This window comes from Cryptomeria japonica, chromosome 3 (assembly GCF_030272615.1).
Source record: "Cryptomeria japonica chromosome 3, Sugi_1.0, whole genome shotgun sequence".
NCBI classification, from domain to species: Eukaryota; Viridiplantae; Streptophyta; class Pinopsida; order Cupressales; family Cupressaceae; genus Cryptomeria; species Cryptomeria japonica.
Genome location: NC_081407.1, coordinates 603,711,024 through 603,783,112, shown reverse-complemented (window position 1 = coordinate 603,783,112; position 72,089 = coordinate 603,711,024). Strand labels below are relative to the sequence as shown.

General features: G+C 36.8%; 1 protein-coding gene across 2 annotated transcripts; it reads right to left on the bottom strand.

Moving 5' to 3' along the window:
* Window positions 1-48,847: 48,847 nt before the first annotated feature.
* Window positions 48,848-66,372, bottom strand: LOC131070375 (GBF-interacting protein 1-like). Of its 2 annotated transcripts, none has more exons than XM_058005883.2 (11): window positions 66,150-66,372; window positions 65,815-66,034; window positions 62,782-62,825; window positions 53,497-53,602; window positions 53,179-53,320; window positions 52,156-52,853; window positions 51,362-51,758; window positions 50,754-51,057; window positions 50,411-50,572; window positions 49,801-50,316; window positions 48,848-49,695 (listed from the first exon to the last, which is right to left on the bottom strand). In XM_058005883.2, exons 2-11 carry the CDS (start codon window positions 65,984-65,986, stop codon window positions 49,402-49,404), a joined length of 2,835 nt encoding a protein of 944 aa, XP_057861866.2. In that variant the 5' UTR covers window positions 65,987-66,034; window positions 66,150-66,372; the 3' UTR covers window positions 48,848-49,401. The 2 variants fall into 2 exon arrangements, with proteins under 2 accessions (XP_057861866.2, XP_057861867.2); XM_058005884.2 differs by having other exon boundaries at window positions 51,362-51,755.
* Window positions 66,373-72,089: the final 5,717 nt, after the last annotated feature.

Below are 72,089 nucleotides of genomic sequence, written 5' to 3'. Positions count from 1 at the left end.
AATCTTGCATTGTGTGGGATTGGATCTTGTGGGTTTCAACCCCTCTTTTGAATGTAAAGTCTCTCCCCTAAGTGAAAACCATCAACCCTAGTGAATCTCCCTTCTCTCTCCTTGGAGTTGGAAGAGGGGAGAGCAACTAGGGTTCGATCGCGATTTTCCGCTTTACATTTTGGTGAACCCGACGTGAACATCCTTTCTGATTATTCATAGTTAGATCTGAAAATTTGATTCCTTGATTACATTTCCATGTTTGATCTTTTGCAAATTTTAGAGGTTAATTGCATAAAAACCCTAAATTTTCTTTTTAAGTAATTAAACTTGTGAAATGTTTAATTATTAATGCTTGTTTCAGATCTGCCCTTCTATTACAAATTATCAATTCATATTTGTGCTTTAATTTTGAAAATTAAGTGGTTAAGTGTTAAAACCCTAATTTTTAAAACCCTCTTGATTCAACCTTTGTTCAACAATTTTACTGATCAAAACATCTCCAAATCAGCTGTAACTTTGGATTCCGCAATAAAATCACAATATCTTTCATCCCTGAAAATTTGGAAAAAAGTTGCGAGGACCGTGTGCACTCCGAGCGCCATCGTCCCCGACATTTTTTCCGAAATTTTGGGAGCGAGATCTTACTGTATTTTCCTGCTAAAATCCAGAATTTTGGCTGATTTTATCAATTTTAACATCTTCAAAATTACAGTCAAAGTTGGTCTAGGGATTGCTTGGATTAACGCTTCTAATCATTCAAAAATCATTGAAATTGAAATTTTGTGTCAAAATTGTGTTCTTACTGTCCTAAATCTGAAAAGTGTGTTTGCATTCATTCGAAATTTCAGTGCTTCATTCAAATTCTTGCAATTTGTGACTTTTGAAATTAAATGCTTAATTACAACAACTTCAATTTCCGCTTTCAAAATTGAATTTTGCGTGAAATTGAGTCAATTTTTAAATTTCAAAATTTGCATTGCTTTTGGTATTCCCTCTAAAATCATAAAATTCAAAATTTCAGTTTCCCTCTCTTTTTCAAAATTCAAATTTTGCATTTTTCAACAATCTTGGTAGGGTTTAATTTTGAGATTGCAACTTTAATTTGGCCTATCTACAAATCGTAAAATCACTCAATTTTTTCAGGTTAGCTGTAAAATCATCATAACTTTCATCCCTGCAAATTTTGAAAAAAGTTGCGAGGACCGTGTGCACTCTGAGCGCCATGGTCCCGGACATTTTTTCCGAAATTTCGGGAGATTGTCCTGATTGTATTTAACAGCTTAAATCTGGAAGATTGGCTGATTTTACTGAAAATTGTTACCTCTAAATTCAAAATCTTCTCTCTCTCTCTAGTGCATGAGTTTTACAACAATAAGCCCTACTTACACTATTCCCGTTAGACGAAGCCTTAGAATTAAGTCCTTCCAAGGTTTAAGTACTGAGGAGATGGAACCTAATTTGAATGGTCTTTTTAACGAGGACATGGGTAATTCCTCTAATCCTCTTAATGATGAAGAAGCTCTCCATGAGGTTTCTGAAGAACAACTTTCGAAATTGGATAACCAATTTGACGATTTTCGACAATGGATGTCTCAAGAATACCCTGATAGTCAAGCTCTTCCTTTAATTGAGGGTCTAAAACGTATGCTTCAAAGTGATAAGAATGGAATTGATATTTTGCGTGGTATTGCACACATTGTGGATTCAAATGTGATGCCTATAAAGAGTTGTGCTAAAACCCTAGGTTATACACAACCTCCTATTCAAGACAATCATTCTATTCCTTTGATGACTTCTCTTGCTAGTATACCTACTTTTACATCAAACATGATGACTACTTCAACACAAGACATTCCTCCTATGATCACCAGTCATGGGGGCAATTCCTCTTCTTCAATCAACCCTCTTCCTTCATTCAATCCAACTTCTTCATTCATTCCTTCAGTAAGTGTTCCTCTTATATCTCCACAAATGAACATGACGCAAGGGGGCAATTCGTTTAACCATTCCATTCCTCCTTGTAGTGTTCCTCATGTCCAATCATATCCTATGACTAACTATCATAGAGTCCCACCACCTTACTCTTTACCTTCTTTCAATAACATAACACCTCCATCTCAATCTAACACGTCTAATATGAACTCTTCGACTGAAGTGACCATTAACAATCTTGCACAAACTGTCTCTTCTTTACAGCAACAAATTGCCTCTATGAATCAATCTAAGTTTAGTGTGCCCACATTTGATGTTGCGAGCCCACTTTCTCTTGACATTGTTCGAGCTATCCCTCCTAAACATGTTGAAATCCCGCATTTGGAGCTTTATAATGGTAAAGGTGATCCTCTAACACATGTTAAGACTTTTCAAACAATCTGTACTGATTTTGCCTATGACCAAAGGTTGCTTGCAAAATTGTTTACTAGAACATTAAGAGACAAAGCCCTACAATGGTATTTCTCGTTGCCTTCTTATTCTATTACTTCTTTCGAACAACTTGCAAATGCTTTCATTCAACAATTTCAAAACAATATAAGTCCTAAAGTTACTTTGATTGATTTAATGCATTGTAAACAAGGTGTTAAAGAAAAAGTGACTGATTTCATTGGTAGATATAAGCATTTGTATGCTCAAATTTCCTTTCCAGTGCTCAAGCAGCTGCTTCTCAAACTTTGCAATCTCCAAAAACACCTTCAACAAGCATTATTCCATTTTCTCCAAAATCTCCAAAACATAAGATGCATGATGGTCTTGATCCTGTGCGAATCAAAGACCCTATTTTTATAAATCTTGATGATGCTATAGATGAAAATGTTATTCATGATGAAAATGCTACTTCTCCTGTTCATTCTGATAGTGAATATGAACTTGTTGATATTGATAACCATTTATCTAATGAATTTTCTAAAGCATTTATCCTAGCTCCTAGACAAGAACAATGTGGCTCGGAACATGAACATAGCCCTTGTTTGGATCTTGTGATAGCTCCATCTGTTGTGTTGGATGTTCCTCCTCTAGCGTGTTCCCTACCTTCCCGAAACATTGATCAGCAAGATCGGGGGGTAGATGACGTGCTAGACTAGTTACATTAGCATAGCAGATTCTCTCCTCCTCTCTTGTGTTACTTCTTCTATATGTTATTCTCATTCTTCTATTTGTTGTCCTTAGTGTTGTCTACTTGAGGACGATGCAAAGCAACGAGATCTCTCGATCTCTCTCATGTTGACTCAAAAGAAACATGTGTTCCCTTCTTCTAGGTGACCTTCCTTGATTGGGGAATGAAGAACAATTATGCATACATACATATGATATACATGAATTATCATACAGCATACTGACCCCGAGGAAAGCGAAGTCACCTCGTGCTTTGTGTTTTGTGTCTATTATCCTTGGGTTTATCTCACACTTGGGGGCTAAATCCTTGTGATAATGTGCTCCTTTCCTTTCTCATTTCTTATGTGTATCACTACCTTAAAGCAATCACCCCAGGTGAGGCGTGTGCGATCGCTTTAACATAGGGGGGCATACACCCTGTCTATCCCTTCAGGATACATGAAAATTTCTTGGAGAACTCAGCTTTGCCTTGAAAATTTTCGGTATTTCTCTTGCATGACTCATAGTGAGGGAACCTTACTACTGACAGTCATGGTTCTCCCTCGTGATCTTCCCTTTTACTTTGTCAATCAAAGTCGTAAGATCCTTAGTCCACTGGGGGCTTGGTGTATCTTGCCTCCTTGACGTGGTGAAAGTCTTTCAATATTGTTTCCTTGTACTTTACCGGAAGTATGAGCATACATACTCCCGCTAAAGTGGGGGCTAAATGTAGCATCCTAAAATTGCGACACTTTCAATTTCGACTGCATTTCGGTCTTCACGATGGCGACGCAACACGCAACCTGAATGGAGACCCTGAAACCTGATTATGACACCAAAAACTGCATTTTCTTGCACCCTGGCCTGAACCTCCTTTGCACCCTGCTGTCCCGGGAGGTGGGACTAGAGCGCCCAGCGCCCTGGTCCTTCAGGACTAGGGCGCCCAGCGCCCTGGTCCCTGGGTCCTATTTTGGGCCCGGTCTCTTTTGGACTTCGGGTCTTTATGTTTGCAAATTGGAAAATTATCTTTCCTGGTCGGCCTAAGGTCAGGAAAATCAGTCTATCAACCCTAATTGACAAGTATATAAACTACATTTTCCTCTTTCATTCGAGATGATGATGGAAAAGGCGTGGAAATTATACTCAAGCATTCAAGCATTCAAGCATTCCTTCAAGCAATTGATCATTTCAAGTCTCCATTCAAGGCTAAGTGTTGCATTCAAGACAAGGATTCAACCATTGAAGAGGAGATCACATACTACATGCTACATACAACATACAACAAACAACAACATCTATACCTTCGCACATAAGGATACAAACATCCTTACAACAAGGTATTAGTACTTGTTTTACATTACATTTACAGTAATTTCTCATTTCTTGGTTAATTCCAAAACCGGGGTTTGACCTAAAGGCAAACCCCTAATCCCTAACCCCCCAATCATCTTCGCTTTTCTGTGTGTAGGTTGCAGGTACGCAGCTGAAATTGAAGATCTGGAACCCTTGTGCAGAGATGAACAGATCCCCCTTCGTTTCGCGGATTTTTCAGAGGACCGTGGCGCTCGGGCGCCATCGTCCCGACAACTTTTGCTCAAATTTGCAGGACAGCGCCGTATCGACATTTTACTGCTAATTCCAGGTCCGTAGCTTCATCCTATATCCCTATCTCAGTTTATAAGCGAATCTTTGTCACTTTCTATGCATTCCTAGCTTAATTCTTCTATCAACATTCTTTACAAAAGAGGGTAGCCTTGCTTTCTTAACCCTTGAAACACATTTAGCATCCAATCTTGCATTGTGTGGGATTGGATCTTGTGGGTTTCAACCCCTCTTTTAAATGTAAAGTCTCTCCCCTAAGTGAAAACCATCAACCCTAGTGAATCTCCCTTCTCTCTCCTTGGAGTTGGAAGAGGGGAGAGCAACTAGGGTTCGATCGCGATTTTCTGCTTTACACATAAACATTATTTTTCACATATAACTCTCCCCCTTTGACATTAATGCTAAATATATGACATAGATATCAAAATCCTGTGAATCTCAAAGTTGACTACTCCCCCTGAGTAGTAGCACCACTACATCAACCCGGAGCAAAGGATAAAGTTGATGATGCATATCGGACTGATGGTCTGCTCCATTAATTAAGTTTTTACTGGAGGGGTAGATACCCCTAACTTGTCTCTAAAATACTCAAATGATTCCTTAGATAGTGATTTTGTGAATATATCTGCAATCTTCTCTTTAGTGTTCACATAAACCAATTTGACTTCCTTTTCTTCCACCTTGTCCTTCAGAAAGTCATATTTTATTAATATGTGCTTAGACTTAGAGTGAAATACCGGATTCTTAGACATGTCAATAGCTGCAGAGTTATCACAATAGATAACTATCGGTTCACTACAATTTACCTTGATATCCTTCAACATTTGCTTCATCCACAAGACTTGAGTGTAATTAGTTACTGGTGCAACATATTCAGCTTCTGCAGTAGATAAAGAAATCCATGATTGTTTTTTGCTGATCCACGAAACCAATTTCTTTCCAAGAAAGAAATATCTACCAGAAGTGCTCTTCCTATCATCAGTATCTCTTGCCCAATCTGAATCTGTATATGCACATAAAGTGAAGTTATCATCTCTAGAATACCATAAGCCATATTTTGTTGTTCCTTGCAAATACTGGAATATCCTCTTTACTGCACATTCATGATTTTCTTTAGGATTAATTTGATATCTTGAAACAATACTTACTACATTCATAATATCTGGTCTAGTCTGAGTTAGATACAACAAGCCACCAATCATAGACTTATACCTTGTCGGATTTATTGGTGCAGATGTGCCTTTGATAGATAATTTCTCACTTGTCACCATAGCAATACTTACCGGTTTGGAATTATCCATACCAAACTTATTCAACAATCCCCTTAGAAGAGTTGAAGAGGAAGAATCTGTGAGTAGGGCTGCAGTGGAGTTCTTCTCCAATCTACTTGCTAAGGATCAGAATTTGGATAAGCAGGCCCAAAAGAACTTTCTAGATTGTATCCCTACTATCCTAGAGGCTGATCAGAATTCTCACCTAATTGCTATCCCTTCCAATGATGAGATTCTGAAAGTTGTCAATTCCTTTGAAGGCAATAAGGCGCCAGGCCCGGATGGCTTTCCCATGTTCTTTTTTCAAATGTATTGGCATATTATTGGAGATGATGTGTCCAGAGCTGTGAAAGAGTTTTTTGGTGCTAGAAGAATTTTGAAAGAGATAAATGGCACTTTTATTGCTCTTATTCCCAAAAATATGGGAGTTGATTCCATGGATCTTTTCAAACCTATAAGTCTTTGCAACTCTCTTTACAAGATTATCTCCAAGGTCCTAACCTTGTGAATCCTGAAGTTGCTTCCTTCTATCATTTCTCCTCAGCAAAGTGGTTTTGTCCCCGGTAGACAAATCTTGGATTCAATTATCTCAGTCCATGAAAACATTCATTCTCTGTCTAATTCTAAAAAGGAAGGCTTTCTTCTGAAGCTAGACTTATCTAAAGCCTACAATAGAGTGGATTGGGATTTAATGATGGAAGTTCTCTCATCTTTTGGTTTTTGTTCTAGAAGTATTAGTCTTATAAGGTAATTAGTTTCTTCGGCTTCTTTTTCTATTTTAATTAATGGATCTCCCTCCCCTTTCTTCAAGTCCTAAAGGAGACTCAGGCAAGGAGATCCCCTTTCTCCGATTATTTTTATTATTATGGTGGAATGTCTGGGAAGAGGTATAGGGAAGTTGGTTGAAAAGGGGGAGTTTTATGATTTGAAACCTTCTTTAGCAGATCAAGTCTGTTCCCACCAGCAGTTTGCAGATGACTCTATAATTATGGGGAAGGCTACAGTGCACGACTCTAGAAGTTTAAAGAAAGTTTTGGATAGTTACGGATCAGCTACTAGGTAGCTTATTAATTGGACTAAAAATTTTGTTTACTTTATCAATACTCTGGAGAGATGAAATATTAAAATAAGTAATATCTTGGGATGTCAATTGGGGAGTCTTCCAATGTCCTACTTGGAGCTGCCCTTATGCCATGATCCTCCTGACACTCACTGGGGAACTTTGGTGGATAAATTCTACAAGAAGCTAGCTGGCTGGAAGGGCTCTCTTCTTAGCCAGGTTGGTAAGGTTCAATTGTTGAAGTCAACTCTTCAAAGTATCCCTCTTTATGCCATTAGCCTATTCAAGATTATTGCCAAGTATGTGGAGGCTATTGAAAAGATCCAAAGAACTTTTTTGTGGACAGAGGTTGAGGAGAAGAAGAGAATGAATTTTATTGTGTGGGACAAGGTATGTAAGCCAATAAGAAAGGGAGGTCTGGGTCTTAGAAGAATAAGAGACATGAATGAATACCTTATGGCCAAGGAGATATGGAGAGGGTATAAAAACTAGGGAGAATGGAAACTGATATGGGACAACAAGTATAAAAGGTAATGTCCCACACTTCAAAGCTTCCTCAAAGCGGAAGATATCCCAATTGGATCCAATATCTGGAAAAATGTCTCTAGAACAAGAGATTTAATTGTCAGAGGTGCAAAATGGAAGATGGGGAAAGGGAACCATATCAAATTCTGGGAAGACTCCTGGCTGCTCGATTCCCCTTTGATTGAAAGTCCAAAGTGGAGCAGATTCCATAACCAGTGCAAGGAAAGATATGGATCAAGGGTAGGTGATTACTGGCAAGATAGATAGTGGAAGGATTTATCTCAGGTGGATCAGTCCTTGGGAAGTCTGAACAAAATTATGAACTCTATGGTTGTGGTGGAAGATGAAGATCAATTAATTTGGAAACTCACAGCAAATGGTCAATTCACTATGGCTTCTCTTTATTATCATCAGTATTCTAAAATGGAGAGTCCATGTTGGGATAAGGTGTGGGTGAAAGGTCTTATCCCTAAGATTAATATTTTTTCTGGATAGCCCTTCAAGATAAAATTTTAACTATTGAGAATCTCAGAAAAAGAGGTATGTGTATGCCTAGTGTTTGTTTTATTTGCATGCAGAGTGAGGAGACCATCAACCATTTGCTCTTTCACTGTGCTTTTTTGGCTAATGTCTAGGGAAGATGTCTGGATCAATTCAAAATCAGTTGGAGTTTCCCAAAGTCAGTTCAAGAGGTTTTTAATTCTTGGCATCATCCTTCAAGGAACAAATTTACTACTTTGTTGTGGAAATTAGCTTTACCCCATATGTGTTGGGGTATATGGAAAGAGAGAAATGAAAGAGTCTTTAGAGAGAAGGTGTCTAAGGCTCAAACTGTGTTTGAGAAAATAAAAAGAAATATAGTGGAAAATATGAATACAATAGGTGGTGTTGATAATCCTCAAGACAAGGATGATCAAACAATCTTCAAGAAGTGGAGATTAAAAGGTCGAGAACACTTTTAGAACAATACTAGAGAGGGTGTGATATGAGTAAGGCCACCCAACTGATGGATGACAATAAACTTTGACGGTGCATCAAAGGACAATCCTGGTATAGCAAGATGTGGGGTGGTCCTCAGGGACGAATGGGGAAAATGCAAAATTATAAAATGTATACCCATAGGAAATCAGACAAATCATTTAGCTGAGGCTATGGCTGCATACCATGGGATGGTCCTGGCTAAGGAAGCCAACTGCACTAGAGTCTGGTGCGAAGGAGATTCATTGAATAGAATCAATTGTTTGAATAAGAAATTCCCTCCTTCTTGGTCAATAAGCAATGCTATCAAAGAGGCTAAGAAAATTAGTGAGGAATTTGAAATGTGTATTTTCACACATGTGTATAGGGAAGCAAACTCATGTGTAGACTGGGCTGCCAACCTGGCATGCCAAACGGAAGATATTATTACTACTTACGGTGAGAATGATCTCGCATGTGATGTGAAATCTCTGCTCGATCTTGACCGTATCTAGACGAGGCAATGTTGCACTATCGGCAATAATCTCTAAATGCATTATCCTCTTATTTTGAAGTAATGTTATTACAGAGGTAATGAGTATTTATTCAAGTGTCTTTTCATTATTGTTTGGCACGGATTCTGGGCTTTTTTTCAAGGCATCCACAGAAACCAGAGAAGAAGATTTGGATCCAAGAGAAGGAAAAATGGGATAGCAAAGGAAAAATGGGAGGAAATAAAAAAGGTTTGAACCTACCTCTTGCTCGGAATGGAGGAAGAATAGGGAAGTGTGGGATATCCTTCAAGAGGGGGGTCTGAGTGTGTTTATGGAGAGGCTTAGTGGGAAATATGCTGCGGTTTCCAAACATTTTATTAAGAATTGGAATAATGGCAAAATCCTAGTCGGATCCCAGATGATGACTATTGATGAGGAGATTATTGTTGAAGCTATAGGGATGACGACTGAGGGCATGAAATTTTATAGGGACCGCAGCATCTCTGATAAAGCAGTGGACAAATTCCCTGTCACAGATGATGAGAGGAAGAAGATGGTGAAAGTTGACAATTCCTATCATTCCCCAAAATGGATATGCAGGCCATGGAGGTTTGTTTTATTCACTACTATCACCTATATTACTTTGGATGGTAGGTTTACTAGAGCCTATGGTCATCATTTTGTTTTGCTCAACCATTTCCACCATGGGGAAAAGGTGAGCCTGCCATATTATCTAGCCTGCTCCATGGACCACACTATCAAGGAGATTCAGAAACATCCCAAAGGTGGCCATGCCCTTCATTGGGGTCTTATGGCTCTTGTCTATAAAGTGCTTAAAGGGAGGTGCATTGAAAAACCCATTAAAGGAAAACATGCAAGAGATGAGGACATGGAGAGTGAAGCCAATGGCTTTAACTTTGATTCGGAGACTGAGGGTGACTCAGAGGAGGCTAGCAAAAAAGGTAGGAATAAGGCTAAAAGGAAAAGGACTGCGGTGGATTCAGATATTTCTGAGTCTGAGGTTGAATCCTTCGAAGGGAAATTTATTTTTTTTAAAAGGAAAGCTACTGGAAAGCAAATGCAGAGGAAGAAGACCAGCAAGGAAAGCAATAAAGTTATTAGCCAAATTCTAATTGATTCTAAAGAAGAGGCAGAGGAGAATAAAAAAGATGAGGGACAGGATAAGGAGGGGGAGGAGAATCCGGTCACGAGCAACATTGAGGGTTTGAACACCCCAGGTATGCAGAAAGAGGATCAAGAGGACAAAAGTGGTAAGCCTAGTGATTGTGGTGGTGAAAATGTGACTATAAAGGGCTTATGTGAGACTGTTGGTTCAATGGTGAAGGAAATAGACAACTTGAAGAAAGATATGATGACTGTCAAAAGAGAAACGGATGGCAAGAAACCCCTGACGGGAAATGTTAAAGAATTGGCAGTTGCAATTAACAATGTGGAAGCCATTGAAAGCATGGTGGGTAAAATTATAGCCACTGAAAAAAAGGATCAAGAGATGGAAGAAAATAAGGAGGTGAAAGGGATGGAAACTGTTATGAACAACCTGGGTAGCAGAATTGATAAGATGGAACTCACTATTAAGAGGATTGCAAAATAAAACTTCTAGATCCTCAAAGCTTAGGTGGATAACATGAACATCTTGATCAATAGATTTGAGAACAACACAGAGAAGGATGTTGACAAGGAACAGTCGGACAACAAAGGTCATGAGAAGAGGACTAGAGCCAATACAAGGATCAAGGGCGACATCAAAGGTCGTGAGCTAGAAGAGTTAAAGACTTTGGCGGAAAAAATGAAGCAGATGGTTGTCCATGATGAGGATATCATGAAAAGTATATAGCTGTCTTTGTCTCTATCTCGGCAATGGTTTCGTTTTCTGTCTTTTTGTTGTTGTTTTGCTTTCTAAATGTTGTCTTTTACTAGCTTTTTATGTAATGTTATGTAATGTGGGTTGTGATCCCTTTTTGTTCGATTGGGATCTGTTTTAGTTTTTGAAGTGATCAGGCATGGATTCTTCTAGTTCTTTTGATATCTCCTGCTTTGTAAAAGGTTTGGGTTCCTTTCAAAAACCTGCTTTTACTTAATCAAAATAATTCCCTTAGATACTTAGTTTGGTAGATAAAGATACCTTTGTCAGTTTGAGTAATCTGCAAACCTAAGAAAAATATCATCTCACCAATCATTGACATTTCAAATTTATTCTTCATATTATTAGGGAATTCTATGCACAATTTATCTTCACCTCCAAAAATGATATCATCAACAAATACTTCAATAATCAGAATATCATCATCAGTGATCTTATAATATAAATTATTGTCATCACTGCCTTTAGTAAAACCAAGCTTCAAAAGATTTTTATCCAACCTTGCATACCAAGCTCTAGGAGCTTATTTCAATCCATATAATGCTTTCATTAACCTGCAAACCATATCTTTATCATCTTTCAGTGAAAATCCATTAAGTTTCTTAATGTATACCTCTTCCTCAAGTTCACCATTCAAAAATACACATTTAACATCCATTTGATAGACCTTAAAGTTCTTATAAGTTGCATAAGCAAGAAATAGTCTAACAGCTTCAATTCTAGCTACATGTGCAAATGTCTCACCATAATCAATTCCTTCCATTTGAGAATATCCTTTACAAACCAGTCTAGCCTTGTTTCTTACAACTTGGCCATCCTCATTTAGTTTATTTCTAAAAACCCATTTAGTTCCAATAACATTCTTATTTTTAGTTTGGGGAAATAAAGTCCAAGTCTCATTCTTCTCTATCTGATCCAATTCATCTTACATAGCCTTTAACCATTGTTTATGTTTACAAGCTTCTATAACAGATGTCAGTTCAATTTGAGAAATAAGACATACCTCTTCATTTGTCAGTCTTCTTCTTGTCATAACTCCCTTGTTCCTATCTCCAATGATTTGATCTTTAGAATGATTTAACCTTATATACCTTGGTGTCTTCTAAACTTCAGGTTCACTGTTCTGATCATCAGTCACAGTTGAATTTTCTGATTGTACCGATGTAACGGTTATTGTCGATTCAGTTATGATCATTTCCACTATCGGTTCCCTGTCATATGATATAGATTGATTTCTTTATTTCTCATCCACTTTCACATTTGCACTCTCCACAATTTTCTACAATCTTTTTTTATAACATCTATATGTGTTGCTTCAAATTGAATATCCAAGAAATATCCCTTCATCATGTCTAGGATAAAACATCCCAATTGAATAATCCCTTTTGATATAACATTTACTCCCAAAAATTCTAAAATATTTTGTAGACACCTAAAAATGTCTCATTGATCATGTACTAATTATTCCTCTAATTGATTAAATAATCTTTATTATTTAATTAAGTCAATCAAACTTATTCTTCTAAATTCTTCTAATTTCATATTTCCTCTTATTAATTATTCTATTTCCTATTCTATCATCATTTCATCATTTAATCATTTTCTAAATATTAATTAAATATTTATTATTTAATTAATTCTGATTAATTTCCCAATTTAAATAATCTTATTTATTTAAATAAATTATTAATTACTCAATTTCTATCTCTAATCATTCAACCCTCTTCTAAAGTATTAATTAAATATTTATTATTTAATTAATTATAATTTAATACTTTAAATTAAATAATCTTTATTATTTAATTAAATTCTATTTCTAAAATAATTAAATAGTTTCTTTAAATTATTTAATTAACTAATTAATTCTTCCAATTCCAAATCCCCAAATTCTAATTTCATTTAATTTCATATTCTTCTAATTTCTTCCAAATTCAAATACATGTGCATGATTTCAAAAACCAAATTGAAAATCAAAGTCAAGTTCTAAATATATTCAAATGCTAAATTGAATTAATAAATTCAATTATTTGAATAATATCTCATGCAAGGATTAAATTAATAATTTAAATCTAAATGCAAGCACATGCTAAATTAATTAATTAAATCAATTAATTAATTAAATCATATATCTCTCCAACTTCTATTTCCATCCTTCAGTTAGCTTTTTCTAAATTTAGCTCTTTGTGTCATCTTCTTTATTTCCTCCAATCATCCTTTTTCTTCCTTCAGTCAACTCTTTCATCAATTAGTTGACTCAGTTAATCTATTCAATCTATTGAGTTTCACTCCTACAATCAGCAGTTCATCTATCAACTTGCATTTGAGCTCACCTGAGTTCACACCTCTTGATCATTCTGTTCCACCTTTCAATCAATCTTCTCCAATTTTCTATAAAATGAGCATCCATTCTCCATTTTCAACAATCACGAACTTCAAATCTTTGTGCCACTTGTAGGTTACCAGCGCAATATCTGAGAGCCATCATACCACGAAGAGAAGAAGAGCAATGGAAGCAATATGCACATCTTGGGAATAGGGAGTTTTATTTGAATTGATTTCATTCTTAATTCCTGTTTTGCTTGATGATTCCATTATTTCATTGTCTAGTTTGTTAGGTTTGTTAATTAGACAGGGATTCATGATTTCCCTGGTGTTTCTAATTGATAGCTTTAAGATGAATTCTAGCACGCTTTACATGTTGGTTAACCCGACGTGAACTAACAGCAATTTAATCTTTTTTCTGTGTTCTGTGTGATTTTTGCAGATTGTGTGGATTTTTTATTTTTTTTGCAGGTTGCATGAATTTCAAGAAAGGATTTTTCATCACGCAATCGCATAGATAGAATCACATGTTCAACCCTTCAGGGTCACGCATTCGTCCAGACAGGGTTACGTAATTGCCCTGTCTTGATCATGCAATCGCCCTTTCTAGGTCACACATCCGCAGGGTTAATTGTTGTTTTATTTTTCTTGTCTGTTATTAATTTTGTATAATTTTGTCTTAGATTTGGTTAATTAGGAATCAAAATTACTCTTTTATTTCAGGATTTGATTAACAAAGTTTATGGCAAGAAAAGTTCAGTTCAAAATTTCCGGTGCAAGAAGGACGAAACAACAAAGGAGGGAAGCTAAACGATATCAAAAATTTCTCCAAGCAGAAAAATTGATACAGGATTCAGAAGAACAACTGGCCTTAGACAGATATAATAGCCTAGTTCTTTCTTATACAGTTAAATATGATCTAATCAATATTGAATGGATGATGAGGGATTTGGCTAGGGCTTCACAATTGGTTCCACAGGTTCCTGATCGGGTTTAGTTTTCTTGTATTTTTCTAATTTTTTTTGTTGTCTGCATTCTATCACGCAATCCACCTATTAGTGCTACGCAATCGAGCAAATAAAGTCACACATTCGCTCTGTCAGATTTACGTATTCGCTCTGTCAGATTCACGCATTCACTTAGTAAGTATCACGCAATCGCTCAAGTAGTATTACGCAATCGCCTCTGTCAAGTTCTCAGTTTCTATTTTATGTTGGTTTATTTTGCTACTAATCTTCTATTTATAGCCTATGGTGGATTCGCAGAGAGGATTAGATTAGTAATTTTGCATGCACATCTCACAACAGTTAAAATTGACATGCATGGATAAATCTCACACTTCAATTTTTGGTGCATAAAATCAACAACAGTTAAAATTGACATGCATGGATAATCTCACACTTCGTTGTTGGTGCTTAAAATGAACATGGGCTAAAATTGACATGTGTGTATCTCACACTTGGTTTTTAGTGCTTAAAAATCAAACAAATGGTTAAAATTGGCATGTATGCCTTCATTCTTGGATTTGGTGTTTAAAATTGACATACACATGCAGATCTAACACCTAAATTTGGGCTATAAAAAGAACGTGAATCAGGCTGCATTAGATTAAATTCTTTTTCTTTTTCTTAAAGGAAAAGAACTTTTCATTGTGTCTGGGGTGGACCTACTGTTGCACTAACTGACTTTCTACCCACCATCTGGCCTAAGGGAGAAAGAAGGAAGTTGACAACGACATCCAAATTTTATTTTATTCTACATAGTGAGGGGTATCTTTGACTGGGGATTTCATCACCCCACAGAGGTACTTCAAATTGGGATGCATTGGGGATATCATCTCTCCCAGCATACTCTCGAGCGGGTTTTTCGAGTCGCTATATAATTTGACTTATGTGAAGGCCTTCCCTGCATCGATAAACTCAACTAAAGCCTTAAGTGTCTTGCTCTGAGAATTCATCATTGGATCGGGATCCCTCGAAACCTAATACTAAGAACCAAATTACTTGCCAAAAATCCTACGTTCAGTGGTTCCGGGAGTGCAGATCGTACCCCATAGATACCCCTCATGTACCTTACATTATGAGACAGAAATCCCTCGGTGATAAGATCTTTGGATCTTCGGGGTAAGAGAGACTGGCATGCCCGAGAAGTGTGTGTCGTGGAGTGGAGCCAGTGCTTCCAGACTCTCTATCTATCCATCTTGTTTCGGTATTTTGCTACGGGGGCCTCACTGAATGGTGTCCAATATCCAACCTAAGACTGTTTTCCATGCTTTTTTATGTATTGTTGTGATAGACTAGTATTGATTCAGTCCCTTGGGCTATTTCAGGCCCTATCCTACGTATCTCTAAATTTTTTGAGATTGTATGAAAATTGGGTCAATCAACTATACATACCTGCCAACCATTGTTCTCGGATTTGGAAAAATGCAAAACATTGTCTTACACGCAAAGTTACCAAAAACAAAGTCCATTTTGAAACTGATTCTCAAAACGTCCTTACATACTTGTGATCTTAGGCATAGTCCCATTTTATGTCCTCATTATTGTCCTAAGTCTTTTGCATAGTCCCATTTTACGTCCTCATTATCGTCCTAAGTCTTTTGCATAGTCCCATTTTACGTCCTCATTATCATCCTAAGTCCTTTGCATAGTCCTATTTTATGTCCTCGTTATCGTCCTAAGTCTTTTTGCATAGTCCCATGTTATGTCCTCATTATCGTCCTAAGTCTTTTGCATAGTCCCATCTTTACATCCTCATTATCGCCCTAAGTTTTTTGCATTATTGTCCTCATATACGTCTACACCTAGACCTCATATACATCTAAGTCCATTATCATTTATAATTCCATAGCATGTGCCTTCATGGGTCTCCCAGGTGATGGCTTGCTCCCCTTCGAGCAACCTAATCTAGTTCCAAACGGCGGTCAACGAGAAATCATTGATGGTATAGCTAACTTAGCTTGGGATTTAAGAAGAAGTGCACCCCAGTATATGGGAGTTATATACGAGATAGATATTGAGTCTAGGATTGCCCATAAGATTGATAGAGAGATTGAGGTCGAACAACTTTGTCAACAAATGGAAAGACTTGCATTAGAGAAAGCTAGAAAGGTTAAAAAGGTCTCACATCAAAATCCTCAATAGAGAGTCTAGTATAGTATTGCATACCTCATATTTACATCTACTGTCTATTGTTAGTTCATCATCTTGCATAAAACCATCATCATATAGGATGTTTTTAGATGCTCTTCACAAGGTCCAAAAAAGCAAAAGGAATAATGGACCCGAACAACACACAGTCTATAAACCCTACTTGGAACATGGACATGTCAACAGGTCAACACTCAGGTACATAGACAATGTCCACCATAAACAAATTACAACAACATCTGACAAAGGAAGAAATTGAGTCCGCACAGCAAGACCCGCATGTCCTCATGATCCTAGATGCACTTATACATAATGATAGGGACAAGTAACTTTCGCTATTAATACAAAATGGGGCAAAATTACCTGAGGATTTTGATGTCACAAAGATTTTACCACCAGGAAAAACTTTAGGTCAAGATAACAATCAAACATTACCCTTGACGCAAATACAAGCAACGACCTCTAGTCTTCCTCAAAACGTACCTCTTCCAACAAATGTCAACACAAGTGCAAACTTTCAAACAAGCATGACATCTGCAGTGATCAATGCTAGTATACCATCACAGAGCCTACCGATAATGTCAAGTATCTCAACACCTATTCAAATGCAAGCGACAAGTGTAAACTAACCTCCAATTTCCTATTCTATGGGATCCACATATGGTTATCAAAATCCAAACCCAGGTACTACCAATACAACAGGTACAAGTCAACCAAACATGGGTTCACATATCACCTATTTTACAGTACCTACGGGAACACACAACACACAAAGTTATAATCTTGGTACATTCCAACAACCTCCTAGTTATGCAACCACGAATCCTATTGTGGGACATACAAACACACAAGGTATACCTTTGACATCAATCAATATTTTGACACAACAAATACAGAGTTTGCAACAACAGATGACAACCATGCAAACTAGTACCAACAAAAAGAGCTACACAATGCAGGACTTATGTCCTTATCCATTTGATCACACAGTATACATGCCACCTTTCCCACAACACTTTGAAACACCCAAATTTGATAGATACCGAGGGAAGGGTGATCCTAGAGATCATATCAAAGAATTTTTCACGGCATGTATAGAAGTTGCCTCGGAAGATACTTATCTAATGAGACTATTCCCTAAAAGTCTGGGAGGTCCGGCTTTAGAGTGGTTTTCACATCTACCACCAGCCATCACGTCATGGGGAGAATTAGCTGAACAATTTATTGCAAACTTCTCGCAGAACATTGACACCTCGGTTACTTTGATGGATTTATGTGCAGCTAAGCAATACGAGAATGAAACATTTGCATCCTTCATACAATGATGGAGGGCTCTTTACAGAAGATGCAAGACAGTTATCCCAGAAATAGAGCAAGTGGATATGTTTACAAAAAACTTGATTCCAAAGATTAAGTATCCAATACAAATGCAGTGCCTTACCACATTCAAACAAATCACAGAAAAGGCTCTCAAATGTGAGAAGGGCTTGATAGAACAAGGTCTAATTAAGTATGGCAACACAAACAATAGTGACAAATCTAAGTTTAGGTCAAAAAACAAAAACGTGACCAATGATGGTGTTGTAGACGCTAGAACTATGAACAGAACCCAACCCATTTTATCATTTGGAACGAGTCAATCAACAAATCCACATACTAGGAATAACACCAATGTAAATGCTATGCAAAATACGAACACAAGATACCCCAAGGTAAACACTCCAAGAAGAAATTACACACCTTTAGGAGAACCTATTGAGTCGGCACTCAAAAAGTTAATACAGACAAACATGATCACTCTACCTGAGGTAAGAGTATACGAACCAGGTCTGTTCAAACCTACATGGTGGAATGACAATGATTTATGCGATTATCATAGGACTAAAGGCCACAAAATGACAAGTTGCTACAAACTAAAAAACTTGGTCCAAGATATGATAGACCAAGGGGACATCACAATTGATGCGGATAAGACCTCAGCAAACACAAATCATACGATATTTAAGGATCCGTTTGTCAAGCATGACAAGGGAAAAGCAACTACATCAGGTACCCAAGACAACACAGCTAACTACATGAAAGTCTCCTACGATTACACTATTCATGCCATTAGTTCAGGAGATACGACAAACAAAGATTCACAAGAAACATCTGATCGGGAAGACCAATATCAAGACACTCATAAAGATGACAATCAAATTTTCATGATATCCGAAGGACCAAAGTACGATAAGGATACGAATCTTTGTCTCCAAGACTGGGGGCAGGATCAACCATCTCACTCAGATTGGTTTGAAGATGGACTCATTGAACATATTATGAATGTCAAACATACACATTGGGATTATGAAGAAGGATTTAATATAAATCTAGATAAAACAGCTTATGATACTGTAGACACCCAAAATTGTCATGTCTAATTAAATAAATATTTTATTTATTTAATTATCTAAGCCTAATTCTTCTATTAATTAAATAAATCTTTATTTATTTAATTAATTCATTTATCCTCTTCTAGCCTTATTTCTCATTTAAATAAATACATTTATTTATTTAAATTATCCCTTTCCTAAATTAAATAAATATTTTATTTATTTAATTGTCCTACTTCTTCTATTAATTAAATAAATATTTATTTATTTAATTAATTCATTAGCTTTTTCTACCCATGACACATGTCATTCATCTCTTAATTCATACACTACCTACCCCTTTCATTATTTTATTATTTCCTTTACCTACCCTCTAATCCTAGCCGACCTCCTTTTTACACCTCTCAATCTTATCCCTCCATTTCTTATTGTGTCTTCTATTTAAGGAGATGCTTTCTTCATTGTCAGACCCTAATGACTGATTTTGGAGTACTTGGCTACACTACGATCCTACTTGCAACCACATTCCGTTCTTTGTTGAGCTCTTGTGCATACAAAAATCTGAGAGCAAGCATATCAAACAAGATCAATGGAGATAGGAAGAATGGAGATCAAAACCCTATTGGACATGTGATGGTATCATCTTTGTGATTTTAAGTTATTTTGCATTGTCTTAGGTTATCTTCATATGTTATGGTGGATCTTTACTGATTGTTATCAGTTCATCTTATCTTCTTTGAAACAACGCGACAAGCCGCATTGTCTCAAAGAGGGGCAAAATGTAGACACCTAAAATTGTCATGTCTAATTAAATAAATATTTTATTTATTTAATTATCTAAGCCTAATTCTTCTATTAATTAAATAAATCTTTATTTATTTAATTAATTCATTTATCCTCTTCTAGCCTTATTTCTCATTTAAATAAATACATTTATTTATTTAAATTATCCATTTCCTAAATTAAATAAATATTTTATTTATTTAATTGTCCTACTTCTTCTATTAATTAAATAAATCTTTATTTATTTAATTAATTCATTATCTTTTTCTACACATGACACATGTCACTCATCTCTTATTTTCTACACTACCTACCTCTTTCATTATTTTGGTATTTCTTTTACCTACCCTCTAATCCTAGCCGACCTCTCTTTTTACACCTCTCAATCTTATCCCTCCATTTCTTATTGTGTCTTTTATTTAAGGAGATGCTTTCTTCATTGTCAGACCCTAATGACTGATTTTGGAGTACTTGGCTACACTACGATCCTACTTGCAACCACATTCCGTTCTTTGTTGAGCTCTTGTGCATACAAAAATCTGAGAGCAAGCATATCAAACAAGATCAATGGAGATAGGAAGAATGGAGATCAAAACCCTATTGGACATGTGATGGTATCATCTTTGTGATTTGAAGTTATTTTGCATTGTCTTAGGTTATCTTCATATGTTATGGTGGATCTTTACTGATTGTTAGGCTAGGGTTTAGTGGTTGGATTCATTTTAGCCTTTCAATATTGTTGTTTATTGTTATCCATTTTCATCCTTTCACTTTGCACACACTCACATCCTATTCATCCACAATAAACTTACCCATTCCCATCATGGCTTGTTATTGATCTACCTAAGATTGGTTAGCCATCCATAACCCTCCCTTTTCACTCCCTTTCCATCCATAATAAATCAGATCCTATCTGTGACTACAGCCAATTCCTACGTCTAGTAATGGGTGTGGAACTGAGAACATCACATGTTTCGAGGAGTACAGTTTCTTCCAGCTTCCTTCAAGTCTATTCGCGCACAATCCGCAATAAAGCAACATCCGCGCACAAATCCGCAATAAAGTTTCATCTTCTCCACAATAAAGTATCAGTTTCATGGATTCAGTCAGTTTCAGATGAGACACAGCAGCAACAATGGGCTTCAACAAATCAAATCTTTCAACAGACTCAGACAACATTATGGTTCAGTGCTATCTATCCTTTCTGTGAAAGTGAACATTGTAACCACAATCAAATAAGACTTATACAGGTGACAAGAGACACTAAACTTGAGGACTACAGTGGATGTTGGTGTCGAGTCTTGGTTTTCTTTTGATTTTATCTTTTTGGTGACATGTCTTTTAGCTTTTCCAGGATGTCTTTGACTAGAGATTCTATCTCCAGGATGTCTTTGACTAGAAAGGCGAGGATGGGGTATCATCACCTATTTGCATTTGTTGTCTGTTGATTGTCTTTTAGTAATGCTATGACTTGTCCAAGGATATGAGGACACTGTGAGTCTAGTATGAACTGGGGCATTCCTTGTTTGTGACTGTCTTATCTCCATGCAAACAGGTACAATGACTTTCTGGGTCGAACATATGCCTCGATTGTCATAACCTATTCTGCCATAATAAAGCTCAATGATGATAACGCACAAGAAGCTCTTTCACGTTCATATCTTATGTCTTCCATCCCCCTTTCTTGATTGACTTCCATTGTCCTTTTCGAGTCGGCGTAGCCCGCTGTCACATGACTAAGTATACTGACACACCAAAAAACATTTGCATTTCATATAGTTACACCTGCATCACCACATATAAGCATTTCATACATACAAATAGATATCACAATTGCATCACATCCTGCATACAACACATGTTAGCACATCTCACATTTTCATTATGTAAATAATCATTTGCATTATCATATTCATTTGCATTACATACATTCACATTTGCATCATGCATCACATATACAACATAAAAGAATAAAAATATATATTGCATCGCATCATATAAGCATCCATATCATAAAACATGCATCATAAGAACATCTCATCACATAAGGTACACATGCATATAGCTGCCGCAAAAATGAATCATCTCATATATAATCAAAATGTGTCATGATACAATGATGTCAAAAGAATCATATGGCTACAAAAGAATCACCCGCAGGTGTCTACAATACAAAAAATGATACATATACTGATACAATGGGGAGCCCTCTATGGCTATGATGAACTCCCTCCCTCGGAGCCGCCTGGCCTCGACGGAGTCTGAGCTGTAGATGGACCCGCTCCAGGATCCCCCTGTCTCTCTGGTGGTGGTGGAGGGCCCATGACCCCACCGCTGGACGCCTGCCTCCTGCGACTCCCTCCCGTAGCCGTCGCTGTGCGCGACGATCTATGGAAGCTCCTCGTCCGCTGATCTGCTGGCACGGCAGCATAGTACAGATCCCTCCAATAGGCGATCTCCTCTCCGGCTCGCAGCACATATGCGTAGCCTGCCCCTGCATCCTCTGCTACCCGCCTCCCTGCCCTCAGAGCTGTCTCAGCCTCAGTATATCTCTGGATGGCCTGGTCCCTCTCCTGCTCTGTGTCCCTGAGCCTGATCCTGAGGTGATCCCTCTCCCGCACCAAATCCTCAATCTCATCTGCCTGGCCCTGGCAGATCTCTCGCAGCCTCAACAGCTCATCCTCCTCAGGATCTCCGCCCTCAGCCTCTGCCTGCGGCTCCTCCTCTACAGGTACCTGTCCCTGTGCCTCTGCCTGCACCTGTCTAGGTGCCTGAATAGGTACCTGTGCCTGTATCTGTCCCTGTCCCTGCACCTATCTAGGTCCCTGTCTAGGACCCTGTGCTGCTGGTACCTGTAGGGGTAATCCACCCCGACCCCTCACCACCGGAGCTTCTCTCTCCTGTCCTCCCTCCCTCCGAGGTGCTACTCGCCTCTCCCCCACCACTCCTCTTCGCCTCCGTCTGCCCCTGCCTCCATCTCCTCCACCATCATCATCATCATCCCCCCGTCCTCTCCCTCCAGCAGCTCTCCCGGATCTGTCAATCTCGGAAAGGGATGCTCTGCCCAATACGCAGAGTACTTTGCGTCCATCCCGGCATCCTCTACCTCCGGCCACATGTCCCATGGTAATGGCATCATCTCCGCCAGCTGTGTCACGGCCTGATCATATGATAGCAGTGGCCCGAACTGTACCTGATCTCTAACTGTACGGGCATACATGCCTGAGCCTCGTGGCATCCGCTGAATCCGCCCAAACTGCCTGCATACCCTGTCAACAAGCTGCCTCTCCAAAATATAGGGCGTCCGCCCAATTAGATACCTGCTCCTGAATGCATAGGGTAGCTCCAATGCGTCGTCGTCCCACTCCTCGCACCCTAGGTACGGCCTCCAGATAACCATGTCTATGTCATCTATGACGCGCCTCCAATGCTCCAATCTACCAATCCGAGGCTGGGATGTGATCATGTCGTACAAATGCACGAAGCTCCGTCCCTGCCCTCTACCTCTGAAGTGGATCGGCCGTGTGATGGGAAGGTGCTCATATGCCCACACCTGAAGGAGAGTAACGCCGCAGCCCAAGCCCACTGATCCGTGGTACACAAACTGATGCAGCTCATAGTACAAATGGGCCAGGACACATGGCCCCCATGCATACCTGGTGTGCTCTATCATCAGTGTCTCCAATGCCCCTCCCCAGCCAACTGCCAATCCTCGTGTGGCTCTGTCCGGACATAAATACCCACTGATAGCTCCCCCAATAACAGTCGGCAATGCTAAACCTGTGGCGGTCATGGTATCCCAGGCCACGTGACCTGCTCGCATCTCCAAACCGGGATCCTGAAACACCCGTCTCAATGCCTCCCTGTCACCATCACGATCGTATGGAATCAACTCTCCATTGATCGGGATATGCAGTATCCTATACACATCCTCCAATGTCACTGTCATCTCACCCATCGGCAGGTGAAACGTGCACGTCTCAGAGTGCCATCTCTCAGCCAATGCAGTCAGCAACCCCATGTTTGCCCGAAACTCAGGCACAAATAGCACATGTGTAAGACCCATCTCCTCAATGGAAATCCTATCCTGGATCGACAACTCTGGTCGCAACCTCTGAATCGATGGGAATCTCTCCCGTGACTCCAACATCGGCAAATACTCCTGCAGTCACACAATCAATCTTGTCAGTTATCGTGGCATTCACTGTTTATCACAAAATGCTACTTGCTACCTAAATGCATACGCTTACCTATCCTAGTGACACTCACTGTTCATCACAAAGTGTTGCTATCTATCCTAGTAGTGCTCCCTTTTCATCACAAAGTACTACGTGTGTGACATTCCCTGTTTATCACAAAGTGTCACTCACATTCGCACTCCCTGTTCATCACAAAGTGCTGCCTATCTTGGTGCTCCCTGTTCATCACAAAGTGCCTTGATCTATCCTAGTCTTCCTAGAGGACCTGCTTGAGTGTCTCCTCTCAGCAGCTTATCCAATCAACAGCGTATGTTCATCACAGAACTGCCGATTTGACCTAAAAGACTAAAACCATGCATTTTGACACACAAACGCGCTTTTAACACACAAACGCGCTTTAAACTCACAAACGCGCTTATAGACTGCATAAACGCGCCTCTGCAACACAGACGCGTTTTCTGAACACAAACGTGCCTATACCATGCACAAACGCGACCAGGGAACACAGACGTCCCTGCATGACATAAACGCCCCTACAGGGCACAGACACTTCTACATTTCACAAACGCGTCCGTATTCAGCACAAACGCGGTTCCAGGCACAGACGCGCCTGGACCCGACACAGACACGCCTGGCACTGACACAGACACGGTTGCGCGTTTTTGCATATTTCAACTACCCTATTCCTAGCGCATTTATTGCTACTAAACATGCATTTATGACAAAACTCGAAATGCGTGAAAGTACGAGGAGGTTTTCGGGTACTTACCGGCTCTCCTGCATCGGCTGGTCGCTGGAATCGGCGAACACGGTCGAATCTATGAATGGAAGCCATCGCTGCTGACTGCTGCTGCTCTTTTCTCGCTCTGCACTGTGATCTTCTAAGGGTGTGGATGACAATGAGGATGTCTTTTGCCCGTGGTCTATCTTATAGCCTACTCCTAGCCCTCGTCTTCGTTTCCCGAGTCAGTCTTTCTCATCCCGTGACTTTGTCACTTTATCCAGTCAGTCCATTCTAGCCTTTCTTTCTTATCGAGAGATTGTCTGCAATCTTTTCAGACATTTTCATCCAATCTCTCGAGGGGGCATATAATTCCCATCTTGGGGCAACTTTGTATCAGTTCATCTTATCTTCTTTGAAACAACGCGACAAGCCGCATTGTCTCAAAGAGGGGCAAAATGTAGACACCCAAAATTGTCATGTCTAATTAAATAAATATTTTATTTATTTAATTATCTAAGCCTAATTCTTCTATTAATTAAATAAATCTTTATTTATTTAATTAATTCATTTATCCTCTTCTAGCCTTATTTCTCATTTAAATAAATACATTTATTTATTTAAATTATCCCTTTCCTAAATTAAATAAATATTTTATTTATTTAATTGTCCTACTTCTTCTATTAATTAAATAAATATTTATTTATTTAATTAATTCATTAGCTTTTTCTACCCATGACACATGTCATTCATCTCTTAATTCATACACTACCTAACCCTTTCATTATTTTATTATTTCCTTTACCTACCCTCTAATCCTAGCCGACCTCCTTTTTACACCTCTCAATCTTATCCCTCCATTTCATATTGTGTCTTCTATTTAAGGAGATGCTTTCTTCATTGTCAAACCCTAATGACACATCCTAATGACTGATTTTGGAGTACTTGGCTACACTACGATCCTACTTGCAACCACATTCCGTTCTTTGTTGAGCTCTTGTGCATACAAAAATCTGAGAGCAAGCATATCAAACAAGATCAATGGAGATAGGAAGAATGGAGATCAAAACCCTATTGGACATGTGATGGTATCATCTTTGTGATTTGAAGTTATTTTGCATTGTCTTAGGTTATCTTCATATGTTATGGTGGATCTTTACTGATTGTTAGGCTAGGGTTTAGTGGTTGGATTCATTTTAGCCTTTCAATATTGTTGTTTATTGTTATCCATTTTCACCATATACAGATACCAATGATACAATTGCTACAATCACAATTACTCCCAAAGACAGAGGTTGTGCAATCGTTACTCGAAGGTCAAAGGTAACCTTACAAGGGATACCACAAAATCATCCACCAGCAGTAGGGACTTACAATGTAGTTGACCAGCTTAAGAAAACTCCGGCACAAATATCCTTATTCGAACTACTGTGTATTTCACCCAATCATTGAGCTATAGTGGACAAAGCACTCCAAGATTCAATAGTAGATAGAGATATAGATGAACGTGCCTTCCAATCTATGGTAGGAAATCTGACACAAGGTACACATATTGCATTTACAGAGAAAGATATTCCTAGTGATAAAATGCTTCATAATGACCCACTGCATCTGGAAGCTTACATTCACAAGAAAAGGATCGGAAGAGTACTTATAGATGGGGGATCCGGTCTGAACATTTGTACATTAAAGCTAGTCAAAGCATTAGGATATTCTAAACTTCACATTGATTCCTCCAAAAGGATAAACATCAAGGCTTACGATGATGAAGAACGTCCATCTAAAGGTATTGTAACATTACCTGTACAAGTAGGACCAATAACAATAGAGGTCGCTTTTCAAGTCTTGGATAGAGAGCTGGGATATAACATGTTATTGGGCCGCCCATGGATCCACACCATGCAAGCAGTACCATCCACATTTCATCAGTGTGTCAAATTCCCATACAATGGTATCGAAATTACCATAAAGGGTGATCCAAATCCGTTCCAACATTGTAATTATCTAAAAGACAATGTAGATAATCAGGTACCTATCAATCAGGCTGCACCTCTCACTACACAGTTGGAAACGTTAAAGATCGCAGAAACACAAAAAGATATTCCTACGACATCCTCCTTACAAATAAAAGATATGGGTTGTGGAGAGTACTCTATTGCAAACACTTCAAATGGGAAACAATTATCTCTTTCTCCTAAGTCCTTTGGGAAACCTCATACTACAATACAAAAGAAAGACAAAGGAAAAGAAATTGTCAGATACTCAAACTCATGCTCTTTCATTAGATGGGGAGACTTAGAGGAAGAATCCTTGAATGAAGATGTTAACCATTGGATATATAGAGAAGAAGATCATATGACAACACCCAGAATACATACAGATCAATACGGCAATGGATTCAAAATACTCCAAAGACATGGATATGATGGTACCACAAGCTTGGGGTTACAAAAACAGGGAAGACTAGAACCTGTTGTTCCTAATGATAATCCAGGAAATCAAGGATTGGGATACAAGCTTGTACAACATATCACACAAGCCAGACAGTGTACCCTTGATATACTAAATCGACCAAGCAAACCATCAGATTACATATCACAAAGGAATTTGTCCACACAGGCTCTTCCATCTTCATCTCAAACAAGCAATCAGGAACTTACATCACCTAGCGCAAAATCAGATGGGGAAGACATGAGACAACTCTTGCAAGAACCTATCGTAGAGTTACAAAATGATGCAGTTATTGACACAACAGTACAAGCTAATGTGGCAACAAACGTAGGATTACCCCCACCACCTGAATCCCACCCATGGTTATTGTCACTACTTCTACCACGAGAGGCAACTCAGGCTCAACCTAACGAAATAGATGAGGAAAGATTGCAAAGGCTTATACCTGGCTTAAGAAGAGTAAATAATGTACAAAGAAGACCAGTCAATCTACAATGGAATCAAGGACAGGAACAAGAAGAAATAAGTGATGATAGCCCATATGATGAAACATATATTGACAATAAGACAGATTCTCATGACTATGAATTCTTATCACTCCATGATTCTACCCCACCAGAAAGTGTAATATTAAACAATCAAGTCTTCATGTTATTAGACTCTACTACAGAAGAGAATAATGATTTACCCCTAGTACATTCACACTTGATTGATTGGGGGCAAGAAGGAAAACCAACGCTGGATTGGTTTGAAAACGACGAAGCAATTTTAGAATTTCTAGGAGTCAGAGAAGGATTTCCGCAAGGTGATCATAAAGCAGGGTTTGCTATAGACCTAAATAGAATGGCATACTTTGGAGAAGAAAGTACTTCTCAAATAGAAGATAACAATCAAACTACCCATAATGACAAAAGTGATTTGGGTAATCTTCCTATGGAAAGAGAAAGTTCAGCATTACTTACAAAGGAAATAGAAGAAGTAAACATAGCAGAAGGGGAAGTTGTACATAACATCCATCTGGCAAAATCATTGAGCAAAGAATAAAAAGACAGATTCATCCATTTTTTCAAACAACGACCTATCAAATTTTCTTGGTCCTATTCAGACATACCGGGCTTAGATTCTGAATTAGTGTTGCATCATTTACCATTGACACCAGGAGTTAAACCTTACAAGCAAAAATTAAGAAAAATGCATCCACGTATCGCATTACTGGTTAAAAAAGAATTACAAAAGTTGTTGGAAGTAGTTTTTATCAAACCTATTGACTACGCGGAATGGATATCAAACCTGGTACCTGTGACTAAGCCCATGGGAGGCATTAGAATCTGTACCGATTTTTGAGATCTAAATAAAGCTTGCCCTAAGGATGACTTCCTGCTACCTAATATCGACATGATAGTTGACCTAACAGCTGGAAATGAGATGTTATCCTTAATGGATGGTTTTTCAAGATACAACCAGATTAAAATTGCACCAAAAGATCAACATAAAATGGCCTTTACATGCCCATGGGGAACGTACTACTAGAATGTGATGCCATTTGGTCTTAAAAATGCTAGCGCAACATACCAGAGAGCCATGACAACATTATTTCATGACATGATCCATAACATAATGGAAGATTACGTGGATGACATATTGGCTAAATCACAAACCAGAGAAAGTCACCTTGCAGTTCTTACACAGATATTTGATCGGTTGGAACAATATAATGTCAAATTAAACCCAAAGAAATGTGTGTTTGGCGTAACAGCAGGTAAACTATTAGGGTTTATAGTATCAAACAGAGGAATTGAAATAGACCCTGCCAAGGTCAAGGCAATCATTGATATGCAACCTCCATCAACACTTAAATAGCTCAAAGGGTTACAAGGGAGATTGCAATCCATAAGGAGATTCATAGCACAATTGGCAGATAAGTGCCACCCATTCCAGCATTTACTCAGGAAAGGAGTTATTTTTAAATGGACAGAACAATGCCAGGAAGCTTTCCAAGCTCTAAAAGAGTATCTTTTGAACACACCAGTGTTAATATCCCCTATTCCAGGACAACCTCTATTGTTATACATATCAGCAACAAACTCAGCTTTGGGAGCTCTATTGGCAGAGCATGACAAAAATGGAAAAGAAAGAGCAATTTATTATATAAGTAGGACTCTGATCGGCTATGAGCTTAATTACACACCCATAGAGAGAGCTCGCTTAGTAGTAATCTTTGCATCCCAAAAGCTTAGACACTACATGTTGAGTCATAAGGTACAACTCATTGCACAGTTTGACCTACTCAAATACCTATTGAGCAGAGCAACATTGACGAGACGATTGGCTAAGTGGGTTATGATCTTGAGTGAGTTTGATATAGAATACATAGATAGAAAAGCTATCAAAGGACAAATCATAGCAGATCAATTAGCAGAGGCTCCTATACAAGACAGTCACCCATTGCTGATAGACTTTCCAGACGAATTCGTGTTTACACTAACTACCTCAATAATGTGGAAGTTATACTTTGATGGATCATATACAAATCACGGATCTGGAGCAGGTATTGTCTTCATTACTCCTCAAGGGGATGTTATACCTAAGTCATTTAGGATCAATTTCCCATGCACCAACAATATGGTAGAATATGAAGCTCTCCTCATAGGACTTCGTACAGCTGTGCAATGGAAAATACAAGAATTACAGGTCTATGGTGATTCGCAGTTGATTGTGAACCAGGTCAATGATGATTACAATATGAAGGATGACAAACTCATGCCTTATAAGAAGTTGGTCGAAGATTACAAGGAGCACTTTAGCAAAATCACCTTCGAACAAATCCCTAGAATACAAAACAAGGCAGCAGATGCAATGGCAACAATAGGGTCTCTTTTGAATATGCCTACTAATGAAACTCAGTTTGAGTTTATCATAGAACAATTAATGCTACCTGTATATGAGACCCCCCTATCAGACTATGTATGTCCAATTGTGGGACCAGAGTCGCCTTGGTACAATGAAATATATACATATTTGAATACCCAATACATGTCACCAGATCTGTCCAGAAATCAAAAGAAGACATTTATTCATCAAGCATCTAGATACACCATCATAGCTGATACTCTGTATAGAAAGGGTTTCGATGGAACTCTTCTCCGATGTCTGGATGAGAATGAAGCACACCTTGCTTTAAAAGAAGTCCATGATGGAATCTGTGGGGCTCACCAAAGTGGTCTGCCATTGTCAAAGAAACTACTAAGAACCGGGTATTACTGGCCAACCATGGAAAAAGATGCTTACAAGTATGTACAGAAGTGTAAACAATGCCAAATGCATGGAGACCTTATTCATGCACCAGCACAAGATCTTCAACCCATCACATCACCGTGGCCATTTTCACAATGGGGATTAGATCTCGTAGGTAGAATCAACCCTACTTCATCCAACGGGCACAAGTTTATCTTGACAGCCACTGAATACTTTACAAAATGGGTTGAGGCAATTCCTTTAACATACACTACAGGAAAGAAGATATCAAAATTTATGCTCAACTACATTATATGTAGATACGGAGTTCCAATGTGCTTTGTTACAGATAACGGGCGTCCATTTAAAAACCAGGAAGTGAAAGAATTGTGTGACAAATTTCACATACAACAGAGATTTGCCACGCCATATTATCCACAAAGTAATGGACAAGCAGAGGCTACAAATAAAACAATATTGAAAATTCTTAAGAAAGTAGTCATTGACACAGGACGGGACTGGCATCTCCAGCTAAATCCCGCTCTCTGGGCTTACAAAACAGGAGTGTGCACCCCTACAGGAGCAACACCATATTCCTTGGTCTATGGTACAGAAGCGATACTCCCCATTGAAATAGAAATACCGTCTCTAAGAGTATCCTTACAAAACATTATATCAAAAGAAGACTACAGGGTAGTGAGGTTGCAAGAACTAGAAACCCTTGATGAAAAATGACAAACAGCATTCAATCATTTACAAGGATATCAAAATAGACTGAGGCGGAGCTATAATAAAATGGTCCGCCCACGAACCTTTCAAGTGGGGGATCTAGTACTTAAAGAGAATCAAAGGAACTTAGCAGAATGAGAAAGGCCAGGGAAATTCGAACCTAATTGGCTAGGTCCTTTCATTATAACAAGGGTCATAGGCAATGGTGCCTATCATTTGGCTACCTTGGAGGGAAATCCAATCTTTGACCCTATGAATAGCATGCATCTGAAGCGGTATTACACCTAAGGGCTATGTAGTTTAGGTTTTACTTTCCGCATTGCATATCATATCATTTAAAACACTGCATTACATATAGTTTATTTTTCAAACGCACCGTATTCTTAAAGTTTTGCATTCTCACATAGAAGCATCAAATAAAACAAGGCAATTGTTCGAGTTTATCATTCGTTTTGCATCCTGAAAAGAAAACAAGGGTCATCGCCTTTCTTAGATATTCGAACATGAAGTCTTTGGGGTTCTAAAGTCATTCATTCTCAACATTACCCTGCGACAACGTTTTACTTATGGTTGGGTAGTGATTTCACTATTTGAGACTTGGTAACCCACAATCTATCAATTGCTATATCTTACACCTTAACGAGATCTCTAATTCATTCTAGACACCTAGTTGATCATATGACTAGTGAAAAATCTAAAATTCTACTTTAGCGTTGTTGTAAGTATCACACCCAAGTAGGTTTCATTACTTACAAGTCAAGGCAAGAAAATAAAAATAAAAAGAGCTATGCCAAATATCCATCTAAAGGCAAAAAGAGAAATGATATATAACTGAAATATCATGCATTAAAATGCGATAAAAAGCTTGACTATGGGAACATGCAAGTAACTCCATCAGGGCTATGAACGCCTACCGGCAATGGAGCAATATTTGAGAAATTACAGTCTATAACCTCATCGGAGCTCTCAAGGCTTTCTGGCAGCGAGGCTCTATTCTGGATGCTTTTGAAGTTAGAAAAACCATGTACCTAGTCATATAGGATGCTAAGGATCTTTAGTGAACACAAGAGCGGGAATTAACTCATCTGCACACACATGGGCAAAAGAAGATCAAAGTTTCAAGAACCAATGGGGAAGTTTTCCGCGTCTCCATTTGTAAATCCTAGTCACTAAGTGTGTTGAGATGAATGTTCCGAAGGGTCTTAGAGATCAATTGACCGCTTATCTACGAAATGTTTTGCACCTTCATTTTCAATCAGTGTATTACAAATGCTGAAAAACACAGACAGTCAACCTTGTTCAAATAGGAAGTGCATCTTCATCCTGCATAAATCATTCACATAGGTCATGTCAAAAATTCATTTGTCTCCACATACATTCTGCAAATCATTATGTCATATGGGTCAGCACACTGGGGGCATAACTAAAAAAAATCCAAAAAATCAAATAAAGTCCTGAAGAAATCCAAAAAAATCAGATAAAGTCCTAAAAAAATCCAAAAACATTGAAAAACTCAAAATCCAAAAACATTGAAAAACTCAAAATAACAAAAACATTCAAATACAATCCTGAAAAAATCAAACAAAAAAAATCAAATACGATCCTGAAAAAATCAAACAAAAAAATCCATATACGATCCTAAAAAAATCAACCAAAAACATTCAAAAATCTACCTACATAATCCAAAAACATCGAAAAAAGCTCTTGGAAAAGAACTAAAAATTGAAAATCAATCAATCAAAAAACTTGCAATAAAATGTCTTGTGAGAAACAAATACCCTAGCAAATATCCAGCAAACATTTCGCACGAAGTTAACAAAGGATACGACTATCCAGTCAAACATCTGCAATCAACTGATCAAACTGTCTTATCAATCGTATCATATCCATATCAACTTGATCATTATCTTGTCTTAAATAGAAGAGGATACACTCGAAATCAGACAGGTCAGTCTTAAACGGGGTCCGCAACTTTCTGAGATCAGACATTATCAACCATCATATCAAACAACTGAGAACGAAGGCACAAGGTCAGTATAGCTGCTAAATTTTGTCTGGGTCGGTCTTTATCTTTTTATAATTTGGCGACAAATATTGTTTCTATGCTACTCAAGGAAGTCCAAAAGCGACTAGAGGAGCTATGATGAGCATTATCTTTTTCTTTGTTTGTTGTTTGTGGTGTGAACCGATGAAATTCTAGGGAAATTGCTCTAGTGGGTGTCTATGATAAGAGCCTTCACGTCAAGGTGAAATCGCCACACATACCTCAACCCCTAACGCAATTACCAAAATGGAGGGTTCACTCCTTGTCTGCTATGTGTTTGTTTCTACAATGAGATATCTTTGCATCTTGGTTCCTTACACCCTGATGTGCTAAGCTTCATTGTTCAATAATAAGGCTCAGTGGTGAATATATATTGACGCAATAAAATATGTGACACAGGTTCGTGATTCATTCAATTTCATTATCATCTTCATCTCATTTGTTTATTGATAGTTTGTTGGTTTCTTGTCTCCCGTCTAATTCGTATTCTTTCTAACATTCTTTCTATCATTGATTTTTCTCTCTATCATCTAACTAACATTTCTTCAAGGTGTATCTGAGTTAAAGTTGGTTCAACCATTATCATACCAAAAAAACATTCATTATAAGATTCATTTGCATTCATTATAAGATTCATTTACATTCATATAGATTCATTTGCATTCATATAGATTCATTTGCATTCATTATAAGATTCATTTGCATTCATTATAGATTTCATTTGCATCGTTAATCCATACATATACAACCATTGCATTTTATAATCATATAAAATCAAATAGATATGCATTACAAAACTCATAGCATCATATAAGCATATAGGAAAAGCAAAACATAAATAGATCATAGCCAAAACCCGCATATCATATATTCGACCTCAAAAAATGATAATGTGTGTGAATACAATAAATAAGCCCGAAGGCTCAGATAACATGATCAACCAACACTGCCTCTATCAGCAGGTGGATCCTGTCCACTAGATCCTGCCCCAGGATGTCGAGGTGGTCCCATAACACCACCACTGCTAGTCCGTCGTGAAGTAGATCTACTCGATCTCCTCCCCATGAATGCACTAAAGTTAGGCTCTCTCTGACCCTCAGGGATGGCTCTCTCATATGCCTGTCTATAATAAATAGTCTCCTGCGCAACAGTGAAATATCTCTCTCCCTAGTCACGTGCATCTGTACCTGCTCTAAAAAGTTGATCAAATGCATCCATAGTAATCTGACATCGTCGCACTGCCTCATCTCTCTCCTGCTGAAGACGCACTCGCTTTGCCTCTAGGGCACCATAATCTGCACGATAGGTCTCTCGCTCAATATCTCGTCTAGCAACCTCATCCTCCAAGCTCTGCACCCATGCTCTAAGAGTCTGCAGCTCATCCTCCTTACCAACCTCTCCTATCCCACCCTCTGCGGCAGGCGCATCCTCCAACTCTAGCATATCATCATCATCGTCCCCACCCTCGCTACTCGATGACTCCGAGGAATCATTGCTGTCCTCACTGCTAATAGACTCAATGTCTCCACCAATGTCTATATCCTCATCTCTACCGTCTCCACCAACTCCTCCCCCATCTCCATCATCTCCACCACCTCCTCCATCATCTCCTCCATCTCCTCCGGCTCTCTCCCCTAGATCTATCCTCAAACATTGTCTAGGATGGCGAATCTGTTGTGTTGTAATCGGAACAACAGGATCAGTCAAAGGCACTAACCTGTGCCTAGCAAACCATGCATCATACTCCGTTGTCATCCCTAGGTCCGCTCCACCCCTACCCCAACCCCAAAGTAATGGCTGCAACGAATCAAACTCAATAGATGCAACATGTGGCTAAATACACACACCCCAATCAAATACCTCACGAGATACACGAGCAAAATATGCAGTAACCACAGGTGTCACCTGTACCTCACCAAATTGTCTAAGAACACGTCCAGGAAGATACATCTCTATGATCCGCTGAGTCTCAAAGGTCCTACCAATAAGATATCTCTGTTGGCGGCAGAAAGACAAGTGCACTACATCATCAAGCCAACCGGGGCAATCTAAGTAAGGTCTCCAAATGAAATGTTGCAATATATCCAACTGATGTCTCCAGTACAAGGTGTTCCCCGAACCCCTGTGTCTAATACCTATTGTATACCTAAAAGCATAAGGCTCACTAGACTACAAATCTACATGAACGACAGGCCTAGAAATAGAAATGTGCTCCCATGCCCATGTCTACAGCAAAGTAACACCACAACTGATAGAACGGTATCCCAGATACACAATACCATGCATCTGATAATACAACATGGCAAGTAGACAAGGACCCCAACCATATAGTCGACGATGCATAATCATATCATGGAGCACTATGCCCCATCCAACTAGAAACCCATGACCTCGTCAATCAGGTATTAGTAAACCACCGACAACACCACATAATACAATGGTCGGGTCATCATAGTCTAATCGGGCCCATGGGATCTCATAACGGCCACTGATCTGCAAATCCTGAATCTCACACTCAAAAAGTGCACATCGTCCAGCAATGCCATCGTCATGGTCATATATAACCCTCTCACCATGAATGGGAATACGCAGTATACGCCATACATCCTCTAAAGTAATGGATGCCTCACCAGTTAGAAGATGAAATGAACACGTCTCTGAGTGCCACCACTCTATCAAAGCTATAATCATGGCCCTATTGGCCGTAACCTCTGGCAAATGTAATACATGGTAAAGACCAAGCTAACGAATATGCTCAATCTCATCATCTGGTAGGTCAGCTCAAAGATCAAGTCCACTAGGCCTACTCTGTCGACAGTATAACACTCCAATGTTCTCCTGCAAACAAGAAAATAATCAAAATATCAAATGTCGGATCCAGATAAACTTAAAATATTTTCAAACGCATGACAAAAACTTACATTTACTACGAATGTGTAACAGTTACGACTTATGCGGTACAAATATGGCTCTTGCGTGACGATTGAAGCTAATGCGTGACACAATGAGCGCATGCGTAACAAATAACATGAATGTGTAACATTTACAGCGAATGTGGTACACTAAGCACTAATGCGTAAAAATCGACAAGCGATTGCGTAATGCATGGCAAAAATTGATCATGAAATTTTTTTGGAAAAAAGGCATAAAAATAGGAAAAAATCAGGGAAAAACATGAAAAATACCATGCCGCCAGTCCCAGGAGGTCTCTGAAATGAATGTACTCGGTCTGACAAGTGCAATCGAGCTCTATAACCAGACATGATGACCGAAAACTCAAAAACAGGCGCAAAAATTGCAAAGAAATCAAGGAATTGCCAAATCACAAATGAGCAAATAAAAACCTAGAATTATCTATTTATAGCTCAAAATTAGGGTTTTAAGACACTCTGACGCCCGTGGTCTGTGCCAGCTTGAAACAACTTGTAGCCTACTCAAACGATCTCGAAATGACACGAAATTTCACACGCTTGCTTTTTACACTGGTATCGAAAACATGGTCTCATTTTTTTAATTTTTCGACCACCTTTTCCGAGGGGGCATATTTACACTATACAACAATACCAAGGCATACTGGGGCAGAATTTTTTGTTTTCTTTGAAACAATGTCGTTCTGACTTTGTCTCAAAGAGGGGCAAATGTAGACACTTAAAAATGTCTCATTGATCATGTACTAATTATTCCTCTAATTGATTAAATAATCTTTATTATTTAATTAAGTCAATTAAACTTATTCTTCTAAATTCTTCTAATTTCATATTTCCTCTTATTAATTATTCTATTTCCTATTCTATCATCATTTCATCATTTAATCATTTTCTAAATATTAATTAAATATTTATTATTTAATTAATTCTAATTAATTTCCCAATTTAAATAATCTTCATTATTTAAATAAATTATTAATTACTCAATTTCTATCTCTAATCATCTAATCATTCAACCCTCTTCTAAAGTATTAATTAAAAATTTATTATTTAATTAATTGTAATTTAATCCTTTAAATTAAATAATCTTGATTATTTAATTAAATTCTATTTCTAAAATAATTAAATAGTTTCTTTAAATTATTTAATTAACTAATTAATTCTTCCAATTCCAAATCCCCAAATTCTAATTTCATATTCTTCTAATTTCTTCCAAATTCAAATACATGTGCATGATTTCAAAAACCAAATTGAAAATCAAAGTCAAGTTCGAAATATATTCAAATGCTAAATTGAATTAATAAATTCAATTATTTGAATAATATCTCATGCAAGGATTAAATTAATAATTTAAATCTAAATGCAAGCACATGCTAAATTAATTAATTAAATCAATCAATTAATTAAATCATTTATCTCTCCAACTTCTATTTCCATCCTTCAGTTAGCTTTTTCTAAATTTAACTCTTTGTGTCATCTTCTTTATTTCTTCCAATCATCATTTTTCTTCCTTTAGTCAACTCTTTCATCAATCAATTGACTCAGTTAATCTATTCAATCTATTGAGTTTCACTCCTACAATCAGCAGTTCATCTATCAACTTGCATTTGAGCTCACCTGAGTTCACACCTCTTGATCATTTTGTTCCACCTTTCAATCAATCTTCTCCAATTTTCTATAAAATGAGCATCCATTCTCCATTTTCAACAATCACGAACTTCAAATCTTTGTGCCACTTGCAAGTTGCCAACGCAATATTTGAGAGCCATCATACCACGAAGAGAAGAAGAGCAATGGAAGCAATATGCACATCCTGGGAATAGGGAGTTTTATTTGAATTGATTTCATTCTTAATTCATGTTTTGCTTGATGATTGCATTATTTCATTGTCTAGTTTGTTAGGTTTGTTAATTAGATAGGGATTCGTGATTTCCCTGGTGTTTCTAATTGATAACTTTAAGATGAATTCTAGCACGCTTTACATATTTAACAGTAGGTGTATGTCCAAACCATAATTCATAAGGGGTCTTACCAGTTTCACCTTTGATATGAACTCTGTTGAATCTGTAGACTGTTGCACTCACTGCTTCTCTCCAGTAGATGTGAGGCAATTTGTCTTCCATCATCATGGTTCGTTCTGCATCCAAAATTGTTATATTCTTCCTTTCCACTACTCCATTTTGCTGAGGAGTCTGGGGTGCAGATAATTGTCTCCTAATTCCATTTGTCTCACAATAACTGTTAATTTCATAAGAAGTGAACTCACCACCTTGATCTAATCTCAGGCATTTGATTTTCAATCCAGTTTTTGTTTCCACCTTAGCTTTGAAGATCTTGAATTTCTCAAAAGCTTCAGACTTGTCCCTTAGAAAAGTCACCCACATCATTCTATAATAATCATCAATTATCAGCATGAAGTATCTATCACCTTGAAAGCTTCTAGTCCTTGTTGGACCACATAAGGCAGTGTGAATCAAATCAAGCACATCGTTAGATTTATCATGTATGCTCTTAAAAGAAGTTCTAACTTGCTTTCCCAATTGACATTCCTTACATACCGGATTATGAGGCTTTATAATCTTAGGTATATCTCTAACTCCCTTTGTTGAACTGATCTTAACAATACAATCAAAATTAACATGACACAACCTCTTATGCCATAACCAACTCTCATCAATATGAGCAATCAAACATGTCTTATTACCAGTGTTCAAGTGAAAGATATTACCTCCAGTCTGAGTACAGGTCGCAATCTCCAAACCAGTTTTGTTAATGATTTTGCATTTTCTATTTTTAAACTGAAGTTGGAAACCCTTGTCCACCAATTGACCAACACTTAAAAGATTATGCTTTAAGCCTTCTACATAATAGACATTATCGGTATTATGCTTGTCATCCAGAGAAATAATACCTCTACCTTTGATCATACATGTTTTGTCATCTCCAAATCTGACTTGACCACCATTGTATTCTTGCAGGGACATAAATTTTATTTTATCTCCAGTCATATGATGCGAGCATCCACTATCAATTACCCATTCTTGATAGCCGGTTTTGGTTCATCTTCCTTTAAAGCATAGAACACCCATTCATTTCCATTGTTGAATCCACTAGCAGAGTCTGTTGTCGATTCATCCTCAGAGTCATCACTTACTCCTTCCTCATCCACTATGTAGCATTGTTTGCTTTTCTTGAATCTATATCTGTTCTGATTAGGCTTAAATGATTTCTTAACTCTTTCTTCAAATCTTGCATTTCTTTCAGGACATCTAGATGCAAAATGACCAATCTTATTACATGCAAAACATTTAAAAGGTGTTTTTCCTTCATACTTACTTAATGTTGGTCCTTTAGGTACTCTTCTAGCAAATAAGGCTTCAAGTTTCTCAAATTCTTCATCCTCTTTCCTCATATCTTCCAATTATTTTGCATATAGGGCTTTCCAATCACTTTTGTCGGTAGATAATGATGCATGAAAAGAAGGTTCAAACTTCGCAGCTCCAGAAGATCCAAATTCTTCAAACTCAAAAGAAGATAATTTCCCAATCAAAATGTCTTTGTTAACTAAAGTGTTTGCCATTGTTCTCAATTCATTAATCGCAGTCGCCTTCATCTTGTAAGCCGGTGGAAGGGCTCTCAATACTTTGGAAACTATTTCATCTTCACTTAGAGATCCTCCACAACATTGAATTCCCATGACAATCTCATTTACTCTTTCCATAAATGTAGCAATTCTTTCATTATCTTCCATCTTAAAGTTCTCATATCTTACCCGATAACCATCAAGTTTAGCAATTTTGACAGTAGGGTCACCTTCATTCAAAGTTTGCAATTTATCCCACATAACCTTTGTAGATGATTTATCAGTCAATCCCATGATTTGTTGATCAGTGAGTGCACACAAGAGGGCTTCTCTAGCTCTGCAATCATTTTCAATATTCTTGTCCAAGTTTGCAGGAGTAGGATTGTCAGATGTCATATCATAAGGTGTATATCCTTTCTCAGTGATCTCCCAAATATTCTTGCCAAGACATCTAAGATGAGTCTCAATTCGGATTTTCCATATCCCATAATGTGTTCCATCAAGCTTAGGGATTTCTCTTCTAAAAATAGTTGCCTGTGGATTTGAAGTATTAGTTGTCATAGGATCTACCTCAAGCGATTAAGCTTCAGGAAAAGAGGACCAAAGCTCTGATACCAATTGTTAGGATAACCGGTGGACAATTAAGGGGGGGTGAATCAGTTGTCAACAAATCGCATTAATCAAACCACTTTATAACCTTTAACTCGAGCACATAAACATTGAATACCGGAATAGCAGAAATAGATATCGGTAAGCAATAAAACTTAAGAATGAAACAGAGAATTAACACAATGCAACCATACCACATAACACCATGATTTGTACGTGGAAAACTCGGTAAAGGGAAAAACCATGGTGGGAAGCATACCCACAGTCAGATGATACTTCTGCAGAAATTATGTGATACAGTAAGGGGCCTACACATGTAGGATGGTACACTTCCTAGAGCGTATTGCTCATTACAAAGGAGTCTCACTGACTACAAAGAGGTTATAACCACCTCAAGATAATTGGACAACAATCCAGAAGAATGAACTGCCAGAGATAGCATCTACCATGCCTGATTATAGTCTCGGTTAAGCTCAATACCGGAGGCCTTTGACCTCTTACTTAAACCCAATTCAATCACCTATGATCGACCAAATCTCCTTCGCATATGATATTTCATTCCATGACCACGATATTACATTTCATTCCTATACCATGATCTACAATGAGATCTTACATCAATTTAAACAAACCCTAAGGCCTAAACCAATTAGGTCGGCCACCTAAAAGATATTACAATAAGATCAGTACATACATCCATATTACAATGATATGTCATGTTGGCTTTAGACCAAACAACATTAACCAATCCATAAATCATCTCGGTAACGTGTAGAGAACACGTTAACATGATATCGGTTCATAACCTAGATAGGTACCGGACCTAATCTGGGTCCACCACGCCAAAGCAATGTCTTCAATCAGACGAGGCACGATCAAGGATCATCTTTTGCATCCTGAATTCCACTTATGCATCCTGTCAAAGATTCTCAGTAAAAGATTTGCCGGTTAAACCTTAAACCCTTACTGGTAACCAAAACATGTATGTCGGTAACCAACCAAAACAACTAGTGTTGACATCAATGCAACACATAATCAATTCCTCCATATTACCAACAGAGGTAACCCTCATACACTTTCTCTTGGGAAGGATTTGGACTTGAAAGACCTAGCTTAAGCAAAAGTTCTCCTTTGGCTAGTTGATCAAACTAAGATCCTCACTTGGAATCAACTCAAAAGCAAGGCTTCTTGAGACATAGTAGGTGTCTATTTTGCAATATCTAGGAATAGGACTATAACCATTTAATTATCTATTATGACTATATTAATGATATATGGGATCCTTTACTAACAACTTTAATCTTAAATGAGTGGCAAAAAATATCTTTAAAGATCTCAAATCTTTATCATGTCTAATTACTCATAACTCTCTCTAAGAACTATGAAACTTGGCCCCATTTATAATAGATTGGAAGATATGACTTGAGAAGAATAGAGGAATAGTAGAATTTAACGACAAATAAAAAGCTAAGAAAAATTATGGGAGGTATTTTTTGTTCCTACCTCTTGAAGCATTTCAACTTTTAAAATGGCTAAATCTGAGTAAGCAAAACTTAAAGAAGATTCTATTTTAAGTTGGCATAAAATTAGGATATACTATGATGGTATTCTCCCAAAAACTAGAGTTAATCTAGATGATAAAGCACCCCTCTAATTGTATAAACTAAACTAATTTTAATGGGACATCCAAGAAAAAAATTCCATCCTCTAGTGTAAAAGCTCTTCTTAGGAATCACAAGGAAGATATTCTTACCAAATCTCTTCTTAGGAACCACAAGGGAGATGTTCTTGCTTTTGAACATGATTTACAAGAAATTCTAACAATATCACATAAGTAGATGGTTTAATTTTAGGCTTCAAATTAGGAGCCCAACTTTGGGTTTGTAATCTAATCATTGTAGAATATTCTAGTGTTATCATCAATGGGATGCAAAACATGGACATCTACAAATAGAATATTAATAGGAATCTCTTGGAAGTTATTTTTTTGCTAAGCATGTTTGACAATTTCAATTTTTTCTATGCTAGTAGAGAATAGAACAAAACTAGCAGCCGCACCTTAGTGTGCAATGTTTATACTAAAGAGGTGTAGATCAATTAGGAAAAAAAAATGGTCTACTTTTTGCATACAATTGTGTAGTACGTGATTTCAATTGGTAGGCCATTAGCAAATGATGTTTGTGCAACAAAGGTATTCATGGAGAAGCAATAGCTTCAAATCAACTATGCATCCTCTTCCGTATACCAAAATACAATTAAAACAAAACCTCTAGAAATGAGGAAGATAATCAAACTCCATCACTAATAGGCTCATGTTATGTTTGCAATAGAGAAAGGGGGAAAGGGAAGGGGGGATATACGATGAGGGAAGAGGGTGATAGAGAGATGCATGCATATTGAGAGAGAGAGAGAGAGAGAGAGAGAGAGAGAGAGAGAGAGAGAGAGAGAGAGAGAGAGAGAGAGAGAGAGAGCGTGTGTGTGTGGGTATTCAAATTGCACCTATAACATATAACAAAATCTCCATGATGTTCTGGTAGATGCCATACTCTATTATAGAGCTCCTATTTTGGCACAATTGAGGAGAAGATCAGCAAAGGTTTTTGAGACTGACTTTATACATATTGATTGCATTTGCTTGAAATTTTCCAAGGACTTTTCAACAAATCCAATTTATGCATATTCTACAATCATAAAAAGCCATGACAACACATATTTAGAGTAATTTTCTCCCACATAATTGGATCATTTTAACTAAAATAAAGATTATTTCTATAATTTCAAAATAGTATTAAATTAATCTACAAATTATACGTAACAATAAGTAAAAATTTAATGATATTTATTATTATTGCAGTTGAGGAAAAATCAACTCTACAACTCCCAAAGATCGCCTGCATGCAAACCTGTCACAGAAATAGAGAAGCAAAAAAGCTATGTAGGCCAGAATTCAGAGATCCAGAAGAGAGGAGTCACCTAAGTTTAGCTTAAGCATAGAGTATAATAGACTAATAATTAAATAAATAATTATTAGCTAATAAAATATTACTCTAACAATTATCAATTAATAATTTAAATAAATATTATATAATAAATAATAATTATTTAATGTATAAATTATTATACAATATTTAGTAAAATTGAACTAATATTTAGTATCAATTAATAAGTTAAATATAACAAATTATATAATGTACACTATATAAACTATGAACTAGTATAGATATCTTAAGTAATATCAATTGGAATTATTTTATTTACCTTAAAATTGTTTTATTTTACTTTGAATTATATTTACTACAAACAAAAACATTTAAATTGTATTGTATCTACATTGTTTATTTTATCTAATTTTTTATATTTAAATTTTAAACTTCTTATCATTATTAAAAAAAATCATTAGAAATTAAAATTTATAAAATGTTTTTTAAAGAATATTGTAATTATGAAATGGTAGATTTTTTTAAATATCTTTGTTTTTATTTTATAGTATACTTTTAAAACTTATAATTTTGATAAGATTATTATTTTTTTATATAGTGTTTATTTTTATACTATTTTTATAATTAATATTAATATTTTGTCAAAATTTAAACTAAAGATCAAAGTTAACATTAATACGCTCATGTCATTACACTCCACCCCTTGCTGCCATTGTCGAACGCCTCTCACCATTAATAATAAATAGCATAATACACATCATGAAATATTATTTATATATTATATAATATAATATAATAAATAATTTATGTTATTTATTTTCTTATATAACATGCGATTTATATATATGTATAATATATATTATAAATTGCTATTTATACATTATATGACATTCAATTTAATTATAAATATAATTATTTTTTATTAAATCTAATATTAAATAATTTATATATGTATTATATTATTTGTATATTATCTAATTTAAATATAAATAAAATGAATAATATATTTTATTAAAAAAAATATTGTATTAATCTGTCTTTATTAGTCGCAGTACACATTTATATTGTCGTATGGCATGGAAATATGTATAGTGGTTGACGAACATTACCATGTGACAATGGAATAGTTATAGAATGCACGATTGAGCTAGTGAAATGGGCAAAGTTTGCGAGTAAAATATCATGAAACCCTATGCAGATAAATAAAATAAAAAAAACACTAGCAAACAAAATAAAAAATCAACAAAAATGTGATGTTTGCAAACATTTCAATCCTCTTGCATCCAACTCAAATAATGTGCAATGTTGATTCCAAATGCGAGCTCACCTCAATTCAAATAGGGAACACCTTCAACATAATTATGAACCATTTGGCAACTCTTAAACAATGTGCAATGTTGATTCCTTTCTCAAGTTGACAACAAATATCAAAAAGATTAAAAAAAAAAAAAAATCTATTTTTCAGCCTTTATTATTTGGCTTTGCCTTTGAGGTCTCTTTTGTCTTATTTTAATTTTAGAAAAAAATGTTTTAACTTGTTTTTTAACCTAGTGAGCCCTTGCTTATGGATCTTTTCTTTTGTGCTCTTGCATTGCCCCATCATCTCACTTTCCGTCAATTATATCGGCATTTTACTCCTTGCTCACTACCTTCTTTGTCTTCTAGTCTTTTTCTTTTGGGTTTTTTCATCTTTGCTCTTGCCTTGCCCATCACCTCACTTTCCTATGGCTTTTAGCTTCCTAGGATGGTCAATTATGTTGCCATTTTACTCCTAATTGCCCACTACCTCCTTTATCTTCTAGCCTTTTTCTTTTCTTCGTTGTTTTTTCTAACTTGTTCTTGTCCCTCAATTAGCAAGTTAGTTCCTACCATGCCTCTTTCTAGAATGAGTGTATCATTATTGGTTTGGTTGTGCATTCTTTAAAATATGTTTTTCTAATGTCTTTTAGTTGTTTTCTTACTTCTATTTGGCACTTATTTCCTCCAAAATGCCAACCCCTTCTAGTGTTGTCTTGTGTTTTTCTTTCTTACTAGTGGCATCCTCTTGGTTCTTTATGGTCATTTGGCATCTCCTCTCGATATTTGTGCCCCAACAAACTCTCATTTGGCTAATGAGTATTTCCAATTGCTCACTTGACCACCTCAAATGATATACAAGTTGTTCCTACTCTTAGCACTAGCTACCCTAATGTGAACTTTCAATATGACAAGCTATTCCAATGAATAGAGATCCTCTCAATGCCATAACTTCTCGAGTCACTTCTCTATCACAAGCAACCCTCATTATCAACTCCCTCAACATTAAAAAAGATACTCCAATGAAAGCCTCCTACCAATGTCAAAAAGTCCTCAAGGGACATGTATTCCTCTCCACAAATGGCTCATGCAATGGCATCTGAAGCCTCATTTCCAAACAGCTAGCTCTAGCAATGCACAGCCAACATTTGTGTTTCATCCTATTCACATGGCAGCTAGCTCTAGCATTGCACAGCCAACATTTGCAAGCTGTACCTAGCTCCAGAACTTATAATTGTTGTTCATGTTCTCCATGTTATGAAATCTTTGTGGTTGAGTTTGCTTTGTGAACTCAAAAATAATCACTTAAAAAACTTATGAATCATTTTCATCTTTCCAATATCTTATTTATAAGATTGACAACCATTTGACTCAAATCTAGATTAGTGCACATTATTGAAGACTCTTTTTGGAGGATCAAACACACATGTTAAATGCTATCAACACCAGCATTGGCAACATTGAGGATGTTGGTCAAAGTCTATGTATACTATCACAAGAGGTGTGCACAGAATAGCCCATGAATTTCACCTTTAGCTTTTCCATGGTAATGATTCTACAAAAAAGTATGGTTTTGAAAAAAAATAGTTGGCTTGCACCCCCACTCCATACTTCCACTTTCTCGTCTTTTAACTTAATGCCTCTTGATCTTGATTAAATAAAAATATAGACTTTTTTTAAGGAATTCACCTAATATACAAAAAATTAAAAGCAATAAGGCCCTGCAACGTTTTCTTCAAATAAAATCACACCTTATTAAACTAAAACGAGACTTACAATTATTCCCCAATAACTGTGCTTAACTGCATTTCAAAGTGCCTAATACAAGACTAATTAATGGGCAAGCTTGTGTCATATACAATTATACAACTTTGTCAAATGAACAAATCCAAAAATTCAAAATTTAAACTAGAATCCAGTGGTCATTGATTTACTAGTAAGTAGATTGGTTCTCAAAGAGCCCGCCATGAATATTTTTTGTTGAATGCAAACTGTTAGAGATGAAATCAATTCCTTGGCTCTAAATCAAAGAACGCACTAATTAGTACACTCAGATTCTTGAAAAATGTTAGAAGCCATAATTCTTAAAAAAACAGAAAATAAGTTATAACTACCTTTAAAATGATGATAAAGACAAAAATAAATCCTTAAATATATATATATATATATATATATATATATATATATATATACACAGAACCTTACGATACTGAATACTCGATCAGACAAAAACAGGCTCTTCAGCGGTAGGATCACATGGCCCCTGAACAGCTCATCATGATGCCTGGAATTATCCACCACATCGGTCATGTTTTAGTGCAGTTTGGGGATCCTAACTGGATATGGACAGGGCATAATTGATTGCTATCTCCAAATCGCGGCCTATATGATGATTGTCCCGGTGAAGGCAATCTATGAGAGAGCAAGTGCCATTTTGGGAGCATTGCAGAGACAGATTTGTGCCATGGCATATTTTGGAATGATCAGCTGCATCAATTGCGAAAGCACGCTGAATATGCAGTTGAGAAACCTGTTCCTCACAGAAGACCATGTGTATGATTCTGTTTGGGGGCTCGTGGGCATCACTCTAAACTTTGAAAGGCATTGGTGTGATGCAGTGGTGCTGGAAGCTGTTCTCCTGCCTTTGGTGGATATCATCGACTCTGGGGAGCGCGCGGTTGTATTGCTTGCAGGGTTTATAAAACCATTCATTGCGGACAGCGTTGCCAATGTCATCTTAAGTCTGGAGGAGGCTGTCAAAGTTAGCATACTGAAAGTTTACTTCCAGTTTGATAATTATCTACCCTCAGAAACTGAGGATGACCATGAAGAAGAGGATAGTCAGGATAGTGAGGATTCTGCCGTGGATGATGAATCTGTCGACAGTGACACCATTCAAGAAATGGCCCGCAGGGAAGTCTGGAAGGGAGAACGTGTGAGCGATTGAAAACATTTGGAGAGAATGCATGGGAAGTATTTAGATGTGCAGTATTCAATGGAAACTTGGAACCTTTTCGAAGATTGACTGAGTCAGATGATTGGTGGCTCCCTGAGAACTCCACCCGCAATGCAATCAACATTGGTGAATTCGCTGCCGTGATTTATCAAGCCATTGGTGGGCAGATGTAATTTTGGGGCAGATTTGGATGATATATGTAAAATTAGGGCTACTAGTATGGTGAAAATGTGCAGGGAGTGTAAGGCCGACAAGGCTTCTCTTGTCTAAACAATATGAAATTTTTTCGAGTTTTATGCAATATAGGGAGCTATCCCCATTAATGATAGCACTTACTTCAAAGAAAAAAAAAATTAATAAATAAATACACAGAACCTGTATAACTATAATCTATAATATATCAAACACCCAAACTAGAAAATCTTACCTTAAATATGGTAAGCTTCCAAAAAATTGCACAGTTAAAACTCAACCGAAAGAAAATACAATATTAGAGCTTTCATTAAAAAAGAGTAAACAATAAAATTAAGAAAGTTTACAAAAAACACCTCTATAATGACGAGAAAATCATAAATAAACAGAACCTGTAGAGCTATAAAATATCAGCCACCCAAACCAAAACATCTATCCTAATGTTATTTGATGGTAAGCTTTAAAAAAAAGCTAAATCAGAAACTACGTATGCTCTAAAAATTTGCTAAAAAAAACGGAGCTTAAATGAACTACAAAACCAAACATAAATAAAAACCAAACATGACAATCATATATATGATGATATCAGAGTATTTAGATGTCATTTGCAGCCATAACCTTGTACATGAAATTAAAAATCAAACAACCAAAGAAAAAAATTTAAGTAATTTTCAATCCAGACACCCATTCAATCAACTACATGAGAATACACTAAATACAACTTTGTCGACCCAGGTTTGCTCTAACATGGGTCGAAATCCTTTTCTTTATTACTTACCTTATTCTAGATCTTTTTTATGGCCACAACTTTGGATTTGTTTATGTTTTCAATGTTTCATTGCTTTCTCTCCATGACCATTCAGCTCTGAAGAGTTATAAATAAGTCGGCCCAGAATGACGTCATCACTTGAAACTCCTATGTCAAACTTTGGAATGATGCCTTAATAGCAGTGTCCACCCTATTGTGTCCTAGAAACAGATCCAGTTCAAAGGAAGTTAAGTCATCACCATCATAATGAACGTTAAGAAGTTTACTCCATAAACATCCTTTTCATAGTTTACGAACAGCACTATCTTAAAACAAGATGAAAATGAACACAAATGTCATTTTTCCTAAAGCTTAAGGATACAACTCCATGTTCTAAAAAGGTTTCGTATTATTCTGCTTTTGTATATTGAGAAATTAAAAAATAAATTGATGGAAACAATTTGACAGCTCAAAGCTCTCAAACACTATTTAACCTGATAGTACATACTACATATGGCTAAGTGAACTATATCAGAAGAATAAACTAACAGATCCTGCTGATTAGTCCTGAGAGCAGCTCCTGTGGCTGAGCAAGAGTATGACAACTTGCCCTGTATCCCTATAACTGAAGAGTGGCATATTTATCAGTAGCATTTGCACAGAACAAGCTAATAGAGGATACCATAAATTAGATATGATGCTAGTCACAAGTATAATCAATAGAAATTCTCACATTGCCAGACGATAAACAACATTACAGCATAAAACACCACCACAAAAGGTGAACTTCTCTGATGAATTAAGATGAAATTTACCTTACAGCAATTACAACTGATCAATATCTGATTTTGGAGCTACGTCAAAATTCATTCTACATGGGTAAGATTGTGGAAGAGAATCAAAACCCACTGATTCGTTCTTAACTTTGGACTCACGCTGCCAAGAATGACAGCATAAAACTTTTACTAGTAGTTGTACCCTGCACATTTACCTCTCAACTAATTTTTTTCTTTAAAGTCAATCATGAAACAGCAGTGCCAAGCAAGCCTACAAGTTTGGTTGAGGTGCTTGCTGTCCATATGAATCCCAAACATGGCCAGTCAAACATACTATCGAATTAATCACTTCTCTCACAAACTCATCCTAGAATTCCACACTTATATGTACACTCATAACGCTTGAAAATATGAAATCAACATTCCCAAATCTGGGCATAATTGCAATTAATAGAACATACCCAGTTTAAACCAGGAATGAATTAGCTCTTTTAGGTCAGTAATTATTGGGCCAACTCAGTTGAGCACGTTGTGGCTGCTGATAAACGCCTGGCTGAGCACCAACAGCTGCTCCCAATGCTTGTGTTTGCTGAAGCATTGGGTGGGCATTTGGAGCAGGCCCCGACTGTGTTGGATGATACAAACCAGAAAATGCTGCATGACCACCCTGGGTGTGTGCATATGTTACATGTTGACTGTGAGGAATTTGCTGCATGTTGTAGTAGGAATTCGCTTGCACCCCTAGAAGATCTCGAGGCTGTTGAGGAAACCATAGTCCAGATCCTTCAGCCTGAAATGCACAAATTAAAATCAATATTTAAGGTGTTAATATTGGTTCAGACACACATATGGTAAAAAAATCAAGCCAAATTATTTAACCCGAAAAATAACATACCTGCTGACCAGCAATATACAAATTATTTTCTTTATAATGAGATCCTCCAATATCATCACTACCTGATACATTTCCTGCAGTTACGGTAGGACTTGCACTATATCCTGATGGAGCTGTAGTATAGCTACCATAACCTGCAGGAACGCCAATGTGGGGAGAGTTCCCACTAGCAGTCCCTGGCTTATACTGTGATGACAGTGAGTATTTTACACCAGCACCAGCTGGAGGATATGAACTACCAGCAGCAGCTGGGGGATACGAACTACCAGCAGGAAGCTGGGCAAAACCACTATTGCCTACAAAATTATGCATTGTTGGGGGCGGCACATACACATGTGACATATATGGATGGTATGGGATATAGTTAGGAGGGTAGTGTTGAATATGTACACTAGCAGGTTGACGAAAGACAGGCACAGTCTGCTGAGGCAATGCTATCGAAGGCTGCACAATTCCAGCTGCTTGGGTTGCTAAAGCTGTGGCGCCTGCATTAGAGAGTACCAAAGAGTTTCCACTCTGGAGGATAACAGAAAATTCACACATTAGTATCAATTTCATGGTACTAACAGAATTGTAAGATTAAACAAATAAAAAGGTTTGATATAGTCACCTCTTGTGATGATGGTCCATTTTGACCTGATAAAATTGTGAGATTTCCATTGTACTTGGTAGCAGTAGCAGATCCAAGAAATGGAGAGAAACGAATGTCTCCATCAGAACTAGGTCTGACTATTGGAGTGTAAAAGCTTGTTGAAGGATCATAAGCTGGTTGCTGAATCAAATACACAAACAAATAAGAGTATAAACTTGCAGTCAATAATACAGGCACTGGCAAAAAGGTGCTAATCACTAAACAGCAATGCATACTCTTAATATAAAGGCCTAAACTCATTATAAATGACCACAATTAAGGACTGAAAGATTCATCAACAAAACAAGCCAATGAAACATACCACAAAATTCGGAAAACGTGAAGCATCACGTAGCTGAGGCTCAGAATGTTCATAAGAAGGGTACTGGCTTCCCGGTGTCACCAGACCAATATTAGGATAGTTTGGAGCAGTCTGGACAAGAGAATACTGAGGAGGACCTGGCAGACCCACCACCTCTACCTTGGTTGGATCAGATTGTGATGCCACAGTTGGATTAATAGGAACTGCAACATCATTAGTTGAAGGAATGTCATCCACTGTGGTGGAAGACTCTTGCGGATGATGAGAATAATTCTCATGTGGAGTGACAGAAGCAGTGTTTGTGCTGAAAATCCCATATACAATCACAATGTTAAGTCGGTCAAAAATATATGAATACACGATGCATATAAAATATCTAAAATAAGGCAAAAGCATAATCCATGTTCTTCCATAACCAGAATAAATACGTCTTACAAACAGAAGCTTTATATGAAGAAATGGACGAAAATGGTGCAAAGTTTTGAAAAAAGGCACTGACAGAATCCATTATCTTGGTTAACCAAATAAACATAGCTTATATAAAGAATCCATGTTTAGGAATCCCGAATCAGGATAACTAAGTAAAAGTAATTTTGATCGGCAATAACCTGGATGGAGGTTCCTCAACAGCTTCTTCTGTCCCTTGAGATTCTTCAGACAAAGGAGTGGAGCTCTTCTCACTTTCATCATCATTGAGATAACTTGTACCAAAATTAACTCCAAAGCTTGCATCAAAGCTTCCAAAACTAAGACCCGTATGCTCAATTTCAGGAACTTGAAGATGATTTGGCATTATAACATGTTGATCATCTTGAACATGCATCTCTTCTAACTTTTTATGCAATTTGGCTGTATCTTCAATTGTCACACAATTTGATGCCGGAGAAGGTGATCTGCTGATTTCAGAAGCACTAGTGCTCACAGTGGATGTACCTATTATTCCAGGACTAGTGCTTGCAATCTGATTTGTTGCCTTTGGTTTCCATTCCTTATTCGGTCCAACTGCTGCATAGCAACAAGACACTGTCAGAGAAAAGCCAATGAGCAACCAATTGGTATTGCTTTCTGATGTTCCTTCATTTATTTAATACACAAACATTAACTTAATGTGAATGCTACTGAGCCAGTTAGTACAAATCATAATAGTTAAGAAGCGGTACATAAATTGAACAGAGATTGTTTCTCTAATATCCTGCATTACAAAAATTAATCAGTCACACACAAATATATCCACAGGCATAATGAGAGAACAAGCATTCGTCAACTAAATAATTGGAGCCCAGAACACAGTGAGTAAGCTAATGATGAATCTTTATATGTTTAGTCATTGACAAGGGGCATAATAGAAACCACAGAATGCCAATTTTAAAATTTTAAGAAATTTATTACATAGCCAAAATACCTTTCTGAGGACCAACAAATTGCTGAGGTCTGACATTATAGTGATTAGCCATGCCAGAAGATCTGCTCACAGAAGATGCTGTTGATGTAGAATTGGTTGCCTGGGGTTGTGTTTCTGATAAACGATGATCCCCATCGACAGTTTGAGACTTACTGGCATTCCGATCATGAGAAAAGGAATGTACAGTTGCAGAATTCTCAATTGCCAATACCTTTGCCTCTGAATCGACTGCATCAGATATACTTGATTGAGATTTTTGCAAAGAATTCGACGAGTTGGACAAAGCAGACTTGTTATCATGGGAACCAGTGGCCTGGTCAATATTGAGTCGTTGAGCTCCAACTTCACGCTTAATTGTTCCTACTGCACCGGAAACACGAGTATCAAGGGACGGCACCAGCACAGGATCTGATGAGGATGAATAGACCCCTGAAACAGATGTTGAGATCATTGAGGTAATATACTGTTGTGAACCGAGTGTCGGTTGCCCTTGCACTATCACAGAAGTTGCAGGGGGGGCACTTTGCAGTTGAGTTTGAACTTGCTGTGCACCATTTGACTTCAGAACATCAGCCATAGTACTATTTCCAGTAGCAGCACTCCAACCTCCTACCTGAGCTTGAACTTGTGGAGTGCGTACATTTGATGAGTTCCCATTGGGTAGAAAAGAAGCCCCAATCGTGGTTGTAGGCAAAGAACTGCATAAAGACGAAAAGTTTGCAAATAAATTTACATTTCAAGTGAAAATGTAATATGAGTATTATACAAGGCAGGGTAAAATCCATGACAAGCAACTAATTATACCAATAAACAATAAGAAATAAGACACTTGTTAGATACATCCAAAAAACAAATCTCTTTAATATTTTAACCACTTCAGTTAGTAACCAAAAAGTGGACTGAACAACTAATGAAATATGGCAATGTGCATGTAAAAATCTACAGGTGATTAAAAATTCTAATATTATACTTGAGAGAAAAAATTACTGATGCTTCACAGCTAATACAGTCTGTAGAAACAACCTTGTGCAAGGAACATTTGTCTTAGTCTGTGCATTCTGTGATGTTGCCGGAGGAGGGTTGGCAGACTCTAAGTTAACCTTGTTAACACTCTGATAGCTTCCATTCTCCTTTGACGTGTTAGAGCCCCTACCACTACCTGCATCTAAAATGGCCCAAAAGAAAGAAGGAATATTCATTCTAATTAAAATATTTTATCTTTACAAAAAAAGCAATATTTTTTTTATTTTGATCAACAAAAGCACAAATAATAACATGAGTATGAGGAAAGACTATCTCACACAGCAAGAAACAGTATGGAGTATCAGTAAAATCTCATACCATATGAGATATATCTTGGAGGATAGCTTCCTCTGCCTCCCCTTCCACCTCGTCCTTGACCGCCTGGTCTTGACCTTGAATCTACTGAATCTTTGTTACTCACATTCTGCTTAAACCAGCAGAAAAAAATGAAATATGGATATGTCAAAATTTTGCAACAAAGATAAATATGCTATAATGCAAGTTGATTTTATAAAATAGTAGCCCACCACAACAAACAATGACGTGTACTTTAGACCTCAGATATAATTTTAAGTAACCAACAAACTAACAGAAACGAAAAGTGTTGGAAATTAAGATCTTACGATACTAATCATCATAAACAAAATTAAATAAAATGAGAATCATTCAAGCATAGGTTTTACAAATTACAGAATATGTACATGGGGAAAATTCTTTGAAGTTAAAAATCCCATAAAGCATTATTTTATAAAAGCACTTAAAAAACTAGTTTATTAAAAAGAAGACTGAAACTGGAGTCACTGCTCTACATACTTCCACATGGCCAAAAACACCCTATGTGAATAATTCACTAGAAAACTCAAAATTCATACAAGCTCTCAATGAGAGAGAACCTCCTTAAATATAGGAGGAAGGGTGGCAAAAAAACCGAAGGAATGTTGGTCACACCTATTTAAAACCATCATTCTTAAATAATCAATACTCTAATAGTTCTTAGTCTATAATTATAGGAGGAAGGGTGACAATACTTATTAGATATATATAAGTTTTTATAACCTTATATTAGAACAACATATTAATGTTCAAAGGGTATGACCCCTAACAACATTATGTCTAGATTACATAGTGAAAGCATCATATCTAGATTACCTAGTGAAAGCAAATTGCAATTTATTTATATCTTGAAACATTTTATGTATCATATGATATATCTCTCTCAAGTCAATTATTCAAAGCAGCTCATATTCAACTCACATAGCGTATGAATGAAGAAAATCTTAATAACGTCCATAAGACCAAGCAGTCTAAGAGACAATATTGACACATTCTCAAGTTCCTTTCGATGTTGGCTCTTTTATTATGGATCTTGACAAAGAAACCTGCCATTTTGTGAAGCCTTGCCTCCCAAATAGCTCATTCACATTGCCCACCTGCAAAATGTTTTCAAACTAAGCATGAATCTTGATCAAGAAACCTGCCCTTTTGTGAAGCCTTGCCTCCTCAAATAGCTCATTCACACTGTACACCTGCAAAATGTTTTCAAACTATGCATGAATATCCTCATACACTGCACACTCTATGATGAAGTGTCATTCAATTTCAACCACCCCTTTGCTCAGAAAATGCAAGTTCACTCTTCCCAATCTTGATCAAGAAACCTGCCATTTTCTGAAGCCTTGCCTCCTCAAATAGCTCATTCACATTGCCCACCTGCAAAATGTTTTCAAACTAAGCATGAATCTTGATCAAGAAACCTGCCCTTTTGTGAAGCCTTGCCTCCTCAAATAGCTCATTCACACTGCCCACCTGCAAAATGTTTTCAAACTATGCATGAATATCCTCATACACTGCACACTCTATGATGAAGTGCCATTCAATTTCAACCACCCCTTTGCTCAGAAAATGCAAGTTCACTCTTCCCAATCTTCATTGGGGAATGTCCATCTACCTGTCTCATATCTAAGATGATGAGAACCGGTCCTCAACAATGCAACTAAAATTTTAACTGTTCCCTTAATTGCACCCCTCAAATAGGCTTTTTCATCATGTTCCAACATGGGGTTGATCTCTTTGATATGGTGCACTTTTTTCAACCAATCTGTTGTGTCAACTTTGCAGTCTTGAATTTTTCTAACACTAACTTTTTTATCTCTACATAAGTGTTAAGCAGTGCTCCACCACATTTGAAGACGACGGGATGGCGAGACGGATTTTGAGGATGAGGGACAATGGGCCTAAGTTCAGGGACGAGGGAGGTGGTGCTGATATACATATAGTACTTGAATAACCAGTTATAAGAATATGTATAAGAATCTTAGAATTAAAAATTTTAAATTACATTTCAAATTTTCAAATGAAAGTATTATGAAACTTAATTTTAAATACTTGTAACTTTAATCAAATTGCAAGATAAAATTAAAAATTCCAATTTGACAAATGAAATTGTTGAATTGGAGATTTCTATTATATCGTAAATAGCATAAGAATGATTACAATGAGTAGCATAATATCAAAATAAAACTAAGTACAAAATGTAGTGAAGGGAGGGCTCTACTCATCCCCATACTCCTCATCACTGGAACTATTGTGGTCCTCATGGTCAAGATCTACCAAATTGATACCAAACTGCCTTGCATCTGAAGTCATAGCATCCTCATCAACCTGTGTTAGCTCCTCCGGCTCTACATCCCATCATGTTGCTGGACTCTCTTTATACACTTGCGTCTTACAATCAATGAGATGCAAAGCACTATATACCACCACTAGCTTCTCTGCTTTCCTAAAGGTAAGTTTGTTCCTCTTAAGAGAATGGATGAAGCTATAGGTAGACCAGTTCCTCTCAGCAATTGACTAGAAACTTGAGATAGCAAACGGATGATGAGCGGTAGTATTTGATTTTTGACCATGACAATTCCAACACAAAATCAAGTCCTCATGTGCCATAGTTCGTATATCCATCTTAGCATTATCACTATAACCGCTAAGAGTGGCAAATTTGGTCCACTCAGTGTGAACATGCTGGCAACATTAGGATCATATATCCTATCAATGCACTTGAAGAACCATGTCTTCACTTCATCATCTTGAATTGATATAACCCTACCAAGCTTAGACATTTACCACTTAGGATCCAATGCATAGGCAGCCATATACAAGGGAGCGTTGAGCTAGTCCCATCTACGCTAAATGATTGGCCAAATGTGCTCATTATAGAATGCTAAACTGGGGTCCTTCACATGCACAGCAGCCCTCATCTGGTCAAGCATAGAATCGATGCACACATACACCTCTCCAAGTGTAGGTGCATCCCCATCCTCATATCTGATGACCTGGAAAACTGGAGCAATGATGGAGATTGTATTTTGCATCACTCCAAAACACATCACTCTTCACTATCTCCTTCACCCTCCTCCCCTACTCTGTCTTGGCATCGGCCCATCGATTCCAATTTGTAGTCATAACCATGAGTTGCAGTGCCTCTTGCAACTCAACCATTCTCTCCAAGAGAATGAAATAGGATGCATATCTGGTCTCAACATGTTTCAAGAACTCCTTCACAAAGCTCCTAACGAGTGCATGTGAAGTGTGGTGGTTGCAGATAAACATCTGCACATCTCTCACATCGCTAACCACTCCTCTAATCCACCCAATCTTCCCTGTGTCCTTGAGTGCATTGTTAATGGCATGCACACAACATGGAATCCACCAAATATGTCTATAGGTTGCCTCAATAAGTTTCCCTGCAGCTCTACACGTGTTGCATTTGTCACTACTTGGACCACATTTTGTGGCCCAACCTCCTCAAAAGCCTCCCTCAAAATAAAAATCAGCATCTTTGTGATGCCTTGTACAATCAACCGCACTAAGAAAGTATGGGCCCTCTGCACATGTAACCATGATGTTGATGAGTGGACAATGCCTAATGTTCGCCCACCCATCCATAATTATGTTGGATCTAGATTTTGCCCAACATGCCTTCATCTTCTCCATCAAAATATCGATCTTGGAATAGTTCTTATTGAAGATTGAGGTCCTCAATTTGTTCTCTCTTGATGGCACATATGATGGTCCTACCTTCGCCACCATTGATATCGTCTTCTTGTAATAAGGAGATCAAGCTACATGAAATGGGATACCATTGGCAAATAAAAATTTGCCAATGGCATTATCTACCTCATCCTTCAGATGCACATTGAACAAATCAGCTATGGGGTTACTTTGCACTTGCAGCTTACATATCTCCTTACACTCGTGACCGGGCCACATCACTTTGAGTGGACAAAGGTCCTGACATCATTCCTGATCTCCCCTACAATGTATGACTACAAGCAACTAGCTGGCTCTACTAAACCTGTGTCCTACGAGACAAAGTAGTAGGCATTGCAACTGCACTATCCTCAGGAACACCCCAAAGCTTGTTGATCTCAATTCTATATTGGACATTTGCAGCTTTTTGCAAAATAGCACATGGTTCCACACCTTTCCCTTGAATAAAAAGGAAGTGTGCATTAACTCTAATAATGCTGCCAAACCATTCTACACTACAAAATTTGCATCTTCACTTCCTTGTGCCACCAGCTGATGTCCCTATGCCTAGTAATTTTGTTGCAAACTGTTTGAGATGCACATTGAACAAATCAGCTATGGGGTTACTTTGCACTTGCAGCTTACATTTCTCCTTACACTCGTGACCGGGCCACATCACTTTGAGTGGACAAAGGTCCTGACATCATTCCTGATCTCCCCTACAATGTATGACTACAAGCAACTAGCTGGCTCTACTAAACCTGTGTCCTATGAGACAAAGTAGTAGGCATTGCAACTGCACTATCCTCAGGAACACCCCAAAGCTTGTTGATCTCAATTCTATATTGGACATTTGCAGCTTTTTGCAAAAAAGCACATGGTTCCACACCTTTCCCTCGAATAAAAAGGAAGTGTACATTAACTCTAATAATGCTGCCAAACCATTCTACACTACAAAATTTGCATCTTCACTTCCTTGTGCCACCAGCTGATGTCCCTATGCCTAGTAATTTTGTTGCAAACTGTTTGAGAGGAGACCTAGGATCAAAAGGATCCTTAGCATACTGTGCCAATATCTCGGAGGGGCAATCTATACTAGCTGGTGCACTTGCCATGGAACTAGTTTGGGCTTCAAGATTAGCCCCATGGTCACCCCTCTAGCCTCAAGTTCATAGTCTAATTCATTTCCACTATGAGAATGCATTTCTACCTCATCATAACTCATATCATGAGAGCTCATTGTGACACTGCATTTCACAAAAATGAAAAATTAAAAATAAATTCAATGAGTGCCCAGTTTCAGCCTTTTTAAATTTGAAAACAAAAAAATCCAATTTGATGTTGAATCTTAGGGCAAAATGAAGAATGATTCCAATGTTACATTCTTCATTTTTGCCTCAAGATTCAACAACAGATCTGACTTTGAAAATGAAACAAAGAAAAAACAACAAAAAAAATTGAAAATCAGATAATAAAACAAACAAAAAACATCTACCTTGAGCTTGAAAAATCTCTCCAACTTGAAGTAGAATCTTCCTCCTCTTCTTCTTCTTGCTTCTTGTCACTCCTCTTGCACTTGCACTCAATCAACCAGCCTCTTTTCACTCCTTCAAACACTCTTTCTCTCCTCTTCAGATAGCTGGTTAAAAAATTAGAAAACCAAATGTAAGAAAATGAGAGGATTTGAGGGGGTTTTATAAGCTTTGGAAGGCATACATGGGGCACATAAGATTAGGGTTTGCCAATAACCCAAAAATAAAAATAAAAACACTTTGTGAGATGTAAAAAAACGGGAGACACTTGGAAGTCTCTAAGACGTTCGCAAGACACCTAGGCGTCTCCAAGACATCTCTAAGACTTCCAAACATTTCCAGACGTCTTGAGACATCTTGATCATCTCCATGACGGTGGCGGGGCTATGGTGCGATGTGACATCTCTATCTTGAAGTCTTTGCAACGTCTTGGTCTCCAAAACGAGGGGGGCTTGGTGGCCAAAACACATTTCGATGGTTCACTGGTGTAAAGACATTCTTGCAAATTAAAGTCCCATTTGCTTATCCACTTGTTCTTCTGCTTCATTCAAGTCTTCTTCACATGGTCTAATTCCTTCTCAACAACTTTAGGCCAGCGATGCTTATCCATTGTTTCAACCTTTTTTAGTAGCTTAGTAAACAAATTATTATCAATGCTTCCAATGGGAAGTTGGAAACACTCCTACTTCAACCAAAAGGATATCATAGGTGATCATTGATTTGAATATAAGACTTGGATTCTTTCTAATTATCTCCACTTGATATTTGACATGCTACTCACCTAAACCTCACAACCATATAAGACAATTGGTACAACCAATAGACCAAAAAAAAAATTCTTCGTTTTCCAATCTAATAACTCCACTTTCGTACACTTGTTCTAAAATAGGTAAGAATCTCTCCATCTTCCTTATAGTCTTTTTGTTCTACAAGTCTCCCAATTAAACCTATTGTGAAAATCAATTCCTAGGAACTAGTAACATTCCATTTATACAGAATTGGCATTATGTTAATGTTCTCATTTTATGACACCCTTGGTCCATCAGTGAGAACCAATTAGTGATATGTTCCATGGACCAATTCTAACCTAGTTGATCAAGCACCAAGTCAAGGAATCAAAAAAACGCTTCAGTGTTTTTATGTCATGGGTTGGACTTCAGGCCTTCTCCCTTCATCCTTGCATGTTGCCTTCAGTACCCAAGGGTCCACTAGCCCACTCTCCTTCCCTTTTCCTAAAGGATGTCGGATTTCGGATTTCGGATTTCGAGGATCCAATCTAACCCTTACCAAAAGAGTAAGTATTAATTTATCTCCTCAAACCCTATAACCCGATATACATTTGTTGGATTTCGGATTTTGCGGATCCAATCTAACCCTTACCAAAAAGGTAAGCATTAGCATGTCTCCCCGAACCCCATAACCCGATATCCCTTTGTCAAATTTTGAATTTCGAGGATCCAATCTAACCCTTACCAAAAAGGTAAGCATTAGCATGTCTCCCCGAACCCCATAACCCGATATCCCTTTGTCAAATTTTGAATTTCGAGGATCCAATCTAACCCTTACCAAAAAGGTAAGCCTTAGCTTGTCTTCCCAATATCCCTTCCTTTGTCGAATTTTGGGGATACAATCTAACCCTTGCCAAAAGGGTAAGTGTTAGCCTATCTCCCTAAACCCTTATCCCTTGTCAGATTTTGGATTTCAGGGATCTAGTTTATCCCTTACCAAAAGGGTAAGTGCTAGCCTATCTCCCCAAACCCGATATCCCTCCCTTGTCGAATTTCAGATTCCAGGGATCCAATCTAACCCTTACCAAAAGGGTAAGTGTTCACCTGTCTCCCTGAACCTCATAACTTGATACCCCTTTTTCAAATTTCGGATTTTTGGGATCCAGTCTAACCCTTACCAAAAGGGTAAGTGTTAGCCTATCTCCCCGATATCCATTCCTTTGTTGGATTATGGATTTCAAGATCCAGTAACCCTTACCAAAAGGGTAAGTGTTAGCGTATCTCCCTGAACCCCATAATTTGATATCCCTTCCTTTGTCGAATTTTAGATTTTGAGGATCTAATCTAACCCTTACCAAAAGGGTAAGCATTAGCTTGTCTCCCCAAACCTTGTAACCCAAAATCCTTCTCCTGTCTCCCTCTCGTCCTTTTGATCTTTCGAACTCCAAGGTTCCCAACTCTTCATCCTTGATGATGGTTTCCTAAAGGCCCGATGCCTAATCTCCAATGACCAACAACACTTCCAGATGGCGTGATCAACACTCAGAGCTCATACTGCTTCACCAACTCCGCAACTTGTCTATTTTCATTCATGGAGCTACAAGGGCACATTTAATGTGTTTTGCACATTGCCATCAAGTGAGTCAAAGATCATACCTATTTATGGTTTCTTGATGATCTTCATGTAAAGTATGCATGCTCTAACCATGGATTGCCAGGCATTTCACCTTCCAAGTGTACTTTCCTTATTAGGATTGCCTTGTTAGAGTATGGTCAGGTTTCTTGCATGCACAATCATGTCAGATCCAACCCCTTCCCTATCTTCTCAGACAAACATCCCCCTGAACACGCAAGAGTCAAGGTTTCCCCTCTTTGACCATCAGTTTCTTTTCTACGACCAATTTGCTATAAATAGGTTGTTAAGCCTCATTGTAAAGGGTTCTCTCCCTACAAGCTTGAGCTATTTTCTGCTCTTTCATTTCTCTTGAAGGCTTGTATATTTTCTTGCGTTTCTGCAACTCTAAGTTTCATCGTTGGCCTGTGAATAAATAGAAATCATCATACTTGCCTCTCTTCGACTTGTGCGTGTTGTGTATGTCTTCATGCCTTCATGATAAGCATGTATTTTGTGGCTCTCTCACATCTATACTATGTTAGTTTGATTATGAGTGTGATTTTTGGAAAATATTCTTCCCTTTTGACATTTAGCAAACCCTAACCTCCATACAAGTGTTTGGTGCCATTTCTGCAATTAAAGTTTGTGCATCTCCATGGTATTTTGATTGATTCCTTGTGTCATTTCGAGGCAAGGAGACATCTCTTATCTTGGTGCATCACCTCTTTACTTTTTGCATTTTCTTGCCTCTTTTCTCCTACAAACTGTTAGAGTAGGTTTAGAAGTAAAATTTGAGATGTTGGGTTGGTTCAACAACTGCAACTAGATAAGGAAGGAAGTCGGCCTTCTCCAGAGATTCAACCCCCCGCGCAAGGTTCCACACTTCGGGGTTGTTTCCATGTTTCACAAGGTTGTTGGGTTGATAGCTCAACAAGGGTTCAAACTTTTGTGACAACACACATAAAAGTATACATGGATTTTGTGTACCTAAGTTTTAAAATGGGAAAAACTTGGCAAAAATAGTAACTAAATAACAACGTATTTAACTATAAAAATAAAGAAAAGAAACTGATTTTGTTATTTGATGTCATATATGGTGTGTAGAACAAAGGACATTATACATCGTAAATCTGTTTTACTTTCACTTAAGAGGGTTTATCTAAAAAGCATGCAGCTGGCTCTGAAACAGTCTTCTCTTATGAAACATGACCTACTATTTTCGGGTCAGCCCTGTCTTTTTTACTAAAACCCTAATTAGGGTATACACTAAAAGAAAAAACCTCATTAAGGCATAAATTAATATAAAAACTCTTTTTGTGGTTAAAATTTTACTTCTTAAAAAGATCTATCAAAGGTATAGCTAAAGAAAATGTTAACTTGTCTTTGCTATGTATTTATGACTCAAGTGTAAAAATCATCCGAAAGAGATATATTTGAAAAAAATCAAAACAACTATTTGGAAAACTCAGGCTCCAGGAAACAGCAAGACAAATGCACCAAGTCATGATTACCATGATGGTACATTACAGCATCCACTGCAACAAAACCACTAAATTCATCATAGACTTGCAATATTGAACATCATGATACAAGAACAGAGTCCAGACAACTAATAATAGTCTAATATCAAATGTGATGTCTGAAATTAGTCAATAAAATGTTCAGGATCTAAAAGCTAGCAATTAATTGAGCAGAGGATTACCTCTTTCCGCTTGTCTCGCTTCCTCTTAACTTCATGAAAAGGATCTGCAAAAAAACATTAAAATGCAGAAAAATAATTTAATGATGTTTGCAAAGACCAATGTAAGTAAATTGCACCTTATAAATGAAGAAATTGAAATATCCGATTGGACAGAAAGAAACATAAGATGCAAAAGTATGCAAACTGAGAGTATGATACTGTAGCTAGACCAGTTCAGATACTCAAAGAAAGTGACTAAACATGCATGACAGTCTCTTTCCTCTTCAATACACACAAAGTAATACGGTATCATCACAAAGATGGACCACTCTCATCTAGATGCTACCAAATTTCCACTAAAACTCCCAGATTATGTTAGTACACAAAACAAAAAAGAAATCTCTTGTGATATTGAATTGCATATATTCTATTTCTCTCACATATATGTTCACAAATTTTGCAAGTTTTGGAAAAGGTAGCCATGTTACTAACTTATCACATTGAAACTTTGTTTGGATCTCTTCTGTATCTGGAAAGATCCAATGCCTATATAACATTAATACCAATTGCCTTCATCTAAAAAGAAAACAAAAAAAAACATCCCAAAATAATTAGAAACTACAGCTTTGTTCTCGTATTTTATAATAACCCTACTGTCCAGTGAGCCATGGTCTAGCGACTAGAGATAGAACTGCAACTATGATGACCCAACTTTTAATGTACAAATGCCCAATATGGATACCATCACATGGGCCCACCTGAATAAACCTTGATAATGTGGGCCTGGCTGATGAAGAGTAGGTACAAGTTCTAAGTAATTTTGAAAGATAAAAATACCTCTCAAGATGGCCTCTCAGCCAAATCAAATTTCATTGTAAACTTGGCAGTGAGTTCACCAATTTACCTATTAAAAGGACATTATGATTTACAACTTGGAAAGCAACCTCACATTAGCAAGTCCACATTAAGATTGACAAGATTTAGCATGACACAAGTAACCTACAACTAATAGCCAAGGCCCCTCCTTGCTGGTTATGGAAGATCTCAGTAAGACCAAAAAAAACCTAAATGATAACAGTCTGGTGCCAAGAAAAAGTGACCCTTCCAGAGCACTAGAAAGCAACTCAAACTGGGATATAGTCTAAAAACACACATGAAAGTTTGAATATGCAAGAAAAATCAATAGCGTACAATGACATATGTTTGATTTCACCAACAATCCCAAAAGTTTCAGTAGCAATAAATATATAATGAAGACTAAGGTATTACGATGCAATGAAAAATTGGTGACAATTTAAGATAATGACCCAGGCCTAAATCTATAATTGCTACAGTAAGGTGACCCATAACCCCAGATGTGTGATGAGGTGGAGCTACACGCATAAACATGATGTACATATGAATTTGGTACCGTTCAATGAGGTATAATCCAGAATTACTATGGCTTACCTCATATCCCATTAGAGGGAAACTCATATCCATGCCTAGAACTTAACAATAAAAAATTAAAAAACAAAAAATCAAAAGGTTTAATGTAATATTCTTGCATCTTTTCAAAAAATAGTTAATCAAAAGTCATTCAAAAGGAGAAAATCATAAATCGGACATTATTTCTGTCTCGAATCACTTAAAGCAACATCTACAGCATTGACTTTGACAAGTGACTAATTTGGTAAGCAAAAAAAAGAGATAATATAACAGACAAACTATATCGATCTCTGAATTTATATAACAAACAGGTTTTTCTTTAGATATCTCCATCCCAAAATTGGAAAAAGAAGAAAACATTTTTTCTGGCGATAGTTGTCAAACAGTTGTTCCCAGTCCATCTCTTTCCTTATTGAATTTTATATCTGTTCTTTTATTGCATTGTCAGATTTCCTATATGGTGGAAGTCATATACAGACTGTTACCTTTGAGTTTAGAATATCTGCTTCAATTTTTTCATGCATATCATTCTATCTAATCGTTTAACCAGCAATATAGCCTCATTTTTTCATGCATATCATTCTGTCTAATTGCTTCCCCAGAAATATTCAAGCATGGCTACAATGACCACAACCAAGCAGCACTGATTCATTACAACAATGATCACCCAGGGACAGTAGCACCTCTTTTACCCTAAAACTCAGTTTAAGACTTCTGATGTAAAACCCAAGGGCCAAAACCCATCAGGATTTCTCATTTCATTTTGTAGGGAGCAGACAAACACAAAATGGAGAAAATCACACATCAAGCATCGTTTACAACTCTTAAAGTAACTAGTGTTTGCAAAATTGACTTTGAAATGCAAACAATTTGGTGAGCAAAAGAAGTCGTGAAATTATAGACGAACTATATCGATCCTGGAGTTGATATGACAAACAGGTTTCTCTTTGAATGCTTCCATACCAGGTTATCCACATTTCGTAATTAGTCCAAATTCACTTTGGACAACTATGGTAGCAAAAGTAAAACAGTTGTTCCCGTTCCATCTCTTTCCTTAACCATCTTAAATAATTTTTTAAGTGCACTGAATTAGATTTCTGATTTTTTATATGGTGGAAGTTATGTACAATCTACACCCTTCGAATTATCTGCTTCAAGTTATATATATATATATATATATATATATATATATATATATATATATATATATATATATATATATATATATATATATATATATATATATATATATCATTTTATGTAATTGTTCCCCATAATTTCTTTCCCTGGCATTACTACAGAAATGGTTACCATGGCCACATCAAAGCAATACTGATTCATTACAGCGACAATCATCCAGAGGCAGTTACACCTCTTTTACCCTAAAACTCATACCCCATGAACCCAAAAAGATCATTTTTTAATTACAATACGACTTCTGTAAAACCCAAAACCCGGCATGATTTTCCACTTTATTTTATTTCTAGCAAATAAACACAACATAGACTTAAACCTACCATAATGATAATACAGCAAGCCCCATTTGGAGTGTTCCTAAAGGCGTTAGAAAGCAGCAAAATTAAGCAAAGCCCAAAAAAGGAGCAACAAAACCCTTAAAGACCGTACCTTGATAAAGCAGCTTCTGGGCGGTTTCGTTGGGATCCATACTACATTCCTTTAGCATTGCATATATCTCTTCATCAGAGTGGTGCCCTGCTATTTCCTTTAAATTTTGTATGGTTTTGCGGACACTGGCGGGAATCGAAACCGTCCCACCTGACCTTACGGCGCCGCTCATTTTCGATATCTTCACTGTAACACAAATCTGTTACCCCTAACACAAACCCTGGAGTTTTTTTCCAGCAAAACGATTCAGTCACTGCTTTGGCTTCTTTCCGTAAACACGCTAAAAAAAATTGGTTTTTCTTAAGAAACTAATACAGGAGGCAAATAAATCCCACCTGCGTGGCTGCCCGCCGACTGACTGGCTTGCGCTGTTTGTGTATTTGTGTACAGATTTGGTCACATGAACGCAAAACTGTTATGCGACGGTGGATTCAAAGGTTGTTTTTTCGCGGAGGCAGAGGAAACAATACAAAAACTCGAAAAGCCTACTCCTACGCATACACCGAGTACATCATGCGATAAGAATTCAAGTGTTTCGGAACAATAAAAACCTTAGGCTTTCTATTCTTCCAAATTTTTTAATATATAATTGCGTAATTCTTACTTTCATACTCTTTTGTTAGAAATTAAAAAAATTACTACTAGATTTTAAATAGAATGTAGGGCTTACCCTAACGCTAAATTTCTTACTAGCTAAGTAGAAGGGCAATGCAAAGCAGTTTGTGGTAAAATATTGTCCCATTATTAGGGGGTATTTATGTATTCCTATGTGTACATGAAGGAGGTATAATGGTTAAGTATATAGAAAGTTATATGTGAGAAATATATTATTTTTATTTACTAATTTCTTTAAATTTTGCTTTTGTGTATAGAATGTTTTTAGGTGTTTTTTTTTATTTTATAGATAATTATGACAAATAGATGTTAGAAGGTGCTATTTTAATTGAATTTTGAAATACAATTTTAAAATGTATATAATATCTTCTACAATATTTGATATATGCTCATATTGTATATTTGTTTATAATCAATTAACGAGTATTTTGTAACAACTTCAATTTTGACTAGAAGTGATCTTCAATTCCTTTGCTTTTATAAAATGAGTTTGGAAAGAGCTATTTATGTGTTTGTTCTTTTGGTTTATACACATTACAATAAAAAGACAGTGGACTTATATATCATAAAACCATGATTGCTCATATTTTAAAGGTATATATTGAAGATAATAAGATAGTTTGTATTAAGCAATAGAAATAAAAGAGAGAAAATATAATATTAGCAACATAGACCTCTTGATGTACTAGTATATGATTGTTAAGCATCCACATATATATCATGAAGGTGCGAACATATCGAAGATGTTTATATCTATGAAATTATGTTGTTTTCACTATAAAAAATAGCATACATATTCTTAATTTGGCATTGTTTAATTCTCTAAATTGAATATCATATAAATTCAAAATATTATGAGAAATTATTGTGATATCGTATGGAAAACAAAAAATTACTATCTTTTATCAATAAAGGTGCCTCTTTGGGGCCACGCCCATATATTGATATCATAATTTTTTACTTATTTCATCACCCAATAGGGCATTGACACCATTTTAAGATCTGTATACTATGCCTAATGCAGTCTATATTGAAGCCTTGTAGCAATATGGCTCATTTACAATTCAAAAACTATAATGCACATTGGCATACAATGCTACTACAGAGGTTAGTATTATAAAATTGGCCAGTTAGATACTAGCATAAATGTCTACAAAACCAAAAGGTGGGTCTATTCTTAATATACGATTTCTTCCTTGTCCTTGTGTATAATTAATATAGAAAATAGTCATCTTCACCATGGTTGGCTTACCCTTCACCTTCCTTGGTTGCATCTTATATTAAAGGTGGATCCAGCAGGTCAAAGGAGTAGTCAAATTCTATAACCATCTTTACTCATGTGACAACTTTGAGGAAGCTAATGCCATAATTGTCCTAGTGGTGTTAGAGCTCAATATTCATTCATCTCTCCCATATCACAGATCATATCTAGCAGCTATTAAAAAATGTGTTAACCTATAGCCACTCATTTCCTTTAGAATGGAAACCAAACCCCGTCACCACTCTTTTTAGTAAATCGCTCATTCCCCACCATCAATGAGGCTAGATTGGGGCTACCGTCATTTTTCCTATATTAGTGTTGTCTTCTTTTGTGTCTAACAATATTTCTATGAACATCAAAGTTATGTCTACCTAATGTTGCCTCTGCCCCATTGATGTATGTACTTCCCAACACCAACTAAATTGCACGAAGGACAAGACTAGGTCTAGTTTTAAAGACCTGTATTAGCCTTCACTCAGAGATATCCCTAAGAAAGGTCATTTGCCTCTTTTTGGCTCTCAAAAAAATAGTGGTATCCATCTTGCAAAATTATAAATGGGAAACTCTCATCATAATTGTCATTTGTGTATAAACCTCTACTACCATTATGAGGATTAATGATTGATGTACTCTTCAACATAATCCTTCGCTTCTCATAATTTTGCTAATCCTTCACTTTCTTATAATAATATTTTCTACAGATCTCCACCTCCTTCATTGTACAAAGTAGCTCATGCCAAACATTTGTCATATACAGTAGCAATTCTTTTTTTTCATATCAACTGACCAATTGCAACTCAATCAACCATGGTATTCCTTCTTTTGCATATGTGGGCAATGCAAAAATCTTTTAATTATTCTATCATCTCCCAAATTGGTGCAATCCACTTTTTTAATTTCCAACTCAACATATATTTTTTGTGAATAGTATTGATTGTTATCTGTGGATCCCCTTCTTAATGAAAAAAAAAAAATCTTGCCCATGGTCAATCATAGTAGTGTTTCTTGAAACATGATGGTGTTGTTAGTCCCTCTTGGTAGTTTCTTAGCAACTATCATAAAAAAAATCCCTCCCAACCTTTGATTGCACACCTTGTACTTGATAATCCTAGATTGTCATAAGAGACACCATTAAAATTGATATTGACCAAACCATAATCTACAGGGATCAGTCGAGCATCGTCTCTTGGAGTAGAAGCAAGATAAACTCTAAACCTCATAAATGAGAGGCAACTTAGGCTTGCCTATTTTTTTTCTATTTTTTTCCATCCTAGGTTGTGAAGTGTTATGCTTCATGTTTTGATTTTTGGAAGAATTATTAATCATGTCTTATATAAGGTTTTATATTTTGTGAACCAAAATTTGTTTAATCGTTTCCTTCTCTTGAAATATCCTTCTATTTCTCTTTCATATTTCCCATATAAAATGGATGGCAAAACAATCCAAATGCTAGAAAAAATTATCTTTTTGCATAATATTGGTCACATATTAAACATTGTATTGATGTTCGAAAGGACTAGGTTTTACCAATTTAATTTGTTCATCATTGTTTTCTAGCAACATTCTATGAATTTACGCTTAAGAAGAGTAAAATCATTAGTTTCATCTTCCTTTTTGCATAGTACACATCTATGTGAGCCTTGAAAACTAATCAACCTTAACCTATCACTAGTTAAGATTGTGATGAGGAATTTATATCAAACTATAAGATGATTGATTAAGCTACCACAAACTCTTGAAATCCTACAAAGTATCCAGATCACCAAGGAGATAAATAAAATAAGTAAACTAAATAGAAAACCTTCATTGTTGTCCCATTGTGTCCTATTAACTTCTGATCTTGTTGCTATGATGATTGCTCTCAGAATGCATTGGTTTTTGCTTCAAGATGACAAAAGCTAAATGGACTATGTGGTATGAAAGATGTAATGAAACTATGATGTCACTATGTGGATAATGCAATGCAATGATAAATGGGTAATGTGATATGTTGCTACAATGATACTACATTAAGCCAAAGGCACACTTTTGATCACTTGATTGCTCTAAAAATGCTTGATTACTTGATTTCTCTGATAATGATTAACTTCAAATGTTGAACAAAGGCTTCCTTATATAGATTTTGCAAGACCAAATCTAAGGTGGCAAAGATCAATGGTTGAGGGTGAATCTTGACAGAATGAAGGGTTGAGAAGAATTGGTTGAGATGTGAGAGAGAAAGGGGGAAGATGTTCCTCCTACAATGACAAGGTTAAGGACAATGTGGAAGGAGAAGCCACGTGGCATCATGCTCACCTTGACCAGGAATGGAAACTCCAAAGATATAGGATAGTTGGAGAGAATATAGGTTTCCCAAGACATGAAGGAGTCAACAATTTAGGAAGGTTGGAGAAGATTTAGGATTCCTAGGACAAGTGGATAGTGAGTCACTTTGACTAGGTTGATGCGGACAAAACTACCCTCTAGGATGTAGGGATGTGAGAGAGAATATAGGAAGTAGAGGGACACATAATCCTCCTCATCCTATTGACCAAGGATGATTTTGAGGATAATTGAAAAAATTTCTTAGCCACTTGATGATGAGATAGCATGATGACATGGAAGAGGAAATGATGTGGAATTAGGATTGAAGATTTGAATTAGATGATTAATTAAATATTTTAGAATTATTTAATCAAGAAGAACTTTAAAAGAATTGATGAAATATAATTAATAATAAATATTTAGTTAATAAATTGAATTAGAGGAATAAGACACATGAATCAAATATATAAATTATTCGATAGAAGAATGAAGCCATTAAATAAACAATATATATTTATTTAATTATCTCTGGTCATTTTTAGATGTATACATAGATCTTATTTTGCAATGACAAAAATATATGTTGTTCCAAAATAAATGGATTAGCCAGTCTTGTTTATTTATTGTTGTTTCTTTCAATTTATATTCTATCTTGATATGATATCTACCTAATTTATATGCATGCCACTTAATTGCATTCTCTTATTAATAAATCACCACTATTATTCTCGAAAGTATTTTTTGTTTAGTTGTCTTGTTTTGTCCTCTAAATCGTTTGTTTCATTAATGATTTTCATGAAGTTTTTGTCTACCATGGTTCTCATCATGTAATCTCTCACATTTTTTCCCCATGATAAATGTTAACATTATTCTTATGTCATATGGGTTTCTATTATTTATATATGCCTCATTTCCATCCTAAGGGTCCTTCCAGAATAATGCATTACATTTGTTCTTTATATCCCACATTAAGTGATTTATTGTTATGTCTTTGTGCATGACATCGTAAAATATAAAATATATGTCAAACCAACTAGAGGGTTATATACTATAATGATCCATGTTGGATTAGATGAATCTAGATATTCGTGTTGCAATACTCTAGCCCATTTTTATTGGTTTCTATGGTACATGTTCCAAATAAGTTTTGCTCCCAAGATCATATTCACGATTGTCCATTATCACAAACTAACCCCTTCAACATCTATAGGACCATATATCTTATCCCGTGCAATGAGTGAGAATTTATTTTGCTCAAAGTTTCCACTCCAAAAGAATTTCCTTATTTTTTATTATATTATTTCGTCCACTTTCTTTGGAAGCTTCATACATGACATTAAGTGAATTGGAATGATAGAGATTGTTGCTTTCAGCATTACTATTTTTCTAACAGATGTTAACCATTTTCCTTTCCAAGTCTTGAATTTGGAGTTGCAACTATTAACTAGAGAATCCTAAAGCTTTGTCTTACTAGCTCCTACAAAGAGTGGTTTCCCTAGAAATCTTGCAAGTAGCCTAGCCACTTTGAGTCCAATAATTTCAGCAATTTATTTTTGCTTCCTTAGATTGGTACTAAAAAAGTATACATGTGATTTCTTCTGGTTAACATTTTGTCTAGATGCTATACAATATTTTTCATTGTCTTCTTGATTGTTTTCACCTCTCTTATACTTGCCAACCCAAATACCATTGCGTTCATTTTCAAATTGTTGATGGGTTATTGGCTCTATCCATATGGTAATTTTGATTCCTTCTCATGTTCCTTCTACATTTGATATGTTTATGCTTCTTCCCAAGTCTTCAACCATAATGATAAGGAATGGGGAGAGTGGATCACCTAGTCTTGTACCTTGTGAAAATTGAAAGAAACCATGTAGAGTTTTATTTACTAAAACTGAGAATCTTAGACCTGATAAACAACTTTTAACCCATTGTATCCATTCACTACAAAAACCATATCTCCATTACATGCAACAAACTCTCCTATCCACTTAATCATAAGCCTTCTTAATGTCTAGTATGATTACTGTTCTTTCAATTTTGGCCTTTCTTATTGTATAGATAGCCTCATGTGCTAGTATTATGCCTTCAACAA

Coding starts and splice junctions, on each gene's coding strand:
- LOC131070375 (XM_058005883.2), bottom strand. CDS start 65,986: ATGAGCGGCGCCGTAAGGTCAGGTGGGACGGTTTCGATTCCCGCCAGT. Junction 52,854..53,178: donor ACAAATGTTCCTTGCACAAG/GTTGTTTCTACA, acceptor GTCTTTATGCAG/TTCTTTGCCTACAACCACGA. Junction 50,573..50,753: donor CACGTTTTCCGAATTTTGTG/GTATGTTTCATT, acceptor TATTTGATTCAG/CAACCAGCTTATGATCCTTC.